This window comes from Hyperoodon ampullatus, assembly GCF_949752795.1.
Source record: "Hyperoodon ampullatus genome assembly, chromosome: X".
In the NCBI taxonomy this organism is placed as follows: Eukaryota; Metazoa; Chordata; class Mammalia; order Artiodactyla; family Ziphiidae; genus Hyperoodon; species Hyperoodon ampullatus.
The window spans coordinates 65833376-65905464 of NC_136913.1; the positions used below are offsets into that span (position 1 = coordinate 65833376).

General features: G+C 35.2%; 1 protein-coding gene across 1 annotated transcript; it reads right to left on the reverse strand.

Annotated features, from left to right (window-relative positions):
* Positions 1–2552: 2552 nt before the first annotated feature.
* On the reverse strand, positions 2553–48402 carry LOC307069956 (fibronectin type III domain containing protein 3C1-like; the record flags this gene model as incomplete). The annotated part of the gene is given in 30 exon segments (XM_079728310.1): positions 2553–2891; positions 3380–3501; positions 6844–7010; positions 7456–7484; positions 7488–7619; positions 7623–7668; positions 8026–8300; positions 31133–31282; positions 32308–32402; positions 32405–32420; positions 32627–32733; positions 33389–33494; positions 33621–33739; positions 34146–34214; positions 34840–34978; positions 35209–35250; positions 35254–35295; positions 36278–36452; positions 36537–36658; positions 36771–36824; positions 38316–38454; positions 40349–40408; positions 41981–41991; positions 41995–42123; positions 42457–42509; positions 43029–43910; positions 44522–44801; positions 45969–46045; positions 47660–47735; positions 48283–48402. Coding segments are annotated over 30 exon segments (4173 nt in total).
* Positions 48403–72089: the final 23687 nt, after the last annotated feature.

A 72089-nucleotide genomic window follows, 5' to 3' on the forward strand; every position in this document is an offset into this window, starting at 1 on the left:
AAGAAGGAAATAGGCAAGGCAAATCTGGGGTCCATGAAATAATAGGGACTCCAATGAATTGACTCAAGATGGTACCTAGTAGGTGTCTACTGCTCTTCACACCTGTGCCTGATTCCTCTTTGTCTACCTCTGTGTGGAATTATGGATTTAATCTGCCTGAGTTTAGTATGCCTGAATTATAGTTGATGTATCAGGATAGACTCTTAGATGTGAAAAGAACTTTAAAGGTCATCTATCTTGTAAGATTTATTTATTATTATTTTACACAATTGATGCCTACAGAGGGGAAAGGATTTTCTTAAGATCACACAATTTGTTAGTAGCAGAGATGGGACTAGAACCTTAGTCTTCTGATACTCAGTTCACCACATGAAATATACAGTGCCCTAGAATTAGAAAGAAGTCAGAAACAAGATTCATAAAATAAAGTCTTAGTCAATTAAAGACATCTTGAACTGGTTTTAATTTTTCTAGTTTCTTTGGGAGGAGATAAACATGTAATATCAAAGGGATAATTATTCCAAATAAATAAACTTGCACAAATCCCATTTCAAAAATAGCAGGTGAATAATTTTTGTTATTTTTATTGGTATTTAAAAATGTTTCTTATGATAGTTATACTTTAATAAGTGTAAATTGTAGGTTCTACATTAGTTTGATGAATGTAGATATATGAAATATACAAGTTGCAAAACATTTACTTTTAGCAGATTAAAATATATTCAGTCTAATTATCAATCTCAAAAGATATTTTAAATTGAATTTTCCATTTTCCTTTGAAAGCAAATTACTAAAGAGGTAAGATTTTTAATACATCTTTAAAATGTTTTCTGCTAGGTAAAATTTTAATGAAATGTTTGCTTGTAGGCAAAGAAAAAGTGATAAGATATATTTTTTAAACAGGTTTTAAAATATATGTGTGGTAAAAAAGTCGATATATAACAACTTATTACATTAAAATTTTCAGTTTTAGTATTCTCTAATTAAAATTCAAATATGAAGGGAATATCCTTTGTAGAATGTGGATTAATATTGTACCACAATTTACTTTTGAAGACAACTGTTTTATGCTTTTTATATTTAAACCACATGTCAAGCTCTAAATTGAACAGCAACCAACAAAGTAAATATTCTGTAACATACCACATATCAGTGCAATACACAATGAAAGGTAATGTCGTTGGATACACCAAAATTAGCCCACATTAAAATTGACACTTTTGTCTCAAATTTATGATTTTCATTTTTGAAACACAAACAGCAAACTCTGAAATAGAAATAATATTTATTTATTTATTAATAATAGCCTTCTTTAAAAAATATTTATTTATTTGGTTGCACTGGGTTTTAGTTGCGGCAGGCGGGCTCCTTAGTTGTGACTCACCTGCTCCTTAGTTGCGGCATGTGGGCTCCTTTGTTGCAGCACACGGGCTCTTTATTTGTGGCATGTGAACTCTTAGCTGCGGCATGCATGTGCCGCATGCAGGGCTCTAGTGCTCCCAGGGCTCTAGTTCCCTGGCCAGGGATCAAATCCGGGCCCCTTGCATTGGGAACGTGAAGTCTTAACCACTGCACCACCAGGGAAGTCCCTAGAGATAATATTTAAACATTTTCAATAAAGGTAAGAAAAAGTCTTTGGATGGGTAACATCTCCTTTGCAAGATTGCTGAAACAGCTCCTGAGAGAGAGATTGTGAGAGTAGAGAGAGATGCTTCACTTGTAACTAGAAATGGATGTAAACACATCAATTTTGAGAATAAATCATTTTAATATTCCATGTAAAATATGAATAATCATATGTGTAATGTTTAATTATTCCAATTAGAGAGTAACCAACACTGGGTGTATTTTAAAGAGTTTAGAATGGTATAAAATGGCTTTCTACTTCCCCACTTCTACTCCCAAAGTGCTGTAAGTTACTATTTCCCCACTATCAAAGTAATTATCAGGGAACAAGCCAAACAGCTGAATATGTTACCCTGAAAAAATTACAGTTCATAAGGTTGGTAGATACTTTTTTATTATTTCATGTAAGTTGACGTGTAGACGTGTAGTGGTAATTTTTACCATTTTGTCCTGAATAAAATTCCAAAATGCTGTTATCCTCCCATAATTCTTAAAACTCTGCAAAATACTCATTTGAAAAATGAAGGCAGGAAATAGTTTTCATGAGAGGTTTTAGATAGTTTTACACAATAGTGGGAGTGTTGCTAAAATTCTCAAATTTAAAATATACCTATTTTCTAATCTCTTCTACTGTCACAATGAATTTCTTGAAGGCAAGGCAGTTCTTTTGATGTCAGGTAAATGTTATTAGGGATTTCTACCCAATAAGATTTACTCTTAAGATGGGGAGGGTGGGAGGGAGGGAGATGCATGAGGGAAGGGATGTGGGAACAGATGTATATGTATGACTGATTCACTTTGTTATAAAGCAGAAACTAATAAAAAAAAGACTTAAAAAAAAAGAATTGAGATGCATCTAGCAATTTCTATATTTGATGTAATTTGTTTTAGAACTTCCTAAAGAGTTAAAAATGCATAAAAATAGATTAGTTGATTAGGAAGTATTGAATTGCAACAGCACATAGAATGGCAACTAGTTCAAATCCTATCACAAGGATCAGAACAAAGGTATTATCACTCATCTCTATCTTGGGTTTTTCATTTTTCTCTTCACTAGGGTTGATTCCCTCCTTTCCTCCACTGCCTTTGCCAGGCCCTGGCAGTTGCTTATAGGTTGAGAAAAGAGCACTGGGGCTATATTGTCCCCAGAGCTCTTGTATCCTAGCAGAATTCTGATATTGGTATCCAGCGCAGACTTTGAAGCGGTAATGTGAATTTGTGAGAAAGTTGGAAAAGGAGAATGAAGTGTTCGGTCCTTTGTAGATCTAAATGAAAAAGAGTCAAAATTAAAATTACATTTTCTTACCAAAAAAATAATATGGTATGGTTTTTGACAACAGGAAGCATGAGTTAATCCATTCATTGCATAAATATGTTCACAACAAAAATAAAAGTTTACTGTTACAGTCTCTAATATCCTGAGGACCCAGTACTGTTTAGGTAATTTTCTTCAGTGTAAGAAATAGCAAAGACTTGTAACTGTTAAACTTTAATTCCATTTGGTTTGGAATGAGTTGTACATGTGGTCAGGGGAAACTAAAAATACTACATCCAATAGTAATAAGTTAAATAAATAAGCGAATTGTCCCCAAATAAGTATTATGCACATAAAACTTTAGGACCAGATAGGACTTTTGGATAAGATTTAGTTACTTTAAACATCATAAAAGAATATTGAACTCTTTGATAAGAGCTCAGTCCCCAGCACAATATAAAACTATAAATTACAAAGACTAAATTTACAAGAATTTACCAGGTCAGTTCCTTTTTCACTGATGAGTTGAAGATTGTAAACTATGGAATCTCCTTTTATTGGCTCCAAAGACTCACATTTGACCTCACAAGTATTGCTATTCAGCTGATGTAATTTAGGTGCTAGAAAAACAGAATTTCAGTTTAAAGGGTTCCACATTTCCTAGATATCTTGAAAACATTGAAATCTCTCATACAATTTTCTGTGGTCATTAAAAGACAACCCATGTAGGCTTAATCTAAACAATATATATTTATAATTCTCATTGTAAAGACTTTTGCTGTACCACCAGTCATCTTAATGTTTGTAATAAAAACTTAAAGCACTTAAAACTATCAATTAATAATGCATATTTTATTTTTCTAATAAGATCTTATTGCAACTTTTATTACTATGGTTGAATTCTTACTGGTATAATCTCTTGCATTGTATTTATATGGTGCATCATACATTTGGATGAATTTTCATGTACATTAATAATTTTATTTTAAGATGAGAGCAACTAAGTGAGGAAAGTAGGGCAGGATCTTTATTTCATGTTATTAATCTCTCTACATTTCAGGATAGTGGTGCTTAAATATGTAGGAAGAGAGCAAGGTATTACTGTGGTCTAAATCATGTTTACTTGAAATATTTTCCAGTTAGCTTTACACTGAAAACCATTTCATAACAGTGCCTGAACTCATGTATGGATGGATTAGAACAACTGAACTTCACAACTGGGAAGGAAAAAAGCCTCAAAGCTTGAGCTTTCCTGACTGTACATTGGCCTCTTTATGTATTATATACAGCACTTTATTTTAATGTTCCTATAAGGAGAGTAAACTCAGAGTTTTATAAATTATCAACTATGTACTAATTACCAAATAAGAAATTAAAAATTTGTACAAAATATGTACAAATATGTACCTAATACTAAATTTATGTAGTCTTTTTTCAGCTTTAATCAGTGTAATCATGCTTATTAGTTGATGAATTTTGTGTATTTGTCCATTTGGGAAGATATGGATATAGCAAAGAATGGATATCATGACAAAGTGGAAGGGAAACCTCAATGGGAATTAGGCGCCTACAATTTTAATCTTGGCTCTGCTACTGGTTCACAGTGTCATTTAGCTAAGTTACTTATCATTTTGGGGACTTAACTTCTTCTTCTTAAAAATGGCAGTGGTTATAGTGTGATTGGCTGGATTAGTTGATGTCAAAATATTTTAAAAATATGATTCTGAAGAAGTAAAACTGTCACTGTTTGCCGATGACATGATACTATATATTGAAAATACTAAAGACTCTCCCAGAAAACTACTAGAGATCATCAATGAATTCGGTAAGGCTGCAGGATACAAAATTAATACACAGAAGTCTCTTGCATTCTATACACAAACGATGAAAGATCAGAAAGAGAAATTAAGGAAACAATCCCATTTACTATCACATCAGAAAGAATAATATACCTAGGAGTAAACCTACTTAGGAGACAAAAGACCTATACTCTGAAAACTATAAGATACTGATGAAAGAAATCAAAGATGACACAAACAGATGGAGAGATATACCATACTCTTGGATGGGAAGAATCAATATTGTCAAAATGACTATAATACCCAAAGTAATCTATAGATTCAATGCCAATATCAAATTACCAATAGCATTTTTCACAGAATTAGAACAAAAATTTTACAATGTGTATGGAAACACAAAAGACCCCGAATAGCCAAAGCAATCTTGAGAAAGAAAAATGGAGCTGGAGGAATCAGTCTCCCTGACTTCAGACTATACAACAAAGGTACAGTAATCAAAACAGTATGGTACTGGCACAAAAACAAATATAGATCAATGGAAGAAGATAGAAAGTCCAGAGGTAAACCCACGCACCTATGGTCACCTAATCTATGACAAAGGAAGCAAGAATATATAATGGAGAAAAAGTCTCTTCAATAAGTGGTATTGGGCACCTGGACAGCTACATGTAAAAGAATGAAATTAGAACATTCTCTAATACCATGCACAAAAATAAACTCAAAATGGATTAAAGACCTAAATAAGACTGGATACTATAAAACTCTTAGAGGAAAACATAGGCAGAACACTCTCTGACATAAATTGCAGCAAAATCCTTTTTGATCCACCTCCTAGAGTAATGAAAATAAATACAAAAATAAACAAATGAGACCTAATGAAACTTCAAAGCTTTTGCACAGCAAAGAAAACCATAAACAAAGTGAAAAGACAACACACAGAATGGGAGAAAATATTTGCAAATGAAGCTACCAACAAGGGATTAATCTCCAAAATATACAAACAGCTCATGCAGCTCAATATCAAAAAATACAACCCAATCAAAAAATGAGAAGATCTAAATAGACATTTCTCCAAAGAAGACATACAGATGACTAAAGAGCACACGAAAGGGTTCTCAACATCACTAATAATCAGAGAAATGCAAATCAAAACTACAATGAAGTATCACCTCACACCAGTCAGAATGGCCATCATCAACAAGTCTACAAACAATCCTGGAGATGGTGTGGAGAAAAGGGGACCCTCCTACACTGTTGGTGGGAATGTAATTGGTACAGCCACTATGGAGAACAGTATGGAGGTTCCTTAAAAAACTAAAAATAGAGCTACCATATGATCCTGCAATCCCACTCCTGGGCATATATCCAGAGACAACCATAATCCAAAAAATACATGCACCCCAATGTTCATTGCAGCACTATTTACAATAGCCAAGACATAGAAGCAACTTAAATGCCCATCAACAGAGGAATGGATAAAGAAGATGTGGTACACATATACAATGTAATAGTACTCAACCATAAAAAAGTATGAAATAATGCCATTTGTAGCAACATGGATGGACCTAGAGATTATCATACTAAGTGAAGTAATTTAGACAGAGAAAGACAAATATCATAAGATATTACTCATATGTGGAATCTAATTTTAAAAAGATACAAATGAACTTATTTACAAAACAGAAACAGACTTACAGATATTGAAAATAAACTTATGGATACCAAAGGGGAAACGTGGGGGAAAGGGATAAATCAGGAGCTTGATATGAACACACACACACACACACTACCATACATAAGAGATTTAACCAACAAGGACATACTGTATAGCACAGGGAACTCTACTCAATATTCTGTGATAGCCTATATGAGAAAAGATTGTAAAAAAGAGTGGATATATGTATATGTATAACTGAATCACTTTGCTGTACACCTGAAACTAACACAACATTGTAAATTAATTATATGCCAATAAAATTAAAATATAAAAAATTATGATTCTGGGAGTATCATTAAATTCTACCTTTCCCTTTGTGTCCATAATTAAGTACTTTTGGTATTCTGTTGTTGAATATTTAAAATAAACCTTACTGTGGAATTTTACATATGAGTTACTGGAACTAAATTAATGTAACCTTCATTATCATGGCTTATAACACTTACCTTTAAGTGTGGCTGGTGGGCTTTGGGTAGTAGTGAATGTATAGATACCAGACAGCAGCCCCTCACCAGCTTCGTTACATGCCTGGATTTTAAATTTGTATGGCGTATATTCACTCAATCTTTGTACCTTGTGAGTCTGACAAAGTCCATGGTAAATGACAGAAAATCTGGAAGTGGGAATAGAGATGGAGGGAAGCAATATTATTAGTCAACGGTCCTACAAATACAAATAACTCTATATAACTGACTTAAAACTTGTTTTAAAACCACAATAAGCCCTAAATAAATCAACTTGAAGCCATAAAGGTAAAACACAAAAGAAAAAAAATCAGGTTGTAAATATCAAAATGTGAAGGTGCAGGTTTTTGTATTTCTTTGGTAACTCTATATTCCATAGTATTAATTTATCTTGTATAAAGGAAGAAGTGTTTTGGAAGAGGCAAAAATAGAGAGCTTAATTATCAGTAGGAATTTAAGAAAGTATATCTAGCATGTTAATGGGCTGCTTTCACATTTATGATTTCATTGAAACCACTTTGGATTATAGGATTAGGATAGGAAAATTTGAAATATTTTTATTATACTACATGCTAAATAGTAAAAATAGTTTACCTGCCAGATCGATCTCCCATTAATAAATTTTAGCTTATAAGGTTGGAAAGTAATCCTTTGCTTGAAGTGTTACCCCATTTCAGTTTGAGGCTCTGGTGCCCATAGATCACACAGTCAAGTTGTGGAGGCTCAGGTGGTACTGGCTTGGTTTTGGTTCTTATTAATTAGCTAAAAGGGCTTAGTCCATAATGATTGATAGCTTGAATTCTGATTCTAGTGATGAGAAGAAAAAAAATAAACTGTATTAATTTAGATTTAGAAAAGAAAATACATTTCTACATTTAAGCTAACCCCCTAGTAACTCTATGTCGGATATTAACCGTCATATTATACTACTTATTGGAGACGAATTTCTGAGACAAAAATCTTGAATTTGGATAATCACTATTGACAATTCTTGATGAGGAGAAGAAGCTGGCTCTTAGTAATGCCAAATTTTTCTAAAACAATAGAAGTCTATTTCAAAGAAAATATTATGTAGGTTATATAAAACATACAAATGTATTGTAGAATTGCTCAAAAGTCTCAAAAATATTTCCATCTACCTAAAGTAAGATATAAGCAACTTACTTGTATGTGGTATCAGGCTGTAGATTTTTCAGAAGACACTCTGTTACTCTATCAACAGTCAAAATTTTTCTATCTCCATATTCAATGTTATATCCAGTGATTGCAGAGCCATGGCAATCTGGTTCTGCCCATTGAATAGCAACGCAAGATGATGCCAACTTGGCAGGAACTTTGTTTTCGACTTCTTGTAGCACTGTTACTACTGCTGGTACAGTTGCTGGTGTGGTTACTATGCCAGTTCCTCCAAACATTCCAACTCCAACTATATTTACAGCCTAAAAAAGTATACTCTGTTAGAGATTCATTATTACCTTGTTTATGTGTGTAAACCATTTTCTTGCATAAAAACAAAATAAATTTTCTTAAACTCAAATTCTAACAATATGGATTTAAAAAAATTGAGATATAATTGACATATAACATTGTGTAAGTTTAAGGCATATAGCACATTGATTTGATACATTTATATACTGCAATGTGAAACAATATAGTTCTTAGATGCTGACATGCACGCAGAAATCTGTAGCTTGCAAATTTAGGAAAGTAAAGAGTCTAAATATGGGAAGGTAAGTGAAAGTGCTAATACGGACACTTCAGGAAAAATATACCCAAACCAAACTCATTTACCACACCGAACTTTCTTCCTTTTCTTCAGCTTGTAGTTGCTATCTCTGTTGGTGGTAGCCTGAAATTCACACCCATTCATCAAGTTTCACTGATTTTGTAAAAACTTTTATTTTGAGATCATTGTAGATTCAGATGTACCCTTTACCCACTTTCCCCCAAAGGTAATATTTTGCATAACTATAGTACAATATTACAATCAGGAAATGGACATTGATAATATTCCATCGACGTTATTCAGATTTCACCAATTTTACATGCACTCATGTGTGTATTTAGTTCTATGAGATTTTATCACATGTTTAGCTTCATGTGACCACCAACCCAGTTAAGATATAGAAGTTCCATCACAAGCTACTTTTTATAGCCACAGTGACATCCTCCCTCCCCCTTTTGCTAATCCCTGACAACCAGTAATTTGATCTTCATAACTATTATTTTATTTCAGAATGTTATGTAAATGGAATAATGCAGTATGTGCATTTTTAAGGTAGACTTTTTTCAGTCAGCATAATTCTCCTGTGATCCATCAAAGTTGTTGTGTGTATCAATAGTTTTTTAAAAATTTATTTATTTATTTATTCATTTTTGACTGCATTGGGTCTTTGTTGCTGTGCGCAGGCTTTCTCTAGTTGCGGCTAGTGGGGGCTATTCTTCATTGCGGTACACAGGCTTCTCATTGTGGTGGCTTCTCTTGTTGTGGAGCATGGGCTCTAGGTGCGTGGGCTTAGTAGTTGTGGCATGTGGGTTCAGTAGTTGTGGCACACTGGCTTAGTTGCTCCATGGCATGTGGGATCTTTCCAGACCAGCGATCGAACCTGTGTCCCCTGCATTGGCAGGCGGATTCTTAACCACTGTGCCACGAAGGAAGTCCATATATTGATAGTTTGATTCTTTTTATTTTCAAATAGTTAGCCATGGTATGGAGGTAGTTTAGTTTAACAGTTAGTTTAACCATTTACCTGGTTGAAGGACATCTGAGCTGTTTCTAATTTTTGGTCCTTATAAATAAAAGTGCTAGGAACATCCATGTACAGGTTTTTATTGTGGACATAAGTTTTCATTTCTCTGAGATAAGTGACCAAGAATTCTGGGAATATAGTAAGTGCATGTTTAGTTTTGTAAGAAACTGCCTTGCTCTTTTCCAGAGTGGATGTAATTCCCACCAGAAATGTATGAGTAACTCAGTTTCTCCATATCTTTGCCAGCATTTAGTGTTATCACTATTTCTTATTTTAGCCATTCTGATAAGTGGGGCATGATATCTCATCGTGCATTTCACCAATGGCTAATGATGCTGAAAATCTTTTCATGTGCTTATTTGCCAGCTGTATATCCTCTTCTGTGAATTGTATTTTGCTCATTTTCTACCTAGGTTGTGGGGTTTAAAACTGCTGAGTTTTGAGAATTCTTTATATATTCTACATATTAGTCCTTTGCCATATATGTGTTTTGTAAAGATTCCCTCCCAGCCTGTAGGTTATCTTTTCATCCTCTCTAGAGGGTATTATACAGAGTAAAAGTTTTTCAGTTTGAGGAGCTCAAATTAATCATTTTTTCATTTTATGGCTTGTGCTTTTGATATAAAGTTTGAGAACTCTTTCCCTAGCTTCAGGAAATCCTGAAGATTTCTTCCTGTAATTTTTTTTTTTTTTTTGCGGTACGCGGGCCTCTCACTGTTGTGGCCTCTCCCGTTGCAGAGCACAGGCTCCGGACGCGCAGGCTCAGTGGCCATGGCTCATGGGCCCAGCCGCTCCACGGCATGTGGGATCCTCCTGGACAGGGGCACGAACCTGTGTCCCCTGCATCAGCAGGCGGACTCTCAACCACTGAGCCACCAGGGAAGCCCCCTGTAATTTTTTTCTAAAAGTTTTATGTTTTAATTTTTAGTTTTCTATGGTCGATTTTGAGTTACTTTTTTTGTGAGGTTTATGTTGATATTAATTTTTTTGCCTATAGATATCCAGTTTCTCCAAAATAATTTGTTGAAAAGGGCATCCTTAACTTATTTGCATCCTGTCAAAAATCAGTTAGGCATATTCGTGTAGGTTGACTTCTGTGTTCTCTATTCTGTTCCAATGACTTATGTGTCTTTCCCTTCACTATTTTTTATTTCTTTATGTATTTATTTTTAACGTCTTTACTGGAGTATAATTGCTTTACAATGGTGTTAGTTTCTGCTTTATAACAAAGTGAATCAACTATACGTATACATATATCCCCGTATCTCCTCCCTGTCACCGTCCCTATCCCACCCCTCTAGGTGGTCACAAAGCACTGAGTTGATCTCCCTGTGCTATGCAACTGCTTCCCACTAGTTATCTATTTTACATTTGGTAGTGTATATATGTCCATGCAACTCTCTCACTTCATCCCAGCTTACCCTTCCCCCTCCCTGTGTCCTCAAGTCTATTCTCTACATCAGCGTCTTTATTCCTGTCCTGACCCTAGGTTCTTCAGAACCAATTTTTTTTTTTTAGATTCCATATATATGTGTTAGCATATGGTATTTGTTTTTCTCTTTCTGGCTTACTTCACTCTGTGTGACAGACTCTAGGTCCATCCACCTTACTACAAAAAACTCAATTTCATTTCTTTTTATGGCTGAGTAATATTCCATTGTATATATGTGCCACATCCTCTTTATCCATTCATTTGTTGATGGACACTTAGGTTGCTTCCATGTCCTGGCTATTGTAAATAGAGCTGCAATGAACATTGTGGTACATGACTCTTTTTGAATTATGGTTTTCTCAGGGTATATGCCCAGTAGTGGGATTACTGGGTTGTATGGTACTATTTGTAGTTTTTTTAAAGAATGTCCATATTGTTCTCCATAGGGGCTTTATCAATTTACATTCCCACCAACAGTGCAAGAGTGTTCCTTTTTCTCCACACCCTCTCCAGCATTTATTGTTTGTAGATTTTTTGATGATGGCCATTCTAACTGCTGTGTGGTGATACTTCACTGTAGTTTTGATTTGCATTTCTCTAATGGTTAGTGATGTCGAGCATCCATTCCTGTGTTTGTTAGCAATCTGTATATCATCTTTGGAGAAATGTCTATTTAGGTCTTCTGCCCATTTTTGAATTGGGTTGTTTGTTTTTTTGATATTGAGCTGCATGAGCTGTTTGTAAATTTTGGAGATTAATCCTTTGTCAGTTGCTTCATTTGCAACGATTTTCTCCCATTCTGAGGGTTGTCTTTTCGTCTTGCTTATGTGATAAACCATATTAACAAATTGAAAGAGAAAAACCATATGAACATCTCAATAGATCCAGAAAAAGCTTTCGAAAAAATTCAACACCTATTTATGATAAAAACCCTCCAGAAAGTAGGCATAGAGGGAACTTACCTCAACATAATAAAGGCCATATATGAGAAACCCACAGGCAACATCGTTCTCAATGGTGAAAAACTGAAACCATTTCCTCTAAGATCAGGAACAAAGCAAGGTCGTCCACTCTCATCACTATTATTCAACATAGTTTTGGAAGTTTTAACCACAGTGATCAGAGTAGAAAAAGAAATAAAAGGAATCAAAATCGGAAAGGAAGAAGTAAAGCTGTCACTGTTTGCAAATGACTTGATACTATACATAGAGAATCCTAAAGAGGCTACCAGAAAAATAAGTGCTAATCAATGAATTTGTTAAAGTAGCATGATACAAAATTAATGCACAGAAACCTTTTGCATTCCTATACACTAATGATGAAAAATCTGAAAGAGAAATTAAGGAAACACTCCCATTTACCACTGCAACAAAAAGAATAAAATACCTAGGAATAAACCTACCTAGGGAGATAAAAGATCTGTATGCAGAAAACTATAAGACACTGGTGAAAGAAATTAAAGATGATACAAGTAGATGGAGAGATATACCATGTTCTTGCAGTGGAAGAATCAACATTGTGAAAATGACTGTACTACCCAAAGCAATCTACATATTCAATGCAATCCCTATCAAACTACCAATGGAATTTTTCACAGAACTAGAGCAAAAAATTTCACAATTTATATGGAAACACAAAATACCCCAAATAGCCAAAGCAATCTTGAGAAAGAAAAACAGAGCTGGAGGAATCAGGCTCCCAGATTTCAGACTATACTACAAAGCTACAGTAATCAAGACAGAATGGTACTGGCACAAAAACAGAAATATAGATCAATGGAACAGGATAAAAAGCCCAGAGATAAACCCACGCATATATGGTTACCTTATTTTTGATAAAGGAGGCAAGAATATACAGTGGAGAAATGACAGCCTCTTCAGTGAGTGGTGCTGGGAAAACTGGGCAGCTCCATGTAAAAGAATGAAATTAGAACACTTCCTAACACCATACACAAAAATAAACTCAAAGTGGATTCAAGACCTAAATGTAAGGCCAGACACACTAAAACTTCTGGAGAAAAACATAGGCAGAACGGTCTGTGGCATAAATCACAGCAAAATCCTTTTTGACCCATCACCTAGAGAAATGGAAATAAAAACAAAAATAAACAAATGGGACGTAATGAAACTTAAAAAAGCTTTTGCACATCAAAGAAAAACATATACGGTATGTTTTTAACATTAGGTAGAGTGATTTCTTCCACCTTAGTTTTATATTTCAAGATTGATGTATCTATTTTAGATGTTGTGAATTTCCATATAAATTTTAGAATGAGATTGCATGTATCTACAAGTAATCTTGCTTAGATTTTGATCGGAATTGTATTAAACCTATAAATCAGTTTGGGGAAAATTAAACATTAAACATCTTTACTAAGTCAAGTATTCCAGTTTTTGAACACAATATGTCTTTCTAGTTGTTTAGGTCTTCTTTGATTAATCAGCATATATGTACAATACATGTTTTGTTGGAATTATACTTACATATTTAATTTTCTTTGGAGTTACTGTAAATGGTATTGTGTTTTAAATTTCTGTTTCTACATATTTGTTGTTAGTATATAGAAATGTGATTATTTTGGGGGTGTTGAAGTTGTATCCAGAAACCTTGCTGACCTCATTTATTAGTTCTAGGAGATTTTTTTTGGTACATTCCTTGGGATGGTCTATGTAGATAATCACGCTATCTGCAAAATAAGGACAGTTTTATTTCTTCCTTTCTAACTTGTATGCCTTTTATTTTCTTTTCTCACCTTATTGCAACAGCTGAAATTTCTGGTTGTATGTTGAGTAAGATGGTGAGAGCTGACATCCTTGTCTTGTTCTTAATCTTGGGGGAATCACTGAGCCTTTTACCATTACATATGATGTTAGCTGTAGGTTTTTTGTAGATGCTCTGTATCAAGTTGAGGAAGCCCCCATCTATTCCTACCTTTGAGATTTAAAAAAAATCATGTATGGATGTTGGATTTTGTCAAACATATCTTCTGTCAATTGATATGATCATATGAATTTTTTCTTCTCCAGCTTGTTTGTATAGTAGATCTCATTGGTTGATTTTCCAATTTTGAACCAGGCTTGCATACCTGGAATAAATCCCACTTGGTCAAGGTATATAATTCTTTTTATACAATGCTGGATTTGAAATGCCAACATTTTGCTGAGGGCTTTTTTTTTTTTTTTGCATCTGAATTAACAAGCTATTTGTCTGAAGTTTTCTTTTTTTGTACTCTCTTTGATTTTGAATTTGGGGTAATACTGTCCTCATAAAATGAATTGGGAGCTCTCTCATCTTCCATTTTTGGCAAGAGATTTAAAATTAATGATAATTTTTCTTTAAATGCTTTGTGGAATTCTCCAATGGAACTATCTAGGCCTGGAGATTTCTTTTTCAGGGACCTTTTATTAATGAATATTTCTTTGATAACCACCTATAGGTATATTCAAATTGTCCATTTCATCTTGGCTGAGTTTTAGTAGATGGCGATTTTCAAAAAATTCATCCATTTCTTCTATATTATTGCACTCATGAGTGTAAAGTTGCTCATAGTTGTCCCTTATTATCCTTTTAATGACTGAAGAATCTACAGTGATATCTGATGTTTTGTTCTTGTTAGTGATGTGTATCTATCTACTCTCTTTTTATCTTTGTCTTGCAAGTGGTTTATCAGTTTTATTGATTTTTTCAAAGACCAGCTTTTTGTTTCACTGATTTTTTCCTAATGTTCTCCTGTTTTTCATTTCATTCGTTTCTGCTTATACCTTTTTATTTCCCCTCTTCTGCTTGCTTTGGGTTCATTTTACTCTTCTATGTACTAATGGAGGTAGGAATTTAGATTGTTGATTTGGGTCCCTTTTTTCTTTTGTAATGTAAGTGTATAATGCTATAAATTTCTCTCAGCACTGCTTTAGGTGCATCCCACCTATTTTGGTATGCTGTATTTTCATTTTCATTCAGTTCTATGTATTGAAATTTTTTCTTCTGATATTTCCATTTTGACATATGGATTATTTAGAAGTGTACTGTTTAATTTCTGCCTGTTTTCAGTGATATTCCTGTTGCCTTTCTATTATTGACTTCTAGTTTGATTTTATTATGGTCAGAAAACACAGTTGATATGATTTCAGTTATTTTACATTATTATGTCACAGGATATGGCCTGTTTTGGGGAATGTGCTATGGATGCTTGAAAACAGTATGTAATCTGATGTTGGGTGGTGTGCTGTATATGTCTATTAGATCCTATTGGTTGATTGTGTTATTCAGTTGTACGGTATCCTAGATCATTTTCTTGGTAGTTTTATCAGTTATTGAGAGGGGTGTTGAAGTTCCCAACTGTAAGTGTGGATTTGCCTAATTTCTCCTTTCTGCTTATCAGTTTATGCTTCATATGTTTTAAGGCTCTGTTGCTTGGTACATACACATTTAGGATGCTTATGTGTCTTGGTGCATTTATCCTTTCAGCATTATGTAATGTCCCTATTTGTCTCCAGTAATTTCTTTGTTTTGAAGTCTTCATTATCTCTATATATGTAGTCACTCCTGCTTTTTGTTTTTATTAATGTTTGCATGATATATCTTTTCCCCTTCCTTTTACTTCCTATTTTCTTATATTATTATATTTGAAGTAAGTTTCTTTTAGACAGAATATTATTCTATGATTTTTTTGTCATTATGCCATTTTTTAAAAATAAATTTATTTATTTATTTGTTTTTTAATTTTTTGGCTGCATTGGGTCTTCATTGCTGTGCACAGGCTTCCTCTAGTTGCAGCGAGAGGGGGCTACTCTTCATTGTGGTGTGAGGGCTTCTAATTGCAGTGGCTTCTCTTGTTGCATAGCATGGGCTCTAGGTGCACGGGCTTCAGTAGCTGTGGCTCATGGGCTTAGCTGCTCTGTGGCATGTGGGATCTTCCTGGGCCAGGGATCGAACCTGTGTCCCCTGCATTGACAGGCAGATTCTTAACTAGTGTGCCACCAGGGAAGCCCTCATTATGCCATTTCTGCTTTTAATAAGTATATTGATATTTAAGCTGTTTTACATTTAAGGTAATTAGTATGCTAGGGCTTAAGTCTGCCTTTCATTTTTTCCTGTTTGTTACTTCTGTTTTTCTTTCTTCTATTTCTTACCTGGCAAGTGGTGACATCATTCCCCAAGGGACACCTCCCCTTAGGCTCAGGGTGTTTCACCTCTCTGTATCTCTGGCCTCAGCAGATTCTGTAATGGCAAGGAGTGGGGGTAGGGACCTGTGAGGCTGAGGCCTGGGCAACAAAAACCACCTCCCTCTTCCCTGAACATTTCTGGAGTCTTCTTTTTTTTTTTTTTTTCTATTTTTTTTCTCTTCTCTATTTCTGGAGTCTTGAATCACAAGTCCCCTGGCTCATTTCTTACCTTTCTATGGGATAACTGGAATACTTTTTGGAGAACTAATTTGATTTCACTTATTTATACTATTTTTGAGTATATTGCTCTATATAGTTTTCTTAGTAGTTTCCCAGGTATTAAAATATACATATGTAACTTATTAAAGTCTATTGGTATTAATGTTTTACCACTTTGAGTGAGGTCTAGAAACATTACTTTGATTTAGTTACCTTTACCCTCCTCATTTAAAAAACATGATTGTCTTAAGTATTTCCTCTTTGTTTATTGAGTACCACATCAGATGGTGTTATAATTTTTGCTTCAAACCTCAAATATGTTTAAGAACCTATAAGAAGGGTATTCTATTATATTTATCCCTATTTTTTACCCATTCCAATTTTATTTTTCAGCTTTATTGAGGTATGGGTGACAAATTATTAAGATATTTAAAGGGTACATTGTGGTGATTTGATATAAATATACATTGTGAATAATACCCACCATCTAATTAATTAACATAACTATCACCTCACACATTTATCTTTTTTTCTGGAGAGGACATTTAAATTCTACTCTCTTGGAAAATTCAATTATATGAGAGTGTTATCAAATATAGTTACCTTCTTTTACATTACTCGGATCTTATTAATCTTACAGCTGAAAGTTTGTAATACGATACTGTTTTGATTACTATAGCTTTGTAATATAGTTTGAAATCAGGAGGTGTGATGCCTCCACTTTTTATTCTTTGTCAGGGTTGCTTTGGCTCTTTGGGGTCTTTTATGGTTCCATAGAAATTTTACTTTTGTTTGTTGAATTTCTATGAAAAATGCCTTTGGAATTTTGATAGGGATTGCATTGGATCTGTAGTTTGCTTTGGGTAGTATGGACATCTTAACAATATTAATTCTTCCAATATTAATTATTAATATTAATTCTTCCAATATGAGCATGGAATATCTTTCCACCTATTTGTGTCTTCCTCAGTTTCTTTCATCAGTGTCTTATAGTTTCAGTGTACAGATATTTTCACCTCTGTTAAATTTATTCCTAAGTATTTTATTCTTTTTGACACAGTTGTTTGTGGGATTGTTTTCTTAGTTCCCCTTTCTGATAGTTTGTGATTAGTGTGTAGAAACACAACTAATTTTTGTACACTGACCTTGTATACTGTAACTTTACTGAGTTCAATTATTAGTTCTAACAATTTTTTTGGTGGAGTCTTTAGGGTGCTGTATATATAATGTCATGTCATCTGCAAATAGTGACAGTTTTACTTCTTCCTTTATGATCTGAATGCTTTTTCTTTTTCTTGCCTAAGTCCTCTTGTTAGGACTTCCAATCCTATGTTGAACAGAAGTGGCAAGAATGGACACCCTTGTCTTCTTCCTGATCTTAGAGGAAAAGCTTTCAGCTTCTCACTGCTGAATATGATGTTAGCTGTGGGCTTGCCATATTTGGCCTTTTTTATGTTGAGGTATATTCCCTCTCTACCCAGGTTGTTGAGAGTTAATTTTTTAATCATGCATGGATGTTGAATTTTGTCATATGGCTTTTCTACATCTATTGGGAGGATCATACGATTTTTACTCTTCTTTTTGTTAATGTGGTGCATCACACTGATTTATTTGCTGAGGTTGAACCATCCTTGATTCCTGGAATAAATCCCACTTGATCACAGTGTATAATTCCTTTAACATATCATTGAATTCAGTTTTCTAATATATTGTTGAGAAATTTTGCATCTATGTTCCTCAGGTATACTGGTCTGTAATCTTCTTTTCTTCTCTGGTTTTGTTATCGTGGTAATGCTGGCCTCATAAAATGATTTTGGAAGTGTTCCTTCCTCTTCTATTTTTTGGAAGAGTTTAAGAAAGATTGGTATTAATTCTTCTTTAAATGTTTGGTAGAATTCACCAGTGAAGCCTTCAAGTCCTGGACTTTTCTTTGTTAGGAGGTTTTTGATTACTTATTCAATTTCCTTACCTGTTATTGGTCTGGTCAAATTTTCTATGTCTTCATGATTCATTCTGGGTAGGTTGTATGTTTTTAAGAATGTATCTGTTTTTTTCTATGTTGTTCAACTTGTTAGTGTATAATTGTTCATGTTAGTCTCTTATAATTTTTTTAAAAATTTATTTTTGGCTGCGTTGGGTCTTTGTTGCTGCACATGTGCTTTCTCTAGTTGTGGCGAGTGGGGGCTGCTCTTTGTTGCAGTGCATAGGCTTCTCATTGCAGTGGCTTCTCTTGTTGCAGAGCACAGGTTCTAGGTGTGTGGGCTCCAGTAGTTGTGGCTCATGGGCTCTAGAGCACAGGCTCAGTAGTTTTGGTGCATAGGCTTAGTTGCTTCGCAGCATGTGGGATCTTCCTGGACCAGAGCTTAAACCCATGTTGCCTGCATTGTCAGGAGTATTCTTAACCATGGCGCCACCAGGGAAGTCCCTCTTATAAAGTTTTGTATTTCTGTGGTATCAGTTGTAATGTCTTTTTCATTTCTTATTTTATTTATTTGAGTCCTCATTCTTACTTTCCTTATAAGTCTAGGTAAGAGGTTTTTCTATTTTGTTTACCTTTTCAAAAACTCAGTTCTTAGTCATTGACGTCTTCTATTGACTTTTAGTCTGTAATTCATTTATTTCCACTTTGATCTTTGTTATTTCCTTTCTCTGCTATCTAATATTAATTTATTTTGTTATTTTCTTCCTCATACTAGGGTTAGTTTTTTCTTCTTTTTCTAGCTTTTTGAGGTGTAAAGTTATGTTGTTTATTTGAACTCTTTCATTATTGTGGGCATTTATCACTATGAACTTTCCTCTAAGAACTGCTTTTGTTCCATCCCATATATTTTGGTATGTTGTATTTCCTTTTTATTTGTCTTGATAGTTTTTTGATTTCTCTTTTGATTTCTCCTTTGACCCATTGGCGGTTCAGTAGCATGTTATTAAATATCCACATATTTGTGAATTTTTCAGTTTTCTTCTTGTAACTGCTTCCTAGTTTCATGCCATTGTGGTTAGAAAAGATTCTTGGCATTTCAATCTTCTTACATGTATTAAGACTTCTTTTGTGACATATTATCCAGCTTGGAAAGTGTTCTATATGTTCTTGAGAGGAACGTGTATTCTGCTGCTGTTGGATGGCATTTTTGTAAATGTCTCTTAAGTCCATCTGGTCCAATGTGCAGTTTCAGTCCAATATTCCTTTTGGTTTTCTGTTTGGATGATCTATCCATTGTTGAAAGTGGGATACTGAAGTTCACTATTATTATTGTAATGATGTTTATTTCCTCTTTCAGGCCTGTTAGTATTGCTTTATATATTTAGGTGCTGTATGTTGGGTGCATCAATATTTATGAATGTTATATCCTCTTGTTTGATTGACTCCTTTTTCATTATGTAATGTCCTTCTTTAACTCTTATTGCAGTCTTTGGTTAAAAGTCTCTTTTGTCTGATATAAGTATAGTTACCCTTGCCTTCTTTTGTTTTTTATTTGCAAGGACTATCTTTTTTCATGCCTTCACTTTCACTTTGTGTGTCCTTAAAGCTGAAGTGTCTTGTCATCATCATATAGTTGGTTATTATTATTTTACCCTTTCAGCCACTTTATGCCTTTTGACTGGAGAATTTAATGCATTTAAAATTAAGTAATTATTGATAACTTTGGAATTACTATTGCAATTTTCTTAATTGTTTTCTTGCTGTTTTATGTTCCATTGTCCCTTTCTTCTTCTCTTGCTCTATTTTTTTCTGATTTGATAATTTTCTATAGTGGCATGCTTAGATTCTTTCCTCTTCATACCTTGAGGCTTATGTAAAACTTCTTATATTTATAACAGTCTATTTTAGGCTGATAGCAACTTAAGTTTTTACACATACTATAGGTATGTATTTTTAATCTGTCCCTTATTTTATGTTTTTGTTGTCACAATTTACATCTTTTAATCTTGTGTATCTGATAACAAATTATTGTAATTATAGGTATTTTTAGTACTTTTGTTTTTTAACCTTTATAGTAGATATATGTGACTTACCCACCACCATTACAACATTAGAGTATCCTTAATTTAACTATATATTTACCTTTAACAGTGAGACTTATACTTTCATATGTTTTCCTGTTACTAATTAGTGTCTTTTCATTCAGCTTAAATATAACATTTATTGTAGGGCTGATCTTACAATGATAAACTCCTTCAGCCTTTGTTTGTCTGGAAAACTTTTTAAAAAAATTTTATTGGGATATAGTTGATTTACAATGTAGCATTAGTTTCAGGTGTACAGCAAAGTGATTCAGTTATACATATACATATATTCATTCTTTATCATATGATATTTGTCTTTCTCTGCCTGACTTACTTCACTTTGTATGATAATCTCTAGGTCCATCCATGTTGCTGCAAATGGCGCTATTTCATTCATTTTAATGGCTGAGTATTATTCCATTGTATATGTGTACCACATCTTTGTTCATTCCTCTGTCAGTGGACATGAAGGTTGCTTCCATGTCTTGGCTATTGCAAATAGTGCTGCAATGAACATTGGGGAACATGTATCCTTTCAAAGTATGTTTTCCTCCGGATATATGCCTAGAAGTGGGATTGCTGGATCATATGGTGGCTCTACTTAGTTTTTTAAGGAAGCACCATACTGTTCTCCATAGTGGTTGTACCAATTACATTCCCACCAACAGTTTGCTGAGCCCTCCTTACATTTCACCTTGTCTATTTTTCAACTCCTCTTTGAATTTTTCAGTTCAGTTGTTATATTCTTCAGTTATGTGATTTCTGCTTGGTACTTTTATTTTTTCTATTAGCATGTGTTCTTTCTTTTTTCATTTTTTTTGAATTTTATTTTATTTATATTTTTATACAGCAGGTTCTTATTAGTCATCAATTTTATACACATCAGTGTATACATGTCAATCCCAATTGCTCAATTCATCACACCACCACCACCACGGCCCCGCCACTTCCCCCACTGGTGTCCATAGGTTTGTTCTCTACATCTGTGTCTCACTTTCTGCCCTGCAAACCGGTTCATCTGTACCATTTTTCTAGGTTCCACATATATGCGTTAATATATGATATTTGTTTATCTCTTTCTGACTTACTTCACTCTGTATGACAGTCTCCAGATCCATCCACGTCTCAACAAATGACCCAATTTTGTTCCTTTTTATGGCTGAGTAATATTCCATTGTATATATGTACCACAACTTCTTTATCCATTCGTCTGTCGATGGGCATTTAGGTTGCTCCCATGACGTGGCTATTGTAAATAGTGCTGCAATGAATATTGGGGTGCATGTATCATTTTGAATTATGATTTTCTCTGGGTATATGCCCAGTAGTGGGATTGCTAGATCATATGGCAATTCTATTTTTAGTTTGTAAGGAACCTCCATACTGTTCTGCATAGTGGCTGTATCAATTTACATTCCCACCAACAGTGCAAGAGGGTTCCCTTTCTCCACACCTGCTCCAGCATATGTTGTTTGCAGATTTTCTGATGATGCCCATTCTAACTGGTGTGAGGTGATACCTCATTGTAGTTTTGATTTGCATTTCTTTAATAATTAGTGACGCTGAACATATTTTCATGTGCTTCTTGGCCATCTGTATGTCTTCTTTGGAGAAATGTCTATTTAGGTCTTCTGCCCATTTTTGGATTGGGTTGTTTGTTTTTTAATATTGAGCTTCATGAGCGCTTTATATATTTTGGAGATTAATCCTTTGTCTATTGATTCATTTGCAAATATTTTCCCCCATTTTGAGGGTTGTCTTTTTGCCTTGTTTATGGTTTCCTTTGCTGTGCAAAAGCTTTTAAGTTTCATCAGGTCCCATTTGTTTACTTTTGTTTTTATTTCCATTACTCTAGGAGGTGGATCAAAAAAGATCTTGCTGTGATTTATGTCCAAGCGTGTTCTTCCTAAGTTTTCCTCTAAGACTTTTATAGTGTCCGGCCTTACATTTAGGTCTCTAATCCATTTTGAGTTTATTTTTGTGTATGCTGTTAGGGAGTGTTCTAATTTCATTCTTTTACATGTAGCTGTCCAGTTTTCCCAGCACCACTTATTGAAGAGACTGTCTTTTCTCCACTGTATATCCTTGCCTCCTTTGTCATAGATTAGTTGACCACAGGTGCGTGGGGTTACCTCTGGGCTTTCTATCTTGTTCCATTGATCTATGTTTCTGTTTTTGTGCCAGTACCATATTGTCTTGATTACAGTAGCTTTGTAGTATAGTCTGAAGTCAGGAACTCTGATTTCTCCAGCTCCGTTTTTTTCCCTCAAGACTGCTGTAGCTATTCAGTGTCTTTTGTATCTCCAACCAAATTTTAAGATTTTTGTTCTTGTTTCTTAAAAATGCCATTGGTAATTTGATAGGGATTGCATTGAATCTGTAGATTGCTTTGGGTAGTATAGTAATTTTCACATTATTCATTCTTCCAATGCAAGAACATGGTATATCTCTCCATCTGTTGGTATCATCTTTAATTTATTTCATCAGTGTCTTGTAGTTTTCTGCATACAGGTCTTTTGTTTCCCTAGGTAGGTTTATTCCTAGGTATTTTATGCTTTTTGTTGCAATGGTAAATAGGAGGGTTTCCTTAATTTCTCTTTCAGATTTTTCATTATTAGTGTATAGGAATGCAGGAGATTTCTGTGCATTAATTTTGTATCCGTCAACTTTACCGAATTCATTGATTAGCTCTAGTAGTTTTCTGTTAGCCTCTTTAGGATTCTCTATGTAGAGTATCATGTCTGTTGCAAACAGTGACAGTTTTACTTCTTCTTTTCCAATTTGTATTCCTTTTATTTCTTTTTCTTCTCTGATTGCCGTGGCTAGGACTTCCAAAACTATGTTGAATAATGGTGGTGAGAGTGGACATCCCTGTCTTGTTCCTGATCTTAGAGAAAATGCTTTCAGTGTTTCACCATTGAGAATGATGTTTGCTGTGGGTTTGTCATATATGGCCTTTATTATGTTGAGGTAGGTTCCCTCTGTGCCCACTTTCTGGAGAGTTTTTGTCACAAATGGGTGTTGAATTTTGTCAAAAGCTTTTTCTGCATCTATTGAGATGATCATATGCTTTTTATTTTTCAATTCATTAATATGGTTTATCACATTGATTGATTTGCATATATTGAAGAATCCTTGCATTCCTGGGATAAATCCCACTTGATCATGGTGTATGATCCTTTTATGTGTTGTTCGCTAGTATTTTGTTGAGGATTCTGTTTGCTAGTATTTTGTTGAGGATTTTTTAATCTATATCCATCAGTGAAATTGGACTGAAATTTTCTTTTTTTGTAGTATCTTTGTCTGGTTTTGGTATCAGGGTGATGGAGGCCTCATAGAATGAGTTTGGGAGTGTTCCTTCCTCCACAGTTTTTGGGAAGAGTTTGAGAAGGATGGGTGTTAGCTCTTCTCTAAATGTTTGATAGAATTCACCTTTGAAGCCATCTGGTCCTGGACTTTTGTTTGTTGGAAGATTTTTAATCACAGTTAAATTTCATTACTTGTGATTGGTTTGTTCATGCTTTCTGTTTCTTCCTGGTTCAGTCTTGGAAGGTTATACCTTTCCAAGAATTTGTCCATTTCTTCCAGGTTGTCCATTTTATTGTCATAGAGTAGCTTCTAGTAGCCTCTTAGGATGCTTTGTATTTCTGCGCTGTCTGTTGTAAGTTCTCCTTTTTCATTTCTAATTTTATTGATTTGAGTCCTCTCCCTCTTTTTCTTGATGAATCCGGCTAATGGTTTATCAATTTTGATTACCTTCTCAGAGAACCAGCTTTTAGCTTTATTGATCTTTGCCATTGTTTTCTTTGTTTCTATTTCATTTATTTCTGCTCTGATCTTTATGATATCTTCCCTTCTGCTAACTTTTGGTTTTGTTTGTTCTTCTTTCTCTAGCTCCTTTAGGTGTAAGGTTGGATTGTTTATTTGAGATTTTTCTTGTTTCTTGAGGTAGACTTTTATAACTATAATCTTCCCTCTTAGAACTGCTTTTGCTGCATCCCATTGGTTTTGGATCATCGTGTTTTCATTGTCATTCGCCTCTTGGTATTTTTTGATTTCCTCTTCAGTGATCTCTTGGTTATTTAATAATGTATTGTTTAACCTCCATGTGTTTGTGTTTTTTACGTTTTTTTCCCAGGTAATTCATTTCTAATCTCATAGTGCTGTAGTCAGAAAAGTTGCTTAATATGATTTCAATTTTCCTAAATTTTCTGGGGCTTGATTTGTGCCCCAAGATGTGATCTCTCCTGGAGAGTGTTCCATGAACACTTGAGAAGAAAGTGTAATCTTCTGCTTTTGGATGGAATGTCCTATAAATATCAAGTACATCTATGTGGTCTATTGTGTCATTTAAAGCTTCTGTTTCCTTATTTATTTTCATTTTGGATGATCTGTCCATTGGTGTAAGTGAGGTGTTAAAATCCCCCAATATTAATTTGTTACTGTTGACTTCCTCTTTTATAGCTGTTAGCAGTTGCCTTATGTATTCAGGCGCTACTATGTTGGGTGCATATATATTTATAATTGTTATATCTTCTTTTTGGATTGATCCCTTGATCATTATGTAGTGTCCTTCCTTGTCTCTTGTAACATTCTTTATTTTAAAGTCTATTTTATCTGATATGAGTATTGCTACTCCAGCTTTCTTTTGATTTCCGTTTGCATGGAATATCTTTTTCCATCCCCTCACTTTCAGTCTGTATGTGTCCGTAGCTCTGAAGTGGGTCTCTTGTAGACAGCATATATATGGGTCTTGTTTTTGTATCCATTCAGTAAGCCTGTGTATTTTGGTTGGAGCATTTAATCCATTCATGTTTAAGGTAATTATCGATATGTATATTCCTATGACCATTTTCTTAATTGTTTTGGGTTAGTTTTTGTAGGTTCTTTTCTTCTCTTGTGTTTCCCACTTAGAGAATTTCCTTTAGCATTTGTTGTAGAGCTGGTTTGGTGGTGCTGAGTTCTCTTAGCTTTTCCTTGTCTGTAAAGCTTTTGATTTCTCCATCGAATCTGAATGAGGTCTTTGCCAGGTAGAGTAATCTTTGTTGTAGGTTCTTCTCTTTCATCACTTTAAGTATATCATGCCACTCCCTTCTGGCTTGTAGAGTTTCTGCTGAGAAATCAGCTGTTAACCTTATGGGAGTTCCCTTGTATGTTATTTGTCATTTTTCCCTTGCTGCTTTCAATAATTTTTCTTTGTCTTTAATTTTTGCCAATTTGATTACCATGTGTCGTGGCATGTTTCTCCTTGGGTTTATCTTGTATGGGTCTCTCTGCACTTCCTGGACTTGGGTGGCTATTTCCTTTCCCATGTTAGGGAAGTTTTTGAGTATAATCTCTTCAAATATTTTCTTGGGTCCTTTCTCTCTCTCTTCTCTTTCTGGGACCCCTATAATGCAAATGTTGCTGCATTTAATGTTGTCCCAGAGGTCTTTTAGGGTGTCTTCATTTCTTTTCATTCTTTTTCCTTTATTCTGTTCTGCAGCAGTTAATTCCACCATTCTGTCTTCCAGGTCACTTATCCATTCTTCTGCCTCAGTTATTCTGCTATTGATTCCTTCTAGTGTATTTTTCATTTCAGCTATTGTATTGTTCATCTCTGTTTGTTTGTTCTTTAATTCTTCTAGGTCTTTGTTAAACATTTCTTGGGTCTTCTTGACCTTTGCCTCCATTCTTTTTCCGAGGTCCTGGATCATCTTCACTATCATTATTGTGAATTCTTTTTCTCGAAGGTTGCCTATCTCCACTTCATTTAGTTGTTTTTCTGTGGTGTTATCTCGTTCCTGCATCTGGTACATATACCTCAGCCTTTTCATCTTGTCTATCTTTCTGTGAATGTGGTTTTTGTTCCACAGGCTGCAGTATTGTAGTTCTTCTTGCTTCTTGCTTGGTACTTTTAAACTTTGTATCTCTTTGCTCAAATTCTCACTTTGTTCATGCATTGTTTTCCTGACCTTGGTGAGCATCATTTTGACTGTTATTTTGAACTATTTATCAGGTAAATAATTTATCTCCATTTTATTAAAGGCTATTTCTGGAGTTTTATCTTGTTCTTTTGTTTGGAAAATGTTCCTTTGTTTATTCCTTTTCCCTGACTCTCTGTGATGGTTTCTGTGCATTAGATAAATAGCCCCCTCTCCCAGTTTTGAAGGAGTGGCCTCATGTAGAAGATGAAATTCATCATTTGGCCTCACCCTAGCTCTTGGTTTTCTCTCAGATCTTGGTGATTGTGCAAGCCACCTTCTTTATTCATAGTGGTTCTCAGTAGTTGAGGGTGTGCCAAGGTGTGTCAGTGTCTCAAAGGGGAAGATCTCTGTCAGCCCCTAGATTCGGGATGATTGGAAGCTGGACCCTCAGGCTGTAGCCTTTAAGATATGCACATAGACCTCTTTCAGGGAAATACTGGGAGATGGGCATTTCTGACTTTTGAGTCTATGCCGATCCCTGGGATTATAGCCAGTTGAAAGGATTTCTTTCTTTTTTACACTACTCTGGAGCCTGCAACGGCAAACTTCACTGGCCACTAGAGCCAGGAAATCAAGTTGTGTATCCTCTGGTTGGCAGCCACAAATACTGGGATGCCAGATGTGTGCACAAGTCCTTTCAGGGAGAAAGTGCTGACATGGAGTGGGGCACAGGGTGATCACAGTTGGCCCTTAGATGTGTGCTAAATTTGTAGCCTGACCCTCAGTGTACAAGGTTAAAGATATTCAAATAGGCATCTTTCAGGGAAAGACTGGGAGACTGGCATGTCTCTCTGCTGCCTCTGGGTTTGGCCCTAAGTGGGTAGCCATTGTGAGTCCTCACAAGTCCATTAAGAACTGTTTCTTTGTTTGCTATAGTCTTGTAGGTCTTGTGGATGCATGTCCCATTGGCTTTCTTAGCTAGGTGTTTTGGAGGCCCATCCATTAGGTGGAAGTCTTAAAAGTTGGGGTGTGACATGTTGGGTCAAAACTCTTCACTGTTCAGGGAGAAGCTGGGAATTCTAAATTCCCTCCCAATTGTATATTGCTGTGCTGGATATGAGGTTCATGGTGAGAGTGTATCTCAGCTTTTCCTACCCATTTTGATGTGGGTTTTTTTTTTATTTGCCCAGTGTTTATTAGTCACTCAACTAGTTTCTATACTTCTTTCAGAAGGGATTGTTCCTTGTGTAGCTATAGTTTTGGTGTATCTGTGGGAGGAGGTGATCTCAGGAGCCTTATATGTCACCATCTTGAGCCAGAACCCCACTGTTATTTATTTCCTGAAGTTCCAAACCTTCTTCTGTTATCATTTCCTTTTTATTTAGAGTACTTTCTGTAGCTATTTTTAAAGAGTAGTTTTGCTAGGAACAAATTCTTAGTTTTCCTTCATCTGAGAATGTCCTTATTTCCTTTTCATTCCTGAAGAATATTTTCACTGGATATAGTTTGCAGTTGACAGTTAATGCCTGTCAGTACTTGAAAAATGTTGTGCCACTTTTTTCTGGCCTCCATGGTTTCAGATGAAGTATCTTTTGTCATTTGAATTGATGTTCACCTATAAGTAATGTACCATTTCTCTCTGGGTGCTTTCAAGATATTTTTCTTTGTCTTTTGTTTCCAGAATTTAGTTATGATGTGACTTGGTGGTGTGGGTTTCTTCAGGTTTATCTTATTTTGGATGTGCTCGGCTTTTTTAATCTGTTGGTTTATGTTTTCCACCAAATTTGGAAGCTTTTATTATTTTTTGGATAATTTTTCATTCCCACTCTTTCTCTTTTCTCTTTCTGGGATTTAATGATATGAACATTAGGTATTTTTAATTGTCCCATATATCTCTGAAACTGTTCATTTTTTCTCTTTTTTCTAAATCCTTCTTGGTGTTCAGAGTGGGTAAATTTTATTAATTTGTCCTCAAATTCACTGACTCTATCTTTTGTCATCTCCACTCTACTGTTAAGCACATCCAGTCAGGTTTTTACTTTGATTATTGTATTGTTCAGTTCTATAATTTCCATTTGGTTTTCTTCTTTAACTTCTATTTCTTTGCTGAGATTTTTAATATTTTTCATTTGTTTCAGGATAACTCAGAATTGCTTGTTGGAATAGCTTTTGATGGCTCCTTAAATCCTTGTCAGATAATTCAAACCTCTGACTTACCTCACGGAGTCTGTTGATTGTTTTTTGTCATTCAAGTTGTGATTTTCCTGGTTCTTGTTATGACAAATGATCATTTATTCTGGACATTTTGAATATTATACTATGCGACTCTGGATCTTATTTAATAATTTTTTAGTAGGCAATATCCTTCTAGAGGTATAGTGCAAAGGTTGGGTAAGGTGGAAGTTCAGCTCCTGTCTAGGCCCCTTGATTTCTTTCCAGCAAAAACAGGGCAACTGTTTACACTGCATCACTGTCTCTGAGTGTGGGTATAAGCTCAGCTCCTCACTGGGTTGTGCTGATACCATGAAGGGGGGCAATACAGGACTGACTAACACCTCTATTCTTTCAGGGTGGAAGTGTAAGCTCAGTTCCCAGTTGGGTCTTAATGACACCAAGGGAAGGGATTGGGGAGACTGAGGTACCAAATAGCATAGCCTCTCAACACCTAGATCTGACTCTTTGATAGCTGAGAAGAGGTGGGGGCTGAGATCTCCACTGGACCCTACTGACAGCAGGTGAAGGGGGGAGCTGAGTGCTGACTAGTTCTGCTTCCCGTATCGTCTTTCAGTCTCAGTGCTGGTTGGTGGACATGTTAAGTTCAGCTACTTACTGGGCCTCACTGACACAGGAGCAGAAGGAAAGTAGAGTGCTAACTAGCCTGAATCATACCACTTTGTTCAGTCTGTTGCTGCTGGGTGGGGGGTGGAGGCTGAGCTTGCCAACACTACCCTTACAGGGGAATTGGAGTGCTGCTGCCTGCTTCTATCAGAGAGGTATGGAAGACTGTAAGCTCCCTGCTTGGCCATACTGACACCAGTTGGCAGGGGAATGGGAGCAGAGTACTGCCTGCTTCTGCCAGGCAGGAGATGGAAGATTAATTCCCTGCTTGGCCCTGCCAAAACTGATACCTCTGGCTAGGGATATTGAAGCATGTTGCTTGGTTCTGTGGTGAATTGGATGGTCAGCTTCACATTCGGACTGTTGAAATTTCAGTGGTGGGGAAGGACAGGGGTGTGTGTGGTTTTTCTGTTGATGTTTGGCTGGAGTAAGGTATTGACTAAAATATTTTCTATTGTTAGGCTACCAGTTTGCCAGTCATTTTCCTGGGGGTGGAGGAAACAGGCTTTTCTTGGAGTTTTTTTTTTTTTTTCTGTCTGTCCCTAATGGAAATTTTGAGTTGGAGGCTTCTCTCACATCCTTTTTGGGATATATGGGAGACAATAAGCGAGCCCAGGGGCTCACCACTGTGATGTTACTCAAGTTGTGAGTTAGCCAGGAATTTTGTTTCTTTCCATTTTTCTTTCTTTCCACCATTCAGAGTCTTCCTATGCTTGCTTGTTGTGTTATGCTCAAGATTTTTTAGTTGTAAGAGGGAGGACCTGGGAGGTATGGGGATACTCTGTCTTGGCCAGAAGCTATTCCATTGATTTTTACCTCTCTAATATCTTTCAAATTCATTAATGTTTCAGCATTCCCATTGCAGCAGCCTCAATGCTCACAAACTCTTCTATCCTTTGAACTATTGCAGTGGCTGTCTAGTAAATATATACTGCGAGAGCATTTTTCCAATCTAAAATATAGGGACACCAAAAAATATGACAAAGGATTATTATTATTATTATTTTTTTTGTGGTACACGGGCCTCTCACTGTTGTGGCCTCTCCCGTTGCGGAGCACAGGCTCCAGATGTGCAGGCTCAGTGGCCATGGCTCACGGGCCCAGCCGCTCCACGGCATGTGGGATCTTCCCTGACTGGGGCATGAACCCGTGTCCCCTGCATCGGCAGACAGACTCTCAACCACTGCGCCACCAGGGAAGCCCTAAAGGATCATTTTTTAAAAAAAGCACCTTCCAGTTATGAAAGGCAATCTGGGAGATGCAGCTCAGGTGCCCAGCATTAGGGCTTCTAGGATTTGATGGCTTAACTTTATAGGGACAACATATCAGGTTATTCTAAATGTAGGCTGTCTCCCCATACCTTAAAGTTTTATAATTCATGTAGAAGATGAAGGGATCACTTCCACCTAAGGTTTTCAGGGAAGCATTCATGCAGAAGCTTGGTTTTATAGGAGAAGATGGGCAGACAACCAGTATGAACAAATGTACAAAGCATACTTGGCGTGGCAGTAGAGTAGTCTTGTTTGTTTGAAATAGTTTATGCAGTTTTTCCTAATTAATGATAATTATCACTTTGGGTGCTTTTAAAATATACAGATTAGCATGTCTCTGGATTAGAAAATTTGATTCAATAGGTCTGAGTGGAGGTGCAGAATTCAGTGTTTTATACAAGCATTTCAAGTGATTGTTAAGTTCAGGGAAATTTGGGAAACACAGAATTGTAGAGAAAATAACGGCAGATCAAGTTGGAATAGAAAGTAGGTGCAAGATTATGTGGGGCTTTAAAAGCCAGGTGAAGGAACTCAGAATATTGTTGCTGAATATGAGGAATACTTAATATTTGGAAGTCTGTGACTCTCTTCCAGTCTCTACATTGGAAATGGTATACTATGAATGTGGATAGCATAGCTTAATTAATAGCTGACGTCTTGTTTACATTGGAAGAACTGTTAGGATTACCTGAACTCTGCAAAAATACATAGTTTCAGGAATGAGACCTTTAACTTCAGAGCTCAGGCAAGGACCAGTGTAAATCAAATGAATCGAATCTTCAATTTGTCCCCACTCTAGTCTGTAATCAGTGATTTCAGCACCATTACATACGGGAATCTGAAAAATGCAACAAACATAAAAGTTGAGTTCTTTCTATAAGTAGTCACTATACTCAATACTGTGGAAAGTTACAGTATGATCCTTCAGTGTCAAAGCTTATAATCTATTAAATGTAATGAGATATAGACAAGTGTAGAAATAATTAAACATAAGGCTGAACACTATAATTAACATTAAAAGGCTCAAATAAAATTAAGAGAAAGGATTGGTTAATCCCACATACTAGTGGGATCAAACACAAACTCCAGTACTCTCTGGCTCTTGTACAGTGGTGTAATCAGATCAATCACTTATTATTATTTTTTAAATTTTTACTGAAATATAGTTGATTTACCATGTTGTATTAGTTTCAGGTGTGAAGTGATTCGGTTTTATATATATACATATATATATATTCATTTTTTTACATTCTCTTCCATTATAGGTAATCACTTATTATTATTATCAGACTAAAGGTTTTCTGTTAATGCGAAAAACCCTCTGCTTGAATCTGGGAAAAAAAGGAAGAAAAATTCAAAGATACTTAGGTGGCTTAATAACTAGGCCAATTCTTTTTGAGCTTGATTATTTTGAATGGGACTATATTCAAATAGATATAAATTTAAAAAAATCTTCTTTACCTCATAGTCACATTTCTTATGTGCCGTACTGTATTTATATGCAAACATACTATCAGAGATTTCCCAATGAAACTTTTAATAAAATACTAATTCTATAAATTGATTTAATTTTATCTCCTGTTTTAGTTTTAAAAATTCAGTTAGTTGCATATTGATTGTCTCTTTGGTTTTCTAAATTTATTATCCTCCAAAAATACAAGATCTGGAAAGCAGGGTTACCATAGCCTTAGCCTTCTTAATTGCACTAGTAACAGGTCTTAGGTGTATTCTAAAACCATGGTCCAGGATTTATGGAACCGTAATCTAGACTCTGACTCCTTAGGGAGTTCTAAACTTTCAAAACAATTTCTAAACCAATTACTGTGCTTTTATATCACCAAAATTAATAAATTGATAACATACTTCCCAACTAACAACAACACAGGTTGGACCCTTGCAGGTTAGCACAGGTGTACCACATTGAGAAGGAGGGCTTGGGACTGGAGTAGTTTCCACGTCATCGAATGAGATCCAAACTACAAATAAACACCAACAAACAAGTAAGAAAACACACAAATGATTGTGCAGGCATGGTCACTCCCTACTTAACAGGAAGTAGAAGCATATATTCATCCAAAGTGAAATGAAATACAAATGGTCAACTGAACAATTTAGCTTCCCCAGATTTATTTTCCTGCTTTTAACCAGAAACTGTGGATTCTTCAAGAATTAATTTACTCACTGTGCATCTCACTTTGGAGCCAGAGTGCCCTTGTGCATCATCTTGGTTACCGTTTGCCTTTTTGACATTTGCAAGTGCTTCAGAGTTTCCATTTGCAGGAGGATTGTCTATAAAAATATACAAAATAAACTTTAAAAAATTGCAAATGATTTTTTTTTTTGAGTATATATATTTTAATAAATATGTAAGCCTTAGACATCAAATATCACCAAAAGGGAAAATGACAAATTGAAGAAAATGTTTTTAACAAATGTGGTAAAGGTTGATCTTACTATATAGACCTCTTGTAAATCAATACATATTATAAAATGCTAATACCTGAAATGCAGAAAAGGATGAACAGGCATGCATGATAGAAGAAATTCAGGGACTTCCCTGGTGGTCCAGTGGTAAGGAATCCACCTTCCAATGCAGGGGATGCAGGTTCGATCCCTGGTCCGGGTGCAAATGATTTTAAGGATGGTACTTAAAAATACAATATAATTTAAGAAGATATGTTAAAACATAAAACAGTTACTTTATGCTAAAGAAACAAAAAAACTCAAATTATACTAAGTTGTGTCAGTTAATTTTTAATTTAATTTCCAGACATTTAAAAAGTTTGTGAGTTTAATTACCAAGAAATAATTTTCTAAACATTATTTGATTTTGTAATAAAAGAAAACCATTTATTCTGCTTTAATAACATTTAATATATAAAAATCAGAAGTTACAAAACAGGAAATTTAGGTGCAGTCATTCAAATCACACAAGAAGCCTCACCACATTGGATGTTCGGTTCTTTGGACTGCACTTTACCATTCAAGGGTGGAGGACGGCAAGATGCAGGAGAAAGAGTAGGTGTTTGAACAGTCAATATATCTGAAGGCTAAGAGAAATAGAAAATACCTTATGACTATACTGAATTCAAGTTCGGTTTTATAGAATATTTAGTAATATTACACAGTTCATTTCAATCCTCAATTTAAAAACTTTTCCTTCTCTCTTTTCTCACCTGGCTATGGCCTACAGGCGAAGTGCAAAAGACTCTCTGTTTATATGTAGTACCAGGTGGCAGGTGATCATATAGAAATTCCCTTGGGATTCCATTGTAGATTATGTTCCGGAAATTCACTGAAGGGATAGAAACAAATTTATCCAATTTATTTATAGGTAGCTTATAAATCTTATCTCATGTATATACCATTTTTGAAATTAACTGTTGTCCAATTACCTATTTACAATAGTTAAATAATTATATTCCCTGTAGAATTAACCATAAAATCATACTAGACCAGTTAGTAAACATGATTTGTTACCAAAAACTGGAGAAATCCAAGTAAGTTCTGGGGTTTAGTTAATAGTATTGTACCAGTGGCAATTTCCTGGTTTTGATAATTGCACTATGGTTATGTAAGATATTAATATTAGGAGACACTGAGTGAAGGTTATACATGGGAATTCTCTATACTATTTTTGCAACTTCTAGGTAAGTTTAAAATTATTTCAAAATAAAAACTTAAAAATCATGATGCCTTACCATCGAAGTTTTCACTAACTTCTAAACTGTAACTTGAAATGTATGTCCCACCATTATCTTTGGGTGGTTCTGAAAAAGAGGAATAAAATTAAAATTATTCTTGAGTAAACTTAAAAGTCTTTCACTGCAATGTTATCTCATAAATTAAAATTTTTTTCATGGAGTTAACAAATGCAAACATGAAACTTAAGAGGATGTTAATATTCAGATATTAATAAAGATCATAAAAACAAAATCAAATTGCATTATTAGAATATTGGACATGAAGCATTTAAGTAATATTTTAAAGTTCTTTGGAGGAGACCGAAATACTAATTGTACGTACCTTAAAGTTGATTTTGCCAGTTTAGAGGCAAAATAATTTGTATAAATATAATTTCTTGTCAAGTTGATATTTATCACTGATGTGTCCTAAATGTGGCCTCTATATTAGATAGTCATACTTATAATAACCATAGTTTTAAAGGCTCATATAAAGTTCAGTAATTTGTTCATGTGTGAGTTAACGACATATCAATAGAGAACTAGAAGAAACAATATAGTTTACAATGAAACATTTATATGGTGAAATATTTCATATACAAATGATTAAGAGAATATTTTATAAAGCTGAGGGCAATTAGATGGAGATTCTTTCTCAATAGTTAATATTTAGACAGAGAGAGTAAATTTTAAATACAAAAACATTACTTACCCCATCCAATTTTTACTCTGTGTGCATGGATCTTTCCCTTCATATATGGTTTTTTAGGGGATCCAGGCTTATCTGGACAGGTAGTATATTTTACTTCTCCACTGGGGTTGCTCTTTGCTTCCATATTGTAGGCAAAGATCTGCTTGAGTAAAAGAGAATACTTTGGTTGACCACTGGGAATAAATGCCTGATTTGAAAATGTGCAGTTTGCAAATAACACTGTAAAGCAAGTTATTTGACTGAAAATTTATGAACTAAATACAAAATAGTTTTAATTTCAACCCCAAAAGACACTCATTTTTATCTTTAGCGAAGTGTATAATTTTATATTAAAAATATGATACAAGTTTATAAATTATAGCCACATACCCTAAACTTGTATGTAGTACTTCTCTGAAGATTTCTTATAGTTCATGAAAGGTCTTCTCCATTGTCTTTAGGTTTAAAACCCAACCCCTGGAAATGAAAGACAATGAATTTAGGAATAAGGCAGGCCTGGGTTCAAGTTCCAGCTTTAACTTATTTTCCATCTGGGTGGTCCTTAGAAAACCCCTTAGTTTCTCTGAATTTCAGTTTGTCTATATAAAAAAGTGGAGATAATTTCTACTTTAAAGGGCTCCTTTTTTTCAGGATGTAATGAAATAATGTATATGAAAGCACTTAATGTATTACTTATACAAAACACTTCTTTTTTTTTTTTTTTTTTTTTTTTTTTTTGCGTTATGTGGGCCTCTCACTGTTGTGGCCTCTCCCGTTGCGGAGCACAGGCTCCGGACGCACAGGCCCAGCGGCCATGGCTCACGGGCCCAGCCGCTCCGCGGCACGTGGGATCTTCCCAGACCGGGGCACGAACCCGTGTCCCCTGCATCGGCAGGCGGACTCTCAACCACTGCGCCACCAGGGAAGCCCCAAAACACTTCTTAATGTTAGTTGTTTTATTTAAAATGTGGTAAAATATACATAACATAAAATTTACAGCTGCTTTTTAACTTGACTAGTCTATTCAGTATAGACTTGAAAGTTCAGAATAGAATGAAACAGTTTGCTCACCACCCACATCAGGAATCCAGGGAGATGAGGAAATGGCTTGCTCTGGTAGAAGTATGTAGGAGATCTGTGTGACCATGCAAGTTTGTCCAGGATAGGCCCAAAGTTGAAGAACTAACACACTTCTCTGAGTCTCTGTTCTGCTGTTATGGCTGTTGCTGCTTCTAACAAATTTTTAGGGACTTGGGTACCTTCAGATTTCCCTGTACAGGCCTGCCTAACCTCGGCTCTACATTGGTCCCATCCAGAACACTGAGACTCAGGAATCATGCAGTTTGATTCAAAATAAGTTAATTAAATTAATAAAATTTTAATTTTTTCAGTGTAAAATGCATATAAAATATACCCAAGACTGAAGTTGAAGACTAAAGCATATGAAAGGAAAACTTACAGATCCTGTTTCCTCCATTTCTAGCACATAAGTAAGACTGTCATTCGGGTTTGTGGTAGTTGGGGCACACCATTCTAGTGACAAATTACAGATTCCTGCTTCTTTCAGCTCAGGGGGTGAAGGTGTTGGAGGCATAGTTCCTGATGTATGGAAGACTGCTATTTCACTGAAATCACTGAAAAATAAATGAAGATGGGAAAATTAGTTTCAGGTTCTTATTGAAGTATAGACTTCTATATATTGCAGTAAATCAATGTATTTCAATCCAAAGTTATTTTTGGCAGCTAATCTGAATGAATATTTTGTAGAAGCATTCAGTTTAAGGATCTTGTGCTGTTTCATGGTACCTATATAGCAACTTTTGAAGTTTTCACCTTTGCCCTTAATAATATACACAAAATATTAGAATATTATAAGATGCTACAAATAACAAAAATCCATAATATTAATAATCATTTACAAATGAGTGCTTTTAAAAAATATAACTGCTTACCTCACCCCATTCCAAAAGGAAGCTATTTATTTTGGAACCATTATCACTGGAATGCTAAAAATATCAGAAAGATAAAATTATGATGAGCTGTTTTTACACAGTATATATATACACATATATATGCATATATACACATGTAAGTATTTATATAATATATGTAATTAATCTGCTTACATTTTATTTTTGAGGCTATCCAGATTTTAAAGTTAAAATGCACATTTTAAAAATTAGTTTCTGCTTTGTAACAAAGTGAATCAGTTATACATATACATCTGTTCCCATATCCTTTCCCTCTTGCGTCTCCCTCCCTCCCACCCTCCCTATCCCACCCCTCCCGGTGGTCACAAAGCACCGAGCTGATCTCCCTGTGCTATGCGGCTGCTTCCCACTATCTATCTACCTTATGTTTGGTAGTGTATATATGTCCATGCCTCTCTCTCGCTTCTTCCCAGCTTACCCTTCCCCCTCCCCATATCCTCAAGTCCATTCTCAAGTAGGACTGTGTCTTTATTCCTGTTTTACCTCTAGGTTCTTCATGACATCTTTTTTTTCTTAACTTCCATATATATGTGTTAGCACACGGTATTTGTCTTTCTCTTTCTGACTTACTTCACTCTGTATGACAGACTCTAGGTCTATCCACCTCATTACAAATAGCTCAACTTCGTTTCTTTTTATAGCTGAGTAATATTCCATTGTATATATGTGCCACAACTTCTTTATCCATTCATCGGATGATGGACACTTAGGTTGTTTCCATCTCCGGGCTATTGTGAATAGAGCTGCTATGAACATTTTGGTACATGTCTCTTTTTGAATTATGGTTTTCTCAGGGTATATGCCCAGTAGTGGGATTGCTGGGTCGTATGGTAGTTCTATTTGTAGTTTTTTAAGGAACCTCCATACTGTTCTCCATAGTGGCTGTACCAATTCACATTCCCACCAGCAGTGCAAGAGTGTTCCCTTTTCTCCACACCCTCTCCAGCATTTACTGTTTCTAGATTTTTTGATGATGGCCATTCTGACTGGTGTGAGATGATATCTCATTGTAGTTTTGATTTTCACTTCTCTAATGATTAATGATGTTGAGCATTCTTTCATGTGTTTGTTGGCAGTCTGTATATCTTCTTTTGAGAAATGTCTATTTAGGTCTTCTGCCCATAAAATGCACTTTTTGCAGTCTATAGGTCATGCCAAATTTTATGTTTTGTTGTGTTTCCCAAATTTTATGCAATGAAGGAAGTTAGTACTTAAGTAAATTGAGAGGTAGACTTATCGGTAACCACAATTATAAACAAATTTAGGTTGTAGAAATTGACATTTCAATTTTCATTAATTATTGAAATTCTGATTAACATTTCTTAATTTACTTGGTGCTTGATATAGACAAAAGAAGAGAAAGATGATTATGGAGAAGGAAAAGGGCTAGAGAAATAAGTCAAATGAGGCATGCAAAATTTCATATTTAAAATTCAGGACAAAGTAGAAAGAATGTTTTTAAATTAAAAGACATTTTGAGGTGCTTTTGGCAATAAAAATCCTTACTTTCCACTGTAAATTCAGGCTGCTCTTGGATCGGTTAATCAGTTTGGGTGTAAGTGGAGGATCTGGTTTACAGCCTGGAGTTGTGAAGCTAACCACTTCAGACACAGTTCTGTATGCTGAGCCTCTTATGATTGTAATTCTAAAAATGTAATGACAATTGTTGTAAGCTTTCAAATATGTATCCTAACATTTGTAGTAAATTGCATACTTCAGTTTCTAGATACATTTCTTTTTTTAAATTGCAGTATAATTGCTTTACAATGTTGTGTTAGTTTCTGCTGTACAGTGAAGTGAATCAGCTATATGTATACCTATATACCCTCCCTCCTGGACCTCCCTCCCACCCCTCACCCCCCATCCCACCCATCTGGGTCATCACAGAGCACCGAGTTGAGCTTCCTGTGCTCTATAGCATGTTCCCAGTAGCTACCTATTTTCTGCATGGGAGTATTTATATGTCAATCCTAATCTCCCAGTTCGTCCCACCCTCCCCTTCCCCACCCTGTGTCCACATGTCCATTCTCTACGTCTACATCTCTATTCCTGCCCTGCAAATAAGTTCCTCTGTACTATTTTTCTAGATTCCACATATATAAGTTCCATATATCGTTAATATACAATATTTGTTTTTCTCTTTCTGGCTTACTTCACTCTGTATGACAAACTCTAGGTCTATCCACATCTCTACAAATGACCAAATTTCATTCCTTTTTATGGATGAATAATATTCCATTGTATATATGTACCACATCTTCTTTATCCATTCATCTGTCATTGGACATTTAGTTGTTCCCATGTCCTGGCTATTATAAATATCCATGTCCTGTCTATTGTAAATAGTGCTGCAATGAACATTGGGGTACGTGTCCTTTTGAATTATGGTTTTCTCAGGGTATATGCCCAGTAGTGGGATTGCTGGGTTATACGGTAGTTCTATTTTTAGGTTTTTAAAGAACCTCCATACTGTTCTCCATAGTGGTTGTATCACTGGACAGTATAAAACTCTTAGAGGAAAACAGAGGAAAAACACTATTTGACATAAACCACAGCAAGATCTTTTTTGACCCACCTCCTAGAGTAATGAAAATAAATACAAAAATAAAACAAATGGGACCTAATGAAATTTAAAAGCTTTTGCACAGCAAAGGAAACCATAAGCAAGATGAAAAGACAACCCTCAGAATGGGCGAAAATATTTGTAAATGAAGCAACTGGCAAAGGATTAATCTCCAAAATATATAAACAACTCATGCAGCTCAATATCAAAAAAAAACAAACAACCCAATCAAAAAATGGGCAGAAGACCTAAACAGACATTTCACCAAAGAAGACATACAGATGGCCAAGAGACACATGAAAAGATGCACAACATCACTAATTATTAGAGAAACACAAATCAAACTTACAATGAGGTGTCACCTCACACCAGTCAGAATGGCCATCATCAAAAATACTACAAACAGGGCTTCCGTGGTGGCGCAGTGGTTGAGAGTCCGCCTGATGATGCAGGGGACACGGGTTCGTGCCCCGGTCTGGGAGGATCCCACGTGCCATGGAGCGGCTGGGCCCGTGAGCCATGGCTGCTGAGTCTGCACGTCCGGAGCCTGTGCTCCGCAACAGGAGAGGCCACAACAGTGAGAGGCCCGCATACCGAAAAAAAAAAAAAATCTATAAACAACAAATGCTGGAGAGGGTGTGGAGGAAAGGGAACCCTCTTTCACTGTTGGTTGGAATGTACATTGATACAGCCACCAGATACATTTCTTAGGAGCTAATTATAAAAATTTTTCCAGCTGAATGAAGCTGTATGCTTGCAAATAATGACTCCCAAATCACCCTTTTACCTGTTTTAAATGAAAGAAAGTGAACTAATGCTAGATTTGTAGGGAGTTGTTTTGAAGCTTGAATAAAAGACCACTCTTCTGGCCAGTAGCAAGGCTGACTATAGGAATCATATAGATAGTGAACTGATACAGACTCGGGAGGCTGCCTGGCTACAGGATGGGAGAGGTTGTGTAAGATGGAGTTCTTACCTGACAAAATAGGCCACTGATGGCTGTAGATCAAGTAGAGTAAATGTAACTTCATCACCGCTGTGAAGATAACCTTTGTTTATAACAGATCTCACACACATTTAAAAGCTAAGTAATAATCTTAATCTTATATATTCACCTGTAAAGAAGCACAATCCTCCTTGAAGTTTAGATAACTTTAACACATTTTATAAGAATACAAAAATGTGATATTAATAATTCAAAATTCTTCATTTGCATGCCAAATTAATATACCTATAAGAAGTGAAATTTTATTTTACCACTGCAACTTCTTCACACTGTAATAATACAGATTTGTCTTTAGCTAGCTTATTTTAAATTGTATTGATATGAAAAGCCTCAAAAACACCATGCATCATGCAATTTATTTGTTCACACAGCTACATCTTCCTGAGCAAATGGTCCTAAGTACGTAGGTGTACTCTACTACCTCAAGGAGCTTCTTCCGGTTCTAAACCCTGAAATAGCCTCTGAAAACTGTAAGATTGTTACTTCTAAGCAAAGGCTGATGCTTCTAATCGAAGGTCTCTCAAGTTTGTACGGTGATCAGGGGAACAGGCAAAAGTATATTTTTATAAAAAACAATGATTTTTGTGAAATACATAACACCAGAAAAAGATCATTATGTAAATTCATGCAAAGCTTAATTTTATAAATAGCTTTTCATCACATTTTACATCTCCTCTTCCCTTTACTCAATGTAGAAGATTGTGTATTGTAATTTTTAAGTTAAAAATTTCTAGTTGCTAATTGTAAAAGGAATAAGACTTTATAAAATAACTAATTACATTTAAATTTTCACTTTGAGTCTCTGAATAAAGATGACAAATTCTAGAACATAAAATTTAAGATGTGTTATGATTTTTAAAGTGCTGTACAGACAGCTCCAGATCTCTCACTTATTTCTTGCTTTGTTGTTTTGTGGGCAGAAGAATTTCTCTTTCTTTCCTACTTGGGATTTCCTTTCCCTGTGCCTCTCTCAGCATGTTCTCTTTCAGACTGCACATCCCTATCCAGTCGAGGAACTGTTGGAAGTGGTTGGGTATGCTCTTACCATGTCCTCCACTGTATCCTCTCTAGTTCTGTTTCTATCTTCTGAGCACATTCCTAAACTCATGCTACTGCTATCATAGTTCCACATATAACTAGCTCCTGCAATGAAGTCCCCGGGAAAGCCCAAGTCTTATATGCTCATTGCAATGCAAATACCTCCCTTGTGTACCCAAAGGTCTATCATCATGTTAAACTGTCTTTTTCCCTAAATGACCTAAGTAAAAAAAAGAGAAGAGAGAATTGGAGGAAATCTTTTCTTCCCCAAGTCTAAACTTGTCAAATAGGAAATCTGTAAACTGAAGAGAATTGACTAGTTGATATTTAAGGTTCCCCTCAGCTCTAAAATACCTATGATTCAGTGAATTTTGTCAACTGACCTGGCAACCTACCACTATTTATAAAACTATTTCCATAGAAAATTGCACCCAAAGCTTGGAAAAACCTGCAGAAAAATCTCTAGAACTTAGCCTAGGTATAAGTTGTAATAAGTTATCTATATGTCTAGATAGCATATTTGAATTGAACTATGAAAAATCAGAGATGATTAAAAAGACTTACATATACACATTTTAATATTTTCCATTTTTAACACTGTTAGATATTGCTACTTCAAATATTACAGGAGATTTAGTATGATCACATTTCTCAGAACCATGTGGTTTCCATGAAATAACAGCAGATCTTGTTTGAATATCAGAGACCTAAAATAACAAAAATTTAAGTAGGATACTTAAAAATTATAATCTGTAATTTATGATGTAATCTTTCCCTAAGTCTTGTTTGATGCTAAGTATATCATTCTTCTCTTATTAGGTGCTTAAATATTGTGATTAAACAATGAGCCATTAATATTATCTTTAACAATGCAACACTGCATCTTTATGTATTGAATAGCTAAAGGAGATCATGAAATTTTAGCCAAGTAAAGGCTTCAAATTAAAATTGTGGTAGAGAAAAATATCAGTGAATTCACATGTTTTACAGTGACAAAGTAAATGAAAAGAAATACTTAACTATTCACTTTAGTTACTTACTACAGGCTTCTCAATGCTGAAACAGCATGACTTTCCATGTTCTGTTCTGCATTCTAAAAGTAGAAAAGCACCCCAAAAAATATATTACATTGCCAAAAACAAGTGAAAGAAGTTAGATGTCTATTATCCAACTACAAATACATTATCACCAAGATATCTACTAACACCTATTAGCAATTTACATTAAAAGTTTTAAAAGAAGAGAGCAGTCTAAAGTGTATACTATTAAATAAGCTTTAGCAAAAGATGAACCAAAGTCCCCAATTTAAATAAAATCATGTGAACTTGTTAGGATGATAGAGTAATTTGCAATGTTTTACTGGCAGACAACTAGAAAAAATTATGTGGTGTGTATGTAAGATACCTGACACATTTTGCATGAGGATGGTCATTTCTCGATAATTTAAAAAGACAGCTTAATTGTGGTTTTGTTAAGAATTTAGAGGTAAGGGTACAAAGAAGACAAGAGGAAATGGAAGCAGAAAATGGCACCTAGATATTTAAAATGCACCAAGATTCCTAAACATTAGGATGTCTGTTCATTGTCAATACAACCAAATTTCTCACCTTACCTTTTTCTGCAGTATTTGATGATGGGCTCTTGCTTCGTTTTCCACCTGGTTTCTGCTTGATGTCTCTGCTTTCCGTATCACTCCATTTGTTTCCATGACTAGTTTCAACATAATCACTAGCAGCATTGGAAGTGCTGGCAGCACTGGCTGTATTGAGAGCACCATCAGTGGCAGAAGTACTGGGAGCATTTTCAGAGATGGGAGTGTTGGGAGCATTGTCAGAAATGGAAGAGCTTGGAGTACTGTCAATAGGTGATGGTGTGGGAGTACTGTCAGAGGTGGAAGTCTCAGAGGCATAATTAGTGCTGGAAGGGCTCTGAACACCATTATCAGTGGTGGAAGGGTGCAGAACAGTGTCTGTGGTGGAAGCACTAGGAGTACGGTCAGTGGAAGAATTGTAGGGAGTATTGTCAATGATATAAGTGCTTGGAGGGTGGTCAGCAGTGTGAGTACTAGGCGTATTGTCAGCAGTGTAAATGTTCAGAGCATTGTTCACAGTGTAGGTGCTCAAAGTATTTTCAGCAGTGTAGATGCACGGAACATTGTCCACAGTGTAGGTGCCCAGAGTATTGTCAACAGTGTAGGTACTTGGAACATTGTCTACAGTGTAAATGCTGGAAGTGTTGTCCACATTGTAGGTGCTTGAAGTGCTGTCAACAGTGTAGGTGCTTGGAGCATAGTCTACACTGTAAGTGCTTGGAGTACCAGGAATACTGGAAAAATCACTAACTTTGTTCAAAAGCAATGAGGTGTCAGTAATCACACAGCCATTCTTGTGTCCAGCAGTTTGGCGTTCTTTCATGTTTTTCATCATACATTCTCCCGTTTTAGCAGCCCTTTCATCAAGATGGCTGTAATTTGCTCTTCCATGAGAATGGGTTTCTAAAAGAGATAATGGAATGCTGTTTAATAATTATAATAATTACATATCTCAAAATCTTTTAAATCTTTGTTTCAAACCACCAAAAAGCACTGATAAGCCATGCTTTACTTCAAAATAATTTTCTACTTTGCTTTAATACAGATATTAGGGGTGTGTGTGTGTGTGTGTGTGTATGTGTATGTATTATGTATTGAAATATACAGAAAGAAAATCATGAGCAAATAGAGACAATGTTTTCCTTGGGAGTAACTACACTTCCAAATTTTAAGGTCCTAAGATGACTGTGTCTTTTATATTCCCACTGTATGGCATTAATAATGAAAACATTATTTTATGATTTTTCAATATGATTTTATAGACCCAGTCAGTAAAATAAATATCATAAATCACATGCTATATCAAAGTACAAAAAGTTTATAGAAAATTATGTTTATGTGCATTTTGCCTAAGACACAAACCAGTACCTATTATCATCCATCCCAATATATATGCATGAAATGCAATCATTCATGGAAATGTTACTATCTTCTACTTTTTTAATTTTAATAATTGCCCAAAGCTGTTAATTTTAAACTTAAAATATCTCCAGTTTAAGAAAATTATATACTACCATGCTGCTCATGGTATATAAATATTGCTGCTCTTGGTGGCAGTGGTGGTGGTGGTGGCAGCAGTGGTGGCGGCAGCTGCTGTGACACAGGCTCTTGGATGTAAGGTGGTGGAAATTCCCCTTGAGCTGAGGGATACATCAGTTGAAGGGCTTGTGGATACAAAGGACAAGTTGGTACAATGAAGTGTGATACTTGTTGTAAAAAAGCAGACATGGTCATGTGGCAGTCAATTGTCTGAGGCACAATGCTAATTTTTCGAATCCCATTTTCTTCTACCACCTAAGATGGAAAACAGAATATCAGAATCCATAAAAATCAGCATTTTTCCTGCTAAGTTTTACATTTATATTCTGTGCTCTTAAACAATAAAAGATCAAAAACAAATAATCAAGTGAAACTATGTCAAGCAGGAGGCAAGATAATTGCTCCTTTTCCCCACATGTATAGCTTTCAAAAATGTAATTTTTGACAATAGATAATATATTGACATGGTTCAAACCATAAAGTATAAAAAAATACATGAAAAGTTTCCCTCCTAACCCTCATCTCCTCAGTGCCCCCCCCCCAGTAGATAACTACTGTTCTTGGTTTCTTATAAAACCTTCCAGAATTTCTTTATTGCCATGCAATAAGAATACAGATTCTTATTTTTCTTCCTTTTTAATTACATACAGGTAGCATTATTCGCATATTCTGTAGTTTGTTTTTTACACATAGAAATATATCTTGAAGATCTTTCTATATCAATACATAGGGCTTCCCCATTTTTTTCTGCACTGCTGCTTAGTGCTCCATTATCTGATTAAATGGATATACTACAACAGTCCCCCCTTGACAAGCATGTGGGTTATTTCCAACCTTTTGTGATTATAAACAATATTGTAACAAATAATCTTGTACATTTAATATTCCAGATTTATAAAAATACATCTTTGGATAAATTCTTCAAAGTGGAATTGCTGGGTGAAATGGTGTATATGCATTTGTCTTTTTGTTAGATATTGTCCAAATAGATAATTCCATTTAGAATTAAACCATATTATATTGACTTTAGTGTGTTCTTGATCTCTAATGCCATGTAATAGAAAAAGACAGTCTCAATTATAAAATTTCTGAGGCCATGTAATATCTTATTAATCTCTTATTAATCTTTACTGTAGCAATTGTAATAGATAATTAGGATTGGTTAAAATACTCAGAAACAAAAAAATGGAGGATTAATGAATATGAAGAGATACAAATTCATTAGATGAATAAAGCATTATTTACAAGACAGTCTAGGGAGCTTTGGTTAAACATCACTGCAATTGCTTTTTAGCACTGATGATAACAATAAAGTGAGTAAATAAATAGTATTCCAGAAGTTCTCTTATCATACAGTAACATAATGAAAACTGTTAAATGATGGCTTAGTGCTAAACACCAAACAAAACCACAGTAGTATACCAGAGACATGTAACCAGGAGGAAGATATATTGGTGGCAAAGTACCACTTGGTGGCGTCAGAGGTACATCAGCAAGTCCTAAACAAGAATTATTACTAATAACATTTCAAATAACTTTTAAAAAGTGAAAACTAACTCCAAGCTTTAAAAATGGTCAACCATTTTGTAAGTGTATGTTGTTTACTTATGTAGGAGACTAGGTAAGAATGTAGATGAATCAATACAAATTCATCACAACTGATGGAAAATAACCAAGGCACATAATGGGGACTGGCTGAAATTTATATAATAAAAATGTTGGCAAAATACACTGCTAGTAAAAATAAACTTCCAGTGTCTTTTACTTACCCATTCTTTCTCACCTATTGTAGTTTTATACTGAATAATAGAAGTTTTACTCTGTACCATAAAATATATTTTTTACAGTGATGTTACATAACAAAACTTAAATTGATTGTATTTTAAGGCTTTTAACCAATAATAGCAAAGTGAAATAATTTTGGGGAAACAGCATAACATAGAGAAGGACCCAATGCTACTCATGTGATACTTTACTGTTATATTAGGTATTCTTACTATCTTAAACACACGATTGCATAGGAAATAAAAATACAACACAGAATGGAGACATTTATATGTCATCATTCTTTTGTTTATCTGAAATTATTATAATTAATGCTAAGTTTTAAAAATATATGTGGCTTTCAAGGCCTAGAATGGTAATTTACTGTTAATAAGGGGGAAAATAATAAAGATGAGTTCAGGATAAACTTCATATAGCAGCCATATGGAATCCAATGCTAAATGATGTTTTAAAGCATTTTGAGACATAGCTCAAAATCACCTCCAGATGCAAAATAATTGGCATAAAAACAGAAATAATCACAGTACTTTGAAATAATTAATAGTAAATCTTTTTTTTTTTTTTCCAGTACACGGGCCTCTCACCGCTGTGGCCTCTCCCGTTGTGGAGCACAGGCTCCGGACACACAGGCCCAGCGGCCACGGCTCACGGGCCCAACTGCTCCGTGGCACATGGGATCCTCCCGGACCAGGGCACGAACCCGCATCCCCTGCATTGCCAGGCGGACTCCCAACCACTGCGCCACCAGGGAAGCCCTAGTAAATCTTAAATGAAGTAAATATTTATTAACTTTGTACTGCTACTGAAGTAATTCTGTATGCTATACATTTGCTATATATACATGTATATATAGATATCAAATTTTTTATAGTTATATATAAATAATCCCCCCCTTATACATTGTTCTATCTTAATTGTCTAGTATAGTGCTGGAACATGCTAGGCACTACAGAAATACTTGTTGAATATATGAATGAGTGAGCAGTCTGGAGCACTCAGCAGTGTCCTATAGGAGAATAGTCTAAAACTATCAGTGGTTGTCAATATCTCCAAAATCTGGACTTTTTCAAATGGGATTCTTGAATTAATCTTTAATTTTTATAAGTACCTTACATGAAGGTCTCTAGTAAGACTAGCAAGATGAGTCCTGGTTGTTCTGTTGGTATTATGCTCCTATGAGGAATATATAAATTTAAGAGCATTCAATAAGGCTCAAAGAGGAAAGGACATTAGGGGATTAGATTACTAGTAAAATCATTTCACACTAATATTTAAATTCACCTCTATTTGATATCAAACAACACACATATGATTATACTTTTACTGACCTTGAATATTCTGAATGTTCCCGTCATCAGACTTGATGGTGAGGGTCTCCCCAGGGTTAACTTGCACCAATATAATCTAGAAACAAACCATTCTTTAATGACATTTTTTTTATTAATTAACCTATGAAAACTCTTTATTATTATTATTTTTTTTTGGCGGTGCGTGGGCCTCTCACTGATGTGGCCTCTCCCATTGCGGAGCACAGGCTCCGGACGTGCAGGCTCAGCGGCCATGGCTCACGGGCCTAGCCGCTCGGCGGCATGTGGGATCCTCCCGGACTGGGGCACGAACCTGTGTCCCCTGCCTCGGCAGGCAGACTCTCAACCACTGCACCACCAGGGAAGCCCCATTATTGTCTTTTTGAAAAATATTCAGAGTCATTAATTACTGGGGTCTCAAATGTTCAAGGAGAAGAGTACAGCTGGATCAAAGGCACTTAGGAGAAATTCATACACCTAAGTAAGAGCAGGTCCTCCCTCACCCAAGTAAAACTCAATATAATAAGATCACAGAAAATACGTACATTGAGATGGAAAAACCAAATCTTACCCCCCCAAAAAAACCCTGCAAAAAATTGAAAAACCGAAAACAAAACTTATCTGAAGGTAAAATTCAGGCATACTTGTTGTATCCAGTATTGAGGAAAAGAAGGCCATCTGGTATATCTCTTGGGATAAGTCATCATTTGTGAATAATTAGTAGTACACTGTGTTCCAACAGTGGTGTCCAGATAACTCTCCATCTAATTAAAAAAAAGTAATTTTAACTTCAGTAAGGTCATTTTTATCTCAGCTCCTTTTGAAATGGTGATGTCAAACAAAACTATAAGCAGAAGTACAATATTTGCTCAGTTCCCTAAGCTCCGAAGAAAAGTGACCTTTTTACATTGCATACGTAGATAAGACTTTTCTTGAATAGATTACTTTAAATGAGTAAATGTTAAATCTGTTTGTGCTATGCGGCTGCTTCCCACTAGCTATCTATTTTACATTTGGTAGTGTATATATGTCAATGCCACTCTCTCACTTCGTCTCAGCTTACCCTTCTCCCCAGGGAGATCAGCTCGAGCTTTGTGACCACCTAGAGGAGTGGGATAGGGAGGGTGGGAGGGAGACGCAAGAGGGAGGAGATATGGGGGTATATGTATAAGTATAGCTGATTCACTTTGTTGTACAGCAGCAACTAAAACAACAGTGTGGGGCAATTATACTTCAATAAAGATGTTAAAAAACACTCAATTAAAAAAAGGAATTTAACCTATCATTTTATATCAGAGACTTTTCATGGGGAAGAAAACTTCTGTCAATATCCTGAATGATCAGAAGGCTTCAATAAAAATCAGAAATCTCAGGGAAAAACACAAAAGTCTTTTCTGCAGAGTAAACTTCTTTAAACATCAAATAATTAAGATTAGACTAAAATCTTATATTTTGATAAATGACGTTTTTTGACAAATACTGAGTTTGCTTCAGATGAATTTTTCTGAGGGAATGTATGAGTTTCAGAATTGAAAATAAAATTCTCAGCTATATCCGATGTACCAAAACTTGTGTTTTATATGTAATATCAAGTTTTGTAGAAACTATGTAAGAATATATATATATATATATATATATATATATATATATATATATATATATGTATATATATTCCAATTCCTTAACCTGTTCATTTTCATCAAAACTTCCAATTATTTGTACACATGGTATGTCAAATTAATAGGTTTTACTACTTCACCTCTTTATATTTCTTATAGCTGTGCACCAACTCAGACCTAGGATTAATTTAATCATCCATTCAATCTTGGGGGACATCCATACATCAACAGATTCAAAATAGACAGCCTGAGGTAGATAACTATCCTCCAGTAAAAATTGAGAAGGGAGTTTTGTTTTGAAACTAAAATAAATTGGACTTAGATTCCTTAAAATATAAACGTTTTAAAAATTCCTGTCTGCTATCAAGTGAATGTTACATGTGATTAAATGCCCCATTTAGAAAGATTGTTTCTAGTATTTCAGTTTTACAGGTTAAATCATCTGTAGTATGTAAGGAATCAAATTTCCTTTTATTTTTTTATTGTAGCTTTTTTGGCCACACTGCGTGGCATGTGGGATCTTTGTTCCCCAACCAGGAATCGAAGCCGTGCCCCCTGCATTGGAAGCATGGAGTCTAAACACTGAATTGCCAGGGAAGTCCCCCAAATTTCTTTTTAGCATTTGGAGAACTTCTTGTTCTTTCCCCTTATGTTTTGGTCATTATCTTTTCAGTTTAAAGTTAAATGCTAAATTCATGTTTAGATCTTCAATTTCTATCAATGTTATGACCAATTATTCATATAAGAACAACCAAAATTTAAGGGTAAGAATGGCATCACAATACTTTTTCTTGAAGATATATTTATCCTTTATAGTATATACAATAAATATATTGAATAATTAAAATGCAGAAACTATAGAACTTAGTAACCTTTATAGATATATCAGTACAAGAGAAGGTAGAATAGGAGCAATATGATATATAATTGTTATATTGTTATCAATAGAACCTAATTTCACATCTGCTTCAAGTGTAGCTTTCATTCCATCAAATTAAATTAAGATAAATAACTACATGACGAAGGACAATTTGACAAAAGCTCGGTTGCCAAGGATTTTTTTCCAGTGTAAAGAATTTCTAGGGTTGCTTCATTGAATACATCTCCCCAGCAAAAATCTATTTTCCATCTCATAAGGTACATCAATAAACTACTCTAAAGTGAAATATCTTTTTCAATGCAGCTTTAATAATTTTGCTTTTCAGGCTATTCAAATCTTTTCATAAAATCCTATAGAAGCCTCCATTTGGCTGTTCTATTCTCCTCACAAATTTCCCATTATTTTCCTGCTACTTTGCTCTATAGTTGCACTATAAATGTAATGCTTTAAAACAAACCAGCACTAATGAAAGAAAATACTAGGAGAGGAAAAGTACAAAATGTTGAATGGCATTACTACAAGTGAAACACAAATCCTCAAAAATTTGTCTTAATAAACTCTGCATAAGAATCATTAATTCTGGTTGAAACAAGGAATTACAGAACACAGAAAAACAACACAGCCACTATGGAGAAAAGTATGGAGGTTCCTTAAAAACCTAAAAATAGAACTACCATATGACGCAGCAATCCCACTACTGGGCATATACCCTGAGAAAACCATAATTCAAAAAGGGTCATGTACCACAATGTTCATTGCAGCTCTATTTACAATAGCCAGGACATGGAAGCAACCTAAGTGTCCATCAACAGATGAATGGATAAAGAAGATGTGGCACATATATATGATGGAATATTACTCAGCCATAAAAAGAAACGAAATTGAGCTATTTGTAGTGAGGTGGATTGACCTAGAGTCTGTCATACACAGAGAAGTAAGTCAGAAAGAGAAAAACAAATACCCTATGCTAACACACATATATGGAATCTAAGAAAAAAAAAGGTCATGAAGAACCTAGGGTTAAGACGGGAATAAAGACAGAGACGTAGTAGAGAATGGACTTGAGGATATGGGGAGGGGTAAGGGTAAGGTGTGACAAAGTGAGAAAGTGGCGTGGACATATATACACTCCCAAACGTAAAATAGATAGCTAGTGGGAAGCAACCGCATAGCACAGGGAGATCATCTTAGTGGTTTGTGACCACCTAGAGGGGTGGGAGGGAGGAAGAGGCAAGAGGGAAGAGATATGGGAACATATGTATATGTATAACTGATTCACTTTGTTATAAAGCAGAAACTAACACACGACTGTAAAGCAATTATACTCCAAAAAGATATTTAAAAGAAAAAGAAAAAGAAAAACATTAGGTTCCTTAGAAGCAGGAAAAACCTTATAAGCTGGGGAGGAAAATGTTAAAATAGATACATCCAGGCTTCTTAGTAGTTTTGATAGTTTTAATTTCAAACTGAGACTAAACTTAACTACCCTCACAGTTCCATAAATGCATAGAGAATGCTACAGTTAAAAAATCCTGATGCATGTTGCAGTAAAGGGTTTGTGCCTCACTGCATAAATTCCAAGCTAAACTATTTAACTATACAAATGGTCATGAAGAACCTAGAGGCAAGACAGGAATAAAGACACAGACCAGTAGAGAATGGACTTGAGGATACTGGGAGGGGGAAGGGTAGGCTGGGTCAAAGTGAGAGAGTGGCATGGACATATAAACACTACCAAATGTAAAATAGATAGTTAGTGGGAAGCAACCGCATAGCACAGGGAGATAAGCTCAGTGCTTTGTGACCACCTAGAGGGGTGGGATAGGGAGGGTGGGATAGGGAGGGAGGGCGGGAGGGAGACGCAAGAGAGAAGAGATATGGGAACATATGTATATGTATAACTGATTCACTTTGTTATAAAGCAGAAGCTAACACACCATTGTAAAGCAATTATACTCCAATAAAGATGTTAAAAAAAAGTAACACTAAAATCAAGTGTATCAATAGGGCAAGGACTACAAGGATGTACTCTGTTTTGCAAATTTTTAGAGAGTTTATTTAAATCAAATTACTGGTCAGATGTCAATATTAAAAATTTACCTTATATTAAAAAAGACATTTAAATGACTTCAAAATAGATTAATTTGATATCCACTTGTGTATATGTTACAATAAAATTATAACTCTTCAGAACCCCATTTAATACTGTGCTATTTTATACTGTGCTATGTGTAATCATTTTGAAAGAAATATGTTAACCTTAGACACTATTTTCAACCTTTTTGAAAAGTGGGAAAATACTCCAGATGTATAACCTGATGAAGAAACAATGCTTATCTTCCAGAATTAAATTTAGGCTCAGAGTTTCTCCACAACTTCATAATTTGGGGATTTCAATTCAGAATGCATGGTTTTGGTCCATAACTGATTGTGCTTCCTACTTTTTTCCTCAAAAGTATCATTTTTCAAATAAAGTTCTCTACTACAATCTTTTAAAAGTCCTATTCCAAAGTCACAAATATTTTTAAAACTGGAAGTTAATTATTATTTTAGAGTTTACATGATTTTTTTTACATCTTTATTGGAGTATAATTGCTTTACAATGGTGTGTTAGTTTCTGCTTTTGCCAAGGACAAAGTGAACTCACAGATAGAGCACAGGGTTGGAACTGTGAGAACTGGGAGGAAGGAGCAAACAAGAAAGTCAGGGAAGCCCCAAGACTTAGACTGCTGAAAGGAGCCAATCCATAGGACCTGAAGGAGGAACAAAGAAGGGTCTGGAAGAGGCATGATAAGAAGAACACTGAAAAATGAAATGAAGAAGAGTGACAAATCTACTTGTAATTTATGTACAGGATCAAATGTGTGAACTTTTGAACCAGGGGCATCTCATTTAAGGGGGAAAGTGAAGTCCAGTGGGGTGAAGGAACTTGTTATTTAGTGGCAAGACTGGTCTCCTGACTCCCAACCCTGTGCTCTCTACCACCCATGTCCTCAAAGTGTAGGTGAAAGAGGTCTGTACTTCACTTTTCAAAACTGTAGTCTACCTAATTTATGAGTTGAAAGAAGGGAAAAGTTGTTGGTTTTTCTAAGGACAGGAACAACGTCTTACTCAGGTTTATACCTCTTTTACATGATCTCCTGGTGTGGTAGCCCCCAAATGGCCCAAGAAGTAGTACGATCAAGCTGGGGAGCATGATTAACTGTAAGCTGTTTTTGTCACGGAGGGTATGTTTACATGTGACCTTAGACAAGGTTTCTCTATGGAGACATTTGCATGTGCACACAGAGACAGATAACTTATTTTCTAGGCAAATGACAACTTATAGGAATTTACCACTACAAGAATTTAGTCTAGCTTTAGGTAACATGAAAACTGAGAGAATTTGGAAAAGTGGAATGTGAGATGGTATACTGAAAACACACTCAATGAAGCTTTAGTGGCCAAGTTAGGCATGTGTAATTCAATGGCCAAGAACTCTTAGAAGCCAGAAGCATACTCCTAGCAAATAATGACATCATACAAATAGATGCACACACCTCCATTTTATAGGACTTGAGTTGGAATCTTGGAAATGTCTTATTCAAAACAATTTTATAAGCTGTAACATTGCCCATAGGAGTTTTTATAAATGGGGTTAAATTCTAAAGGAGACCCCCAAATCACCTATCAAGCCACAAAATGAAGACCAAGTAAAAATAATTCATAGGAATAAGCAAAGTGCATCAAAAAAACAAATCTTTTAAAACTGAAGCATAGGTGACTTACAATACTATATTAGTTTCAAGTGTACAACATGGTGATTCGATATTTTTATAGCTTACACACCATACAAAGTAAGTATAATATTATTGACTATATTCCCTGTGCTGTACATTATATACCTGTGACAATTTTTATATAACTGGTAGTTTGTTTCTCTTATTCCCCTTCAGCTATTTCACCCATCCCCCTCCCTCCCTCCCTTCTGGCAACTACTAATTCTCTGTGTCTGTGAGTCTGTTTCTGTTCTATTTGTTCATTTGTTTGGTTTTTTCGATTCCACATATAAGTGAAAACATACAGTTCTTGTTCTTCTCTGTCTGACTTATATCAATAAGCATAATACCATCCAGGTCCATCATGTCACAAATGGCAAGATTTCATTCTTTTTTATGTCTGAGTAATATTCCATCACACCCCCCCCACAAACACACAACACACACTTACGTGTACACACACACATATATCCCTCATCTTCTTTATCCATTCATCTGTTCATGGACACTTGGATTGCTTCCATATCTTGGCTATTGTAAATAATGCTGCTATGAACATTGGGTGCATATATCTTTTTGAATTAGTGTTTTCAATTTCTTTGGGCAAAAACCAAGGAGTGGAATTGCTGGATTGTATATTAGTTCTATTTTAATATTTTGAGGAACCTCCATACTCTTTTCCATAGTGACTGGATCAATTTACATTTCCACCAACAGTGCATGAGGGCTCTTTTAGCTCCATATTCTCCTCAACATTTGTTATTTTTTGTCTTTTTGATAATAATCATTCTGACAGGTGTGAGGTGATATCTCATTGTGGTTTTGATTTGTATTTCTCTGCAGATTAGTGATGTTGAGCATCTTTTCATGTGCCTGGTAGATATCTGTGTGTCTTTTTTGGAAAAACGTCTATTCAGGTCCTCTGCCCATCTTTAAGTTGGATTGTTGTTTTATTTTTTGATATTGAGTTGTACAAGTTCTTTATATATTTTGGATATTACCCTTTATTGGACTTATCATTTACAAGTATCTTTTTTCTTTCAGTAAGTCGCCTTTTCATTTTGCTGGTCATTTCTTTGGCTGTGCAAAAGCTTTTTAGTATGATGTGGTCACATTTGTTTATTTTTGCTTTTATTGCCCTTGCCTGAGGAGACAGATCCAAAAAAATATCGCTAAGACCAATGTCAAAGAGTGTACTGTCGATGTTTTCCTTCAGGAGTTTTATGGTTTCGGGTCTTATATTTAAGTCTTTAAGCCACTTTGAGTTTGTTTTTGTACATAGTGTGAGAAAATGGTCTAGTTTTATTCTTTTACATGTAGCTGTCCAATTTCCCCAACATCACTTATTGAAGACACTGTCTTTTCTTCATTGTATATTCTTGCCAATTTTGTTGTAAATTAATTGACCCTATGTGCCTGAGATTATTTCTGGGCTCTCTATTCTGGATGTTGAATGGATGTTGAATTTTGTCAAATACTTTTTATGCCTCTATTGTGATGATCATATGATTTTTATCCTTTGTTTTGTAAATGTGCTGTATCACGTTGATTAATTTGCAGATGTTGAACCATCCTTGCATCCCTGGAATAAATCTCGTTTGATCATGTTGTATGATCCTTTTAATGTATTCTTGAATTCGGGTTGCTAATTTTTTTGAGGGTTTTTGCATCTATGCTCATCAGAGGTATTGGCCTGTGATTTTTTTTTGTAGTGTCTTTGTGTGGTTTTGGTATCGGGATAATGCTGGCCTCACTGAATAAGTTTGGAAATGTTCCCCTTCTTGAATGTTCTGAAATAGTTTGAGACAGATAGGTGTTAACCTTTCTTTAAATGTTTGGTAGCATTCCCCAGTGAACCCACCTGGTCCTGGACTTTTATTTTTTGGGAGTTTTTTGATTACTGATTCAATTTCATTATTAGTAATAATTCTGTTCAGATTTCTTCTTTTTGATTCAGTCTTGGAAGATTGTATGTTTCTAAGAATTTATCCATTTCTTTCAGATTGTGCACTTTGTTGGCATATAATTGTTTGTACAATTCTCTTAGTATGAGCTGTATTTCTGTGATATCAGTTGTAACTTTTCCTCTTTAACTTCTAATTTTATTTGGCCCTCTCTCTTTTTTTTCTTGATGACTCTGGATAAAGGTTTATCAATTTTATCTTTCCAAAAACCATCATTTAGTTCCATTGATCTTTTCTATTGTTTGTTTTGGTCTCTATTGTATTTATTTCCATTCTGATCTTTATTATTTTCTTCCTTCTACTAACTTTGGGCCTTGCTTGTTCTTTTTTTATAATTCCTTTAGGTGTAAAGTTAGGTTTTTTATTTGAGATTTTTCTTTTTCTTTCTGATATAAGTCTATATTGCTATACACTTCCCACTTAGAACTACTTTTGCTTCATCTCATAGATTTTGGACAGTTGTGTTTCTATTTTCATTTGCCTCAAGTTATTTTTTGATTTCCTTTTTGATTTCTTCATTGAGCCACTGGTTTTTTAGTATCAGGTTGTTTAGTCTCTATGCATTTGTATTTTTCTAGTTTTCTCCCTATAAATGGTTTCTAGTTTGATACAGTTGTGGTTGGAAAAGATGCTTGATATGATTTCAGTCTTCCTAAATTTATTAAGACTTGTTTTATGGCCTATCATGTGATTTATTCTGGAGAATTTCCATGTGCATTTGAAAAGACTGTATCCTGCTGTTTTTGGATGAAACATTCTGTAGATATCTATTAAGTTCATCTGGTCTAATGTGCCATTTAAGGTCACTGTTTCCTTATTGATTTTCTGTCTGAATGATCTTTCCATTGATGTAAGTGGGATATTAAAGTCGCCTAATATTATTGTTTTACTGTCAGTTTCTTCCTTTATGTCTTTTAATATTTGCTTATATATTTATCAGCTTCCATGTTGGGTGAATATATGTTTATGAATGTTATATCTTCTAGGATTAACCACTATATCATCATGTATAGCCCTTCTTTGTTTTTGTTATAGACTTTGTTTTAGAGTCTATTTTGTTTGATATGAGTATTGCTAACCCAGCTTTCTTTTCATTTCCATTTATATGGAATATCTTTTTCCATCCTTTTACTTTTAGTCTGTATGCGCCTTTAGTTCTGAACTGAGTCCCTTTTAGACAGCATACAAGAGTCTTCTTTTTTTTTTTATTGTGGTATAGTTGTTTTACAATGTTGTATTAATTTCTTCTGTACAGAGAAGTGAAGTTCCCTGTGCTATACAGCAGGTTCTCATTAGTTATCTATTTTATACATACTAGTGTATATATGTCAATCCCTATCTCCCAATTCATTCCACCTCCCCTCTTTTCCCCCTTGTTCTCTATGTCTGTGTCTCTATTTCTGCCATGCAAACAGGTTTGTCTATACCATTTTTCTAGATTCCACATAATGCATTAATATTCATTGCAGCACTGTTTACAATAGCCAGGTCATGGAAGCAACCTAAATGCCCAATGACAGATGAATGGATAAAGAAGATGTGGTACATATATACAATGGAATACTACTCAGCCATAAAAAGGAATGAAATTGGGTCATTTGTGGAGACTGGATGGACCTGCAGACTGTCATACAAAGTGAAGTAAGTCAGAAAAAGAGTCTTGTTTTTTAAATTCATTAAGCCACTCTACGTCTTTTAATTGGAACATTTAGTCCATTTACATTTAAAGTGAATATTGAAAGGCATGTACTTATTTCCATTTTGTTACTTGTTTTCTGCTTGTTTTTGTAGTTCTTCACTGTTCTTTTCCTCTCTTAGTCTCTTTCCAGGTAGTTTGATGATTTTGTTTATTGTTATGTTTGAGTTCCTTTCTCTTTGTATTTTGTGTATCTGTTGTGAGTTTCTGGTTTGTAGTTACCATGAGGTTCATATATATTTGCTTTAGACTTAGTCTTTTAAGTTCAAACACATTCTAAAAGCTCTACATTGTTTTACTCCCCCCATATGTTTTATGTTTTTGATGTCATTTTACTCTTTATGCATATCCCTTAATTACTTATTGCAGTTATAGTTGATTTTAGGACTTTGGTCTTTTAATCTTTATATTAGCTTATTAAGTGCTTGATCCACTGTCTTTACTATATATTTACCTTTACCAATGAGATTTTTTTCCCCCTTCATATATTTTCCTATTTCTTTTTATAGTCTTTATTTTTCACCTAAAGAAGATACTTTAACATTTCTTTTAACATCAGTTTACTGGTGATACATTCCTCTTGTTTTTGCTTTTTTTGGACAGTATTTATCTCTCCTTCAATTCTGAATGTTAACCTTGCTGTGTGGAATGTCCTTGGTTGTAGTTTTTTCCTTTCAGTACTTTAAATATATCATCCTATATGTCCATGCCTCTCTCTCACTTTGTCACAGCTTACCCTTCCCCCTCCCCATATCCCCAAGTCCATTCTCAAGTAGGTCTCTGTCTTTATTCCTGTTTTACGCCAAGGTTCTTCATGACATTTTTTTTTTTCTTAAATTCCATATATATGTGTTAGCATACAGTATTTGTCTTTCTCCTTCTGACTTACTTCACTCTGTATGACAGACTCTAGGTCTATCCACCTCATTACAAATAGCTCAATTTCATTTCTTTTTATGGCTGAGTAATAGTCCATTGTATATATGTGTCACATCTTCTTTATCCATTCATCCAATGATGGACACTTAGGTTGTTTCCATCTCCAGGCTATTGTAAATAGAGCTGCAATGAACATTTTGGTACATGACTCTTTTTGCATTATGATTTTCTCAGGGTATATGCCCAGTAGTGGGATTGCTGGGTCATATATACACTACCAAACATAAGGTAGATAGCTAGTGGGAAGCAGCCGCATAGCACAGGGAGATCAGATCAGTGCTTTGTGACTGCCTGGAGGGGCAGGATAGGGAGGGTGGGAGGGAGGGCGACGCAAGAGGGAAGGGATATGGGAACAGGTGTATACGTATAACTGATTCACTTTGTTATAAAGCAGAAACTAACACACCATTGTGAAGCAATTATACACCAATAAAGTTGTAAATACATATATATATATATATATATATATATATATATATATATCATGCTAATACCCTCTGGCCTGCAAAGTGTTTGCTGAAAATTAGCTGATAGTCTTATGGGGGTTTCCTTAAATGTGATTCTTCGTTTTCCTCTTGCTGTCTTTAAAATTTTCTCTTTAACTTTTGCCACTTTAATGATAATATGTCTTGGGGTGGATATCTTTGGGTTCATTTTGTTTGGGACACTCTGTGATTTCCAGACCTGGATACCTGTTTCCTTTCCCAGGTTAGGAGAGATTTCATCCATTATTTCATCAAATAAATTTTCTGCCCCTTTCTCTCTCTCTTCTCCTCTGGGACCCTTGTAATGCTAATGTTAGTATGCTTGATGTTATTCCAGAAGTCCCTTAAGCTATCCTCACTTTGCCATTCTGATTCGGTGGTTTCCACTATTCTGTCTTCCAGGTCACTTATGCATTCTTCTGTATCATCTAATCTGATGTTGGTTCACTCTAGTGTATTTTTCATTTCAGTTATTCTATTCCTCAGCTCTAATTGGTTCTTTTCTATATTTTCTAATTCTTTGTTGAAATTGTCACTGTGTTCCTCTATTCTTCTCCCAAGTTCACTGAGCATTTTATGGCAATTGCTTTGAAGTCTATCAGTTAAATTACTTACCTCTGTTTCACTAGGATGTTTTTATTCCTGCAGTTTTATCTTGTTCTTTTGTTTGGAACATATTCCTATGTTTTCTCATTTTGTTTGACTTACTCTTTCTCTAGAAATTTAGGTGAAACAGTTACTTATGCCAGTCTTCAAGTTGTGTCCTTCCAAAAGAGCATCCATATGCAGATTACATATGTCCCGTGGCTTTGTTGGGAAAGCTGGAGCTGAAGCAAGCACAGGCTGAGCCTTCTCCTGGGGCACACTGGGGGCAGCCACTTTGTAGGGTGCAAGCTGGAACTGAGGGAGTTAGAACTGGAGCCTGGCATGAGCCAGGACTTCTCCTGTTTTGCACTGGTGGTCACAACCTGGGTTGGTGGGGCTTGAGTTGGAAAGGCTACAGCTGAGGCCCAGCACAGTCTGTGACTTCTCTTGCAGTGTGTGAGGGTAAATGCCTCAGTAGGGTGTGGGTTAGGCTGGAGGCCAGTGTGCCTGGGGGACATACTGGGGCAGTCTTGGGAAGCTGGCTAGAGTGCCAGCTCCTTTTCAATCTGCTGCCTCAGCACTGGGACTGGGAGTGAGTAAGTTTGTGCACTTACTACTTCAAGAGCAGAGTCTTGGTTTCCCACTACTCTCTGGCTCTCTCAGTCATAAGCCCCACTGTTTTTCAAAACCAGTTTAAAGGGCTTCTTTTTCCAGGGCTGGGCCCCAGGGCTGACATGCCTGGTGTGGGCCTTACACCCCTCACTCTTAGGGAGAACTTCTGAATTTGTGATATTCCCCTTTTTCTTTTGGGTTGCCTACTGAGTGTGTGTGTCCTGATTAGGTTGCTTCTCTTCCCCTCCTGCCAGTCTTGGTGTTTTTTTCTTTATATTCTTAGTTGTAGAAGTGATGCTCTGCTAATCTTCAGGTTGTCCTCAGAGAGAGCTTTTCTATATGTAGTTGGAGTTTTGGTGTGTTTGTGGGAGGAAGTGAACTCAGGTTCTTCCTATTCCACCATCTTGATCCTTCTGCCAAAATCATTTTTATTCTGGTAAAATTCAGATAACATAAAATTAACAATTTTAATTTATTATTCAATATTGAGGTAAAGTACACATAACATAAAATTTACCATCCTAACCAGTTCAGTAGTGTTAAATACATTCACATTGTTGTGCAACAGATTTCCTGAACTCTTTTCCTCTTGTATACTTGAAACTGTATACAAGAACAATTCCTCGTTCCCCTTTTCCTATAACCCCTGGCAACCACACTTACACATTCTATATATGTGAAGTTGACTACTCTAGGTGCCATATATAAGTGGAACCATACATTATTTATCTTTTTGTGACTGCTTTATTTTACTTAGTGTAATGTCTTGAAGGTCTTTCATGTCATAGCATGCGTCTGAATTTCATTCCTTTTTAAGACTACAAAAATATTCCATTGTGTGTGTATATCAATTTTGTTTACCCATTCATACTTTGATAGACACTTGGGTTCCTTTCATCTTTTGGCTATTGCAAATAATGCTGCTATGTCATAGGTGTACACGTATCTCTTCAAGACCCTCTTTCCATTCTTTTGGGTATGTACCCAGAAGTGGGATTGCTGGATTATATGATAATTTATTTTTAATATTTTCGTGGAAGTACCATAATTTTCCTTAGTGCCTCCATCAGTTTACATTCCTACAAACAGCGCAAAAGGGTTCCAATTTCTCCACATTCTCACCAATGCTTATTTTCTACCTTCTTTTTTTTATAGCAATGTGTGAGGTTGTACCTCATTGTGGTTTTGATTTACATTATTGACCAGTGATGTTGTACACATTCTCTTGAAGTTTTTGGATGTTTGTATATGTTCTTTGGAGAAATGCCTATGCAAATTCCTTGTTTATTTTTTGGATTACGTTTTGTTGCTGTTGCTGTTGAGTTGTAAGAGTTCTTTATATATTCTGGATATTAACCCATTAACAGATATAAGATTTGCAAATATTTTCTCCCATTCTGTAGGTTGATTTTGTTGAAGTTCTCAATTTTAATGTAGCCCAATTTATCTGGTTTATTTTTTTATTTTTTTTTACTTTTTCTATCTGTACTTTTGGTATTATATCTATGAAAGGATTGTCAAATTCAATGTCAAGAAGTATTCCCCTGTCTTTTCTTCTAAGAATTTTATACTTCCAGTTCTTACATTTAGGACTTTTGTCCATTTTTTAAAAATTGGAGTATAGTTAATATACAATGTTGTGTTAGTTTAAGGTATACAGCAAAGTGATTCTCTCTCTCTCTCTCTCTCTCTATATATATATATATATATGTATGTATATATATAATATATAAAAAAGAATCTATTCCAGATTCTTTGCCATTATAGGTTATTACAAGATGTTGAGTATAGTTCCTTGTGCTATACAGTAGGTCCTTTTTGCTTATGTATTTTATATATAGTAGTGTGTATATGTTAATCCCAAATTCCTAATTTATGTCTCCCTCCCGGCTCCCCACTATCCCCTTTGGTAACCATAACTTTTCTTTGTTTGTGAGTCTATTTCTGTTTTGTAAATAAGTTCATTTGTATCATTTTTTAGATCCCACATATAAGTGATATCATATGATATTTGTCTTTCTCTGTCTGACTTTCTTCACTTAGTATGATAATCTCTAAGTCCATCCATGTTGCTGCAAATGGCATTATTTCATTCTTTTTTATGACTGAGTAATATTCCATTGTATATATGTACCACATTTTCTTTTTTTTTGTTTTTGTTTTTAACATCTTTATTGGAATATAATTGCTTTACAATGGTGTGTTATTTTCTGCTTTATAACAAAGTGAATCAGTTATACATATACACACGTTCCCATATCTCTTCCCTCTTGTGTCTCCCTCCCTCCCACCCTCCCTATCCCACCCCTCTAGGTTGCCACAAACCACTGAGATGATCTCCCCGTGCTATGCGGCTGCTTCCCACTAGCCATCTATTTTACGTTTGGTAGTGTATATATGTCCATGCCACTCTCTCACTTTGTCAGGGTTTACCCTTCCCCCTCCCCATATCCTCAAGTCCATGCTCTAGTAGGTCTGTGTCTTTATTCCCGTCTTACACCTAGGTACTTCATGACCTTTCCGCCCCCCCCCCTTAGATTCCATATATATGTGTCAGCATACAGTATTTGTTTTTCTCTTTCTGACTTACTTCACTCTGTATGACAGACTCTATGTCCATCCACCTCACTACAAATAACTCAATTTCGTTTCTTTTTATGGCTGAGTAATATTCCATTGTATATATGTGCCACATCTTCTTTATCCATTCATCTGTTGATAGACATTTAGGTTGCTTCCATGTCTCGGCTATTGTAAATACTGTTGCTATGAACATTGAGGTGCATGTATCTTTTCAAATTAGAGTTTTCATCTTTTCCAGATATATGCCCAGGAGTGGGATTGTAGGATCATAGAGTAACTCTATTTTTAGTTTTGTAAGGACCCTCCATACTGTTCTACATAGTGGCAGCACCAATGTACATTCTTACCAATAGTATAGGAGGATTCCTTTTTCTCCACACCCTCTCCAGCATTTATTATTTGTAGACTTTTAATGATAGCCCTTCTGACTGGTGTGAAGAAACTTTTATCTATTTTCAGTTAATTTTTCTATATGGTGTAAGGTAAGGGTCCAACTTTATTCTTTTGCATGTGGGTATCCAATTTTCAAAACACCATTTGTTGAAAAGACTCCTTTTCCCATTCAATGGTTTTAGCACCCTTGTTGAAAATAATTTGGCTATATGTGCGAGAATTTATTTCTGTGCTCTTTATTCTATTCCGTTGGTCTATATATCTCTCTTTATGCCAATACTACACAGTTTTGATTAGTGTAGCTTTCTAATAAAATTTGAAATCAGGAGGTGCGAGAACTCCAACTTTAATTTTTTCAAAATTATTTTGGATATTCGGGGTCCTTGAGAATCTATATGAATTTTAGGATTTGTTTTGCTATTTCTGCACAAAACACCATTGGCATTTTCATAGACATTGCATTAAATCTGCAGATTGGTTTGGTAGTCTTCCAATCCATGGGCATGGGATGTCTTTACATTTATTTGTGTCTTATTTACTTTCTTTTTTCAATGTTTTTTAGTTTTCAGAGTACAAGAATAGTGCTGTTATAGCTTATACAACTCAACATCAAAAAAACCAAAACAAAACCCAAAGACCAAATAAACAATCCAAATAAAAAATGGGCAAAAGAGCTGAATAGACAATTTTCTAAAGAGGAAATGCAGATGACCAAAAGGCACATGAAAAGATGCTCAACATCACTAATCATCAGAGAAATGCAAATTAAAACCGCAATGAGATATCACCACAAACTTGTCAGAATGGTTATCAAAAAGAACACAAATAACAAATGTTGGCATGGATGTGGTGGAAAGGGAACCCTCATACACTGTTGGTGGGAATGTAAGTTGGTGCAGTCACTGTAGAAAACAGTGTGGAGGTTTCTCAAAATGACAAAAATAGAGTTACCATAAGACCCAGCAATTTCACTCCTGGATATATAACCAAAGAAAATGAAAGTACTAATTTGAAAAAATACATGTGCCCCAATGTTCCTAGCAGCACTATTTACAATTGCCAAGATATGGAAGCAACCTAAGTGTCCATCAACAGATGAATAGATAAAGAAGATGTGGGATATATATATATATATATATATATATATACACACATACACACAATGGAATACTACTGAGCTATAAAATAGAATGACTTTTTTGCCATTTGCAACAATATGGATGGACTTGGAGACTATCATGATAAGTGAAATAAGTCAGAAAGAGAAAGACAAATACTGTATGATATCACTTATATGTGGAATCTAAAAAAATACAACAAACTACTGAGTACAACAAAAAAGAAGCAGAGTCACTGATATAGAGAACTAACTAGTGGTTACCAGTGGGGAGAGGGAAGGTTGGAGGGGCAAGATAGGTGTAGGGGATTAAGAAGTAAAAACTATTAGGTATAAAATAAGTTACAAGGATATATTGTACAATACTGGGAATATAGGCAATGTTTTGTAATAACTATAAATGGAGTATAACCTTTAAAAATTGTGAAGCACTATGTTGTCTACTTGTAATTTATGTAATATTGCACATCCACTAGACTTCAATAAAAGGAATAGTGTTTTTATTTTTTAAGAAAATGGTTTATATATATCCAGTCTTATTGCTGCATTTTCACACAATTATGTTTGTTTTTTTAAAAAAATTTATTGGAGTATAGTTGATTTACCATGTGTTATTTTCAGGTGTACAGCAAAATGATTCAGTTATACATATACATATATTCATTTTTTTTCCAGATTCTTCGCTCATATAGGTTATCACAGAATATTTAGTAGAGTTCTCTGTGTTATACAGTAGGTCTTTGTTCGTTGCCTATCTTATATGTAGTAGTGTGATTACGTTAATCCCAGGGTGCTGATGTATCCCTCCCCCACCACACGTTTCCCCTTTGGTAACCATAAGTTTGTTTTCGATATCTGTAATTCTGTTTCTGTAAGTTCCTTTGTGTCATTAAAAAAGTAGATTCCACATATGAGTGATATCATATGATATTTGTCTTTCTCTTTCTGACTTACTTCACTTAGTATGATAAGCTCTAGGTCTATCCATGTTGCTGCAAATGGCATTGTTTTGTTCTTCTTTATGGCTGAGTAACATTCCATTGTATATATGTACCACATCTTCTTTATCCATTCCTCTGTTGATGGACATTTAGGTTGCTTCCATGTCTTGGCTATTGTAAATAATGCTGCAATGAACATTGGTGTGCATGTGTCTTTACAAAGTATGATTTTCTCCTGATATATGCCCAGGAGTGGGATTGCTGGATGATATGGTAGGTCTATTTTTAGTTTTCTAAGGAACCTCCATACTGTTCTCCATAGCGGTTGTACCAATTTACATTCCCACCAACAGTGTAGGAGGATTCCCTCTTCTCCACACCCTCTCCAGCATTTATTTTTTGTAGACTTTTAAAATTTATTTTTATTTTTTATTATTATTATTTTTTTGCAGTACATGGGCCTCTCACTGCTGTGGCCTCTCCCGTTGTGGAGCACAGGCTCTGGATGCACAGGCTCAGTGGCCATGGCCAACGGGCCCAGCTGCTCCACGGCATGTGGGATCCTCCTGGACCGGGGCATGGACCCATGTCGCCTGCATCGGCAGGTGGACTCTCAACCACTGCGCCACCAGGGAAGCCCTGTTTGTAGACTTTTTGATGATGTCCATTCTAACTGGTGTGGGGTGATACCTCATTGTAGTTTTGATTTGCACTTAAGAATAGTGCTGTTGGGCTTTCCTGGTGATGAAGTGGTTAAGAATCCTCCTGCCAATGCAGGGGACATGGGTTCGAGCCCTGGTTTGGGAAGATCCCACATGCCACGGTGAAACAAAGCCCGTGCACCACAACTACTGAAGCCTGCACGCCTAGAGCCCATGCTCTTCAACGAGAGAAGCCACCGCAAGGAAAAGCCCACACACCTCCAGGAAGAGTAGCTCGCCACAACCAGAGAAAGCCCGTGCACAGCAACAAAGACCCAACCCAGCCAAAAATAAAATAAATTAAATAAGTTAATTAAGTAAAAAAAGAATAGTGCTGTTATGAACATTTATATGCAAGTTACTGTGTAAATGCCCGTTTTTCACTTTTGGAAAACACCTAAATGTGGAATATCTCAGTCATAAGGTCATTCTATGTTTAACTTTTCATAGAGCTTCCAAACTGTTTACCACAGCTGCTGCACCATTTTACATTCCTGTCAGAAATGCATGAGGGTTCCAATTTCTCACCCTTGTCAAAACTTGTTATTTAAATTTTAAATTATAGCTATCCTAGTGGGTTTGAATTAGTACCTCATTATAGTTTTGAGTTGCATTTTCCTAATGGCTATTTTTATTCAGCATTTTCCTATGTGTTTATTGGCCATTTGGACATCTTCTTTTGAGAAATGTCTATTTGAGTCCTTTGCACATGTTTTAATTTGTTGTTTGTTTTTTTTTGTGGTTGAGTTGTAAGAGGTCTTTATATATTCTGAATATTAATTCCATATCCTATGTTATTTGCAAATAATTTCTCTTATTCTGTGATGTCTTAAATTTCTTGACAGTGTCCTTTGACATACACATAATTTTTATTTTAACGAAGTCCAACTTTTTTCTTTTGTTGCTTGGGTTTTTGTTGTCATATCTAGGACTCCATTGCTAAAATCAAAACCAATGTCATGAAGATTTACTCCTGTGTTTTCTTCTAATTCTTTTACAGTTTAGTCTCTTACATTTAGATTTTTGATCCATTTTGATTTAATTTTTAGAAATAGTGTGTGGTAAGTGTCCATTTCATTCTTCTGCATGTGGATATACAGTTGGAACAGTACAATTTATTGAAGAGACTATTCTTTCCCTATTATATTATCTTTGTAACCTTGTCAAAAATCAATTTGCTGTAGAGTTATGGGTTTATTTCTGGGCTCTCAATTCTGTTGTATTGGTTCATATATCTATCCTTATTCCATTACAACATGGTTTTGACAGTTTTAGCTTTGTAATGTGTTTTGAAATTGTAGAATGTGGGTCTTCAACTTTGTTTTTCTCTTTCAAGATTGTTTTGACTATTGAGGTGCCCTTGTATTTCCATATGAATTTAAGTATCAGATTTTCCATCTCTGTAAATAGGCTGTTGGGATTTTGATAGGAATTGCGTTGATTCTGTAGTTCACTTTGGGAATTATTGTTATCTTTACAACATTAATCCTTCCAGCCCATGAACATGGGGCCTCTTTCTATTTATTTAGGTCTTTTAAACTTTTAAAAACAATATTTTGTAGTTTTCAGTGTCTTGAAGTCTTGAACCTTCTTTTCTAAATTTATTCTTAAATATTTTATTCCTTTTGATGCTATTGTAAATGGAGTTGTTTTTGTAATTTCCTTGATGAATTATTCATTGTTAATGTGTAAACATACACTGATTTCTGTGTGTTGATCTTGTAACTTAATAATTTGCTGAATTTATTTATTAGCTCCAATACTTTTTTCATGTAATTTAAAGGATTTTTATATATAAGATCTTGTCATCTGTGAATAGAATTAATTTTACTCTTTCTTACCAATTTGGATGCCTTTTTCTCTTGCCTAATTGTTCTGGCTAGAACTTCCAATATAATGTTGAATAGAATGCTGGGAGTGGACATCTTTGTCTTGTTCCTGATCTTGGGGGAAAGCTTTCAGTCTTTCAGTATTGAGAAAAGTGCTAGCTGTTGGTTTTTCATAAGTGCCTTTTATCATGTTGAAGAAGTTCCCTTCTAATCCTAACGTTGTTGTCTTTTTTTTTATCATGAAAGGATGTTGGATTTTATCAATGCTTTTCCTGCTTCAGTTTAGATGAACATGTGGTGTTTTTCCTTCAGTCTATTAATGTGGGGTATTACATTCATTTTGGAAGTTGAATTAGCCTTGCATTTCTGGGATATCCCACTTGGCCATTGTATATAAACCTCTTAATTTGCTGCTGGATTCATTTTGCTAGTATTTTGTTGCAGATTTTTGCATCTATGTTTGTAAAAGATAATGGGCTGTGGTTTTCTTGTGGTATCTTTATCTGGCTTTGGTGTTATGGCAATGCTTACCTCATAAAATGAGTTAAGAAATAGTCGCTCCTCTTCTATTATTTGAAAGAGTTTGAGAAGGACTGGTGTTAATTCCTCTTTAACTGTGTTGTAGAATTAGCCAGTGAGCCTATCAGGTGATGTGACTTATTGGGAATTTGTTGATTACTGATTCAATCTTTTTCTTGTTATAGGTTTGTTCAGGTTTTCTATTTCTTCTTGAGTCAGGTTTGGTATTTGTGTGTTTCTAGGAAATTTCCTATTTCATCTAGGTTATCTAATTTGTTGGCATACAATTGTTCAAAATATTCTCTTATAATCCTATGTATTTCTGTATGGTCTGTAATAGTGTCCCCTCTTTCACTCCTGATTGTAGTAATTTGAGTATTCCCTCCTTTTTCCTTTGTCAGTCTAGCTAAATATCATTGTACTGATCTTTTTAAAAAATAGTTTTTGTTTTGTTGATCCTTTCTGATTTTTCTATTCTCTATTTCATTTATCTGTGCTCTAATCTCTATTATTTCCTCTCTTCTGCTAGCTTTGGGCATGGGTTGCTCTTTTTATTCTAGTTACCTAATGTGCAAAGTTAGATTATTGATTTGGGATCCTTATTTATTGATTGATTGATTTATTGATTTATGGCTGTGTTGGGTCTTTGTTGCTGTGCGCGGGCTTTCTCTAGTTGTGACGAGCAGGGGCTGCTCTTCGTTCCAGTGCATGGGCTTCTCATTGCGGTGGCTTCTCTTGTTGTGGAGCATGGGCTCTAGGCTCACGGGCTTTGGTACTTGTGGGTCACGAGCTCTAGAGCGCAGGCTCAGTAGTTGTGGTGCATGGGCTTAGTTGCTCTGTGGCATGTCCAGAGGATCTTCCTGGACCAAGGCTCGAACCCGTGTCCCCTGCATTGGCAGGTGGTTTCTTAACCAGTGCACCACCAGGGAAGTCCCGGGATCCTCATTTTTAATATAGCTTTACTGCTAAAAATTCCTCCGATCACTATTATAGTTTTGGTATGTTATGCTTTCATTTTCATTAATCTCAAATTATTTTCTGATTTTACTTGTAATTTCTTCTTTGACATTTAAAATATTTGGTTATTTAAGTGTATATTTTAAAATTTCCATGTATTTGTGAATTTTCTAGTTTTCCTCTGCTATTGTTTTCTAGTTTCATTTCACTGTGGTTGGAGAAGATATTTTGCATGATTTCAATATTTTAAAATTTGTTGAGACTTGTTTTGGCAGCGTTACATATGTTCTATCCTGCAGAATGTTCAGTGAGTACTTGAAAAAAAAAGTGTGTTCTACTGATGTTAGGTGGAGTGTTCTATATATGTCTACCAAGTTCAATTGGTCTATAATGTTGTTCAAATCCTCTGTTTCATTATTGATGTTCCGTTTGATTGTTGTATTAATTATTGAAAGTGAGTTACTGAAGTCTCCTACTATCATTTGAGAACTGTCTATTCATATAATTCTGTCAGTTTTTTCTTCATCTATTTTGGGTTTCTGTTTTTAGGTGTATATATATTTATAACTGATATATCTCCTTTGTGGACTGACCCTCTTATCAATCTCTTGTAACAATTTTTAACTTAAAGTCTATTTTGTCTGATATTAGTATAGGCACACCAGCCCTCTTTTTGTTACTATTTGCATGGAATATATTTTTTCCGTCCTTTCTTTTTAACCTATTTGTGCTGTTGGATCTAAGGTGAATCTTTTGTAGACATGATATAGTTGAATCATGTTTTTAAAATACATTCTACCAATCTCTGCATTTTAATTGGTGTGTTTACTCCTTCAACTTTAAAGTAATTATGGGAGCTCCCTGGTGACTTGGTGATTTGGATTCCAGGCTTTCACTGCCATGGCCCGGCTTCAATTCCTGGTCGGGGAAGTGAGATCCTGCAAGCTGCATGATGTGACCAAAAAAGCAAAAAGAAACAAAACAAAAAACCCCCAAATAGCACCGAGCTGATCTCCCTGTGCTATGCGGCTGCTTCCCACTATCTATCTACCTTACGTTTGGTAGTGTATATATGTCCATGCCTCTCTTTCCCTTTGTCACAGCTTACCCTTCCAGCTCGGTGCTTTGTGACCGCCTGGAGGGGTGGGATGGGGAGGGTGGGAGGGAGGGAGATGCATGAGGGAGGGGATGTGGGAACAGATGTATATGTATGACTGATTCACTTTGTTATAAAGCAGAAACTAATAAAAAAAAAATTAAAAAAAAAAAAAAAAAAAACCCCAAATAAAACCTTTAGAGTAATTAATGATAAGTAAGGATTTACTTCTGCTATTTGGTATTTGTTTTCTTTATACTGTATCTTTTTTTTTTGTTTCTCTATTCCTCCATTATAGCCTTATTTTGTGATTAATTTTTTTCTTGTGTACGACTCTTATTACCTCCTTCTTTCTTTTTCTGTATATTTTAAAGTTTTTTCCTTCATGGTTATCCTAGAGACTACAACTAACATTTTAACTCTGTAACAATCAAGTTTGAATTAATTCCAATTTAGGTTTAATAATATACAAAACTCTGCACCTTTATAGGTTCATTTCCCCTTATGTTGTTACTGTCACATATTATATCTTTATACATTATGTGCCCATTAACATAAGTGTATAATTATTTTTATGTATTTATCATTTAGATCCCTTTGGAAATAAAAAGAGTAGTTACAAACCAAAATTGCAATAATACTAGTTTTTTATTACCTTTACGTTCTTTATTTTTTCATATGGCTTTGAGTTATTGTCTAATATTCTTTTGTTTTAAACATCTTTATTGAAGTATAATTGCTTTACAATGTTGTGTCAGTTTCTTCTGTATAACAAAGTGAATCAACTATATGTATACATATATCCTCATATCCCCTCCCTCTTGCATCTCCCTCCCACCCTCCGTATCCCACACCTCTAGGTGGTATCTGCAAGACTTCCCTTTCATGCTTCTTGTAGGGGAGGTCTGTTAGCAATATGTTTTCTCAGGTTTTGATTATTTGCGAATGTCTTAATTTTTCCATCTTTTTAAAAGGATCATTTGGCTAGATATAAATTTCTTTGTTGACAGTTTTTTTTTAAGTACATTATATATGTCCTGTCACTGCCTTCTAGTTTCCATAGTTCCTGAAGGGAAATTTGCTGATAATTTTATTGAGCTTCTCATGTACATGATAAATTGTTTCTCTCTTGCTACTTTCAAGATTCAAATTTCTGTCTTTGGCTTTTGACAATTTGACTGATGTGTCTAGGTAGAGATATCTTTGAGTTTGTCCTACTTGAAGTTCGTTGAGCTTCTTGGACGTGTTTATTTATGTCTTCAATCAAATTTGTGAAGTTTTGGCCATTATTTCTTCAAATACTCCTTCTATCTTTCTTCTCTCACCTGTCCTTCTGGGACTCCCATTATATGTATATTTGTATGCTTGATAATGACCCACAGGTTTTTTAGGCCCTGTTGATTTTTCTTCATTATTTTCTCTTTCTGCTCCTCAGATGGAATAATCTCAATTGACCAACCATTAAGTTCTCAGATTCTTCAGCCTGCTCAAATCTGCTGTTGAACCACTCTGGTAAATTTTCTATTTCAGTTACTATAATTTTCAGCTCTAAAATGTCTATTTGGCTCCATTAATAATCTCTGCATTGATACTCTCTATTTGGTGAGTCATCATTCTCCCTTTATCACTTACTTCTTTTGAGCTTACTTAGGACAGTAGATTTAAACTCTTTTTCAAGTAATTCTGATGTGTGGGCTTCCTTAGAGGCAGTGTTTATTAATTTCTTTATTTCTTCTGACTAGTCAATACTCCTTGTTTCTTTGCATGTTTAATATTT